General features: G+C 44.0%; 1 protein-coding gene across 1 annotated transcript; it reads right to left on the bottom strand.

Annotated features, from left to right (window-relative positions):
• Nucleotides 1-43,159: 43,159 nt before the first annotated feature.
• On the bottom strand, nt 43,160-56,620 carry LFNG (LFNG O-fucosylpeptide 3-beta-N-acetylglucosaminyltransferase). Its single transcript, XM_066576400.1, has 8 exons — nt 56,198-56,620; nt 49,285-49,333; nt 48,263-48,362; nt 48,003-48,156; nt 47,810-47,895; nt 47,552-47,717; nt 47,004-47,089; nt 43,160-45,893 (listed from the first exon to the last, which is right to left on the bottom strand). The coding sequence occupies exons 1-8, from the start codon at nt 56,597-56,599 to the stop codon at nt 45,827-45,829; spliced, it is 1,110 nt and encodes a 369-aa protein (XP_066432497.1). The 5' UTR covers nt 56,600-56,620; the 3' UTR covers nt 43,160-45,826.
• Between the last annotated feature and the right edge of the window lie 15,469 nt (nt 56,621-72,089).

The raw sequence follows: 72,089 nt of genomic DNA, 5'->3' as shown, positions 1-72,089 counted from the left end.
TATTGGCCTTGTAAATAGAATTAAGGAACTGCATCACAGCTCCAGAGAAGAGAGAGAAGGGAATCCACTGATTCATGGCGGCAGCTGCTGATCTTTTAGAGCGGCATGCGTAGTGCTTTCCTGAGGCTGGGGAGCACACAACAGGAGCGATACTGGAGATGCAAAGGACCGGATACAAAAGGGTCCAGATGACCCAGAGGGCTGACAGAAACAAGCAGCGTTGGAAAAGAAAGGAGTCTCTATTCCCGTACGGGACTTGGTCCTGGAAGAGGGCAGCACCATGGGCCTGAGCTGGCATAAAGTCAAAGCTGCCAGACATGTGAGACCGGTCTCAGGCAATGTGGTGTATGCATACTTTATGAACTATGACGCATGTATGAGACTGTTAGTTTAGGATAGGTGGTATGTAGAGATGAGCGAGCGAGTAGTGCCTTATTCAAGTACCTGCCCGCTTGTCTCAAAAGATTCAGGTGCCGGCGGGGGAGAGCGGTGAGTTGCGAGAGTGAGCAGGGGGGAAAGAGTGAGAGAGAGATCTCCCCCCCCCCCCCCCCCCCCCCGTTCCTCTCCACTCTTCCCCGCCGGCACCCGAATCAGGTACTCGCATACGGCACTACTCATCGCTAGTGGTATGTGTTGATATGTTGTACTGGGTATATGGAAGTTAACTACTAGGATTAGTACATTATGTGCTGCGTAAATCTATATACTGGGGTGGCAGGACCCTTTACAGAGATGCTATGCACCAAGGAAATGTTGTGGCACCTAGCTGCCTTAACAGAGTAAGGTCGTGGACCTCCGGAAATAAAGAATACTGTACTATGATGAAGACTGACGGTTACAAGAGAGATTGAAGTGCCTTGCGGGTCTGAGATTGAGACATAATATTAATATGAAATTTTGGTAGAACTTTCATAATGCTTAATGTACCAGTGGAGTTTATACAAAACAACAGCTTCGTCTGTCACCGCCACACCATATACAACAACACCACCTGCTTCAACTAGCCAAAGTAGGAGATAAAATCTAACAGGGTATTTAGGCATAAGGGAACGTTCTCTATCAGTCTTTCCTTTTGGAACTGATCCCAGGCAAATGCTCCATAAGCATCGGTGTGAGGCTCCGGCAGAGGGTCCCTGGAAGCTATTGAATGACTATAACAGCTATTGATGGATTCCTGTAGGATCAGCACCAGAAGAGGTCAATGGACCCCCAGTGTGAAACCTGTGTCAGCACTTCCTGCAGGGAAATTTGGGTCATATCAGACCTGACCTGACTCATTTGTAAACCCTATATTCACATTACTGAGCAGAAAACTACCTAGCCGGAATGGTATGATAGTGGGTCAGTGATCTATCCCCTTACGTAGAGGGAATGGGCATGCACCTAACATCTCTAACTAGAAATACGGTCACAAAAAGTTCTTTCCCAACTTTTAATGTAAACATCTGTATTTCTTCAGCTGAGGAGTGGAGGCTTCATGCTAATTTGCAGCTCAAACACATTCATTGCTGCACATTAGTTTTGCTTAGAGAAAAATAACACATGACATCTGATCCAATCACATGTTGGCTGTGTCTATGTGCGAGGTGTCTACTTGTGGCTCATTGAGGCTTTCTATAGAGTAAATCTCATCCAGCATTGTACACTGCCTCACAGGGAAATGCTGCACCATGAAGAAATGCTCAAAATGAGAGTAAAATCAATGTACAGACAGAGAATTAAGTTCTGATCAACCAATTTTGATTTCCAGCAATGAATCATTCCCTGCAGCCCAATAAACGGGATGATCGGTAGGTAGTGAGGCCACCATGCTGGACAATACAGTCATTAACCTGATGTGGCATCAAATCTATCAGTCTGTTTAGCTTGAGTACTGTCCTGGGGTAATGTTGACCATGTGGTTTGGACCACAGCTCATCTTCATTACAAGTCTGTGGGTGAGCATTCACTCAACATTCAATCGTGTCCCTCAGACTCTTGATTGGAGAGAGATCCAAGGATCATGCTGGCCAAGGAATCAGTTGGACACCTTGCATAGTATGCCTCCTGATGTTCATTGTGTGGGGCTGCACATTGTCCTGCTGGAAAAATGTGCCTTCAATGTGCTCCTGATACTTACTAGACGTGATGGGCTGTTTACGATGATGGCACCCAAAACAATGACTCTGTGTTGTGGAGCTGTGTGGCACTCCCAAACGATGGAAAGATCAGACCGATTGCCATGTTGCCTCCAGGCCCTCATCACTCCTGAGACAGACTCTCAATTCATTGCTGAACACCACACTGAACCATTCGTCGCACGAAGTACAGGTAGCTCTGGGGCAACACTACTGCAAGTGTTCATGACACCGGTGCAGTGTGAGGGGCAGTCTTCCAACGGATAGCTTGACCGCAACCCTGATTCAGTAAATCTTTGAGAATCTGTCATCTTAGATATTGGAGCATCTAAATCTGTTCATAGACTCCACACGTCTGCATTTGATGAAACCTTCAGCAAACTTGACCATTTGATGAAAGTAAGGTGACCAGACGTCCTGATTTATGCGGGACAGTCCCGCTTTGGGACCCTGTGTCCTGCTTTCAGCCGAGACCCCAGTGGGACAGGCATTTGTACTGCTTTCGGGACGTCGGGTCACCATTATAGTGATTACTAGCCGGGGTGCTGCAGCTCCCCAGCCGGTAATCACTCTTCAGTGTCGCAGGCTGGATTCACACACTGACACTCCTCGCCTCACCTCTCCTCTTTGGTTCGGTAAGAGAGGAGGGGAAGGAGGCGCCGTTGCAGGCGCACACACTTCCGTCCAATGGCAGCAGCACTGAGAGGAGCGTCGGCACTGTGAAGTCTAGGAAGAGGTAACTATATGGCTCTTAGGGGGTGCGCTAATACTATGGGTCTTCTGTGGGATGTCACTACTATTGCTGGGGCTACTGTGGGGTGTTACTATTATTGCTGGGGCTTCTGTTGGGTGTCACTACTATTGCTAGAGCTACTCTGGGGTGTTACTATTATTGCTGGGGTTTCCGTAGGTTTCACTGCCATTTCTGGGGCTACAGTGGGGTGTTACTACTATTGCTTGGGCTACAGTGGGGTGTCACTATTATTGCTGGGGCTACAGTGGGGTGTCACTATTACTTCTGGGGGTTACTATGGGCGGGTCACTATTATTGCTGGGGCTACTGTGGGAGCTCGCTATTACTGCTGGGACTACTGTGGGGGGGGGGTCACTATTATTGCTGGGGCTGGTATAGGGGAGTGCTAATACTACTGGGGCCACTGTGGGGGTATGTATATTGCTGGAGCTACTGAGAGGGGTTACTATTATTGCTGGCTGGGGCTACTGTGGAGGTCACTATTGCTGGGGCTACTGTGGGCGTCACTATTATTGCTGGGGCTGGTATAGGGGACACTATTACTAGTGAGTCCACTCTGCGAGTGGCAACATACCTCAAGCGGACTTATGTGTTTGTTTACACATGACGGAAATGCTGCAGAATGTTCACTGAATAAATTTCCACAGCAAATTCTGCATCTAAAAAAACAGTCAAAATCTGAACCATTGGTGCAGATCTTGAGTAGAAATCAGCTGCAGATACGCAGTGGTGCTCCCCTCACCTCCTCCAAGGGCTTCCTGCTATCAGTGCTCTCCAGCTTCTGGTTCCCAGCGGCCTGGACAGGTGAGGCCACTACAGGCCGCTGGGAACTGAAAGCCAGGGAGCGCTAATAGCGGGAAGCCTACGGTGAAGGTGAGGGGGAGCGCCGCATAGTATGAAATCGGCTGCAAATAAGCAGCTGATTTCCAGTCAAAATCCGCACCAATGGTATGTATTTTGACTGTTTTTTGGATGCAGAAATGCTGCAGAATTTGTTCCTTGCCTTTTTTTTTTTTTTTGAACCGGCCCTGTACTTTCTATAACAATGGAGGTAAAATCATACGTTGTGATAAGCCACGCAGCTTTCCACACCCCTACCCTACGTCCCGCTTTGACCTTCATACGTGCTGAATTGTGAGCTCAATACTGGTTGCAATTAGAGATGAGCGAACGTACTCGGTAAGGGCGATTTCGCAATCAAGCACCGCGATTTTCGAGTACTTCTCTACTTGGGTGAAAAGTACTCGGGTGCGTTGTGGGGCGGGGGGTTGCAGAGGGGAGTGGGAGGTAGCAGCGGGGAACAGGGGGGAGCCTTCTCTCTCTCCCTCTCCCCCCCACTCCCCGCTGCAACCCCCCGCTCACCCACAGCGCCCCCGAGTACTTTTCACCCGAGTAGTGAAGTACTCGAAAATCGCGGTGCTCGATTGCGAAATCGCCCTAACCGAGTACGTTCGCTCATCTCTAGTTGCAATATTAAACCGTGCATGGGAGATGTACAGCTCTGGAGGAATTTGTGGTCTAGTCCAGTGTTCTCCAACTCCAGTCCTCAGGGACCACCAACAGGTCATGTTTTCAGGATATCCCATAGTAAGAACACCTATGGCAATGTCTGAGGCACCGACAATAATTACATCACCTGTGTAACACTGAGGAAATCCTGAAAACATGACCTGTTGGAGGTCCCTGAGGACTGGAGTTGGGGAACACTGGTCTAGTCCATTCAGTAAGCTAGCAGACCTCCTCTGGGTGCCATATAACATAGCTACTTACTTCCAACACTAGATCCACATCTGTCCATGGGTTGTGTGTAATATTGCAGCTCAACTTCACTGAAGTAAATGACTTTGAGCTGCAATACCACCCACAACCTGTAGTCAGGTGTGGTGTTGTTTCCGGGAGATACCAGCTATTTAGATATAGATATTAAAAAATGAACATTTTCAAAAACGATAAAAATTTATAAAACCATTACCTTTTTGGCGCTGTGGTATTAAAAGTGAACTAGACATGGAATTGTTTTTAGATTCTATCCGTTACTGTAAATTTCAGTGGGTGTGCAATGTCGGTCCAGGCTGCTATTGTATGCTAATTTTAAAACAAGTATTAACAGAGCATAATTATAAGTCTGTCCTGGCAAGCTGCCTCTCCTTGTATCAAAATCAGGAATAAAGGAAAAAAATAATACCAAAAATATATTTCTTTTATTGGATGTTAAACCTGCTTCATGTTAGGGCTGTGGCAGCCGCAGGGTTATTATGGGGCCCAGATTCTTTAGTCAACGGTATTGTTCTGTTCGTCTCTGCTTAGAGTTTGTTCTATTAAACTAGAGGGCACCATAAATGTTATAGTCAGTGAGCATCTTTGGAATCAACTAGAATGTCAGGTCAGGAAATATAAACAGCATCCATCCTCGTTGAGAGAACTCGCCAGACATTTGCAGGATGGATTGAGGGAAATACCAGCTGAAGTGTATCAGATGTTCATATAAAGTATACGACGGAGAGTATCCAGTATGCCAAAGAAGCCCCACTAAGTAGTAACATATGAAAATAAATACTACTTTTGATTCATGCTCAGGTGTCCAATTACTTTGGTAGGATGGTTGTATTTTGCCAACATTTTGCATTCCCTCTTTTTTATATAGGGTAAGTTAGAGGTTAGGTGGTTGTATTTCTGTTAATATCCTAGTGATCTAGACAGGTTTAGGAAGTCTGAAGGTTCATTATAAACGCAGTTGCTGATCTGTCTCATGATGGACAACAATAATGCCCAACATGGTGGCCGTTGTTTTGACTGCAAGAATAGCGTATACATAATGGTAAATATGACACAATCTGTGATGGAGGCTCCTAACACAGTATATGTCAGACGTGATCATAAGCCAAGGTGGTGAAGGGGTTAGCAGTAATATTTGGGGTAATTCAGGGTGATTAAGGGTTGATATTAAATTTCCCTCTTGGAAGTTTGGAATGATGGAGGACTTAATGGTATTATCTGTGATGCTCTAAAGCAGTGAAAGGATGAAATTGTATAAATCTGTCATGCTATGCTCCTGGGACCTGTAGTTCTCTGGGTTTCCAGGAGCACACTGCTGCAGGTCTGGAGATCTCTGGAGTTGGGAATTGAAAATCAAAGACCTGTATAAAGGGTCATTGATTTGCAGGAATGCTGCCATCCAATAGGTGGCGCTGTAGAGGTATTGTTCCATCTTCCTTATTTGCATATATTTCCCAGAGGCGCATGCATGGCCCTATAAGTCTCCTCACTCACCTCCTACGTTTCCTCCTTAAGGCGTGATGATACCCTTCCCGAAAAAGTGCTGAAACGCACAATAATGGGACAGACAGAGTTCGAAAATCATGGCGTTTTCAACTCTCATCTGAGAAGCCCCATTGACATCAATGGAGATGTTTTACAGCATTTAGTGCAGCATTTCAGGCCTTAGGCTGCATTCAGACGGCCGTAGGCAAGTTGAGCCTGAGAGTCTTGGGTGCAAGTCGCATCAGATGGCACACAGTCCATGTGCTGTCTTATGTGTGGGGAGGGGCAGTGGACTTTGCATGTGCTATTCTTGTCCATGATACAGACCAGAATAGGACATACTGCAAGTTTTTGTTGAAACGCGTGAATAGGATATAATGGGCCCGTGTGCTATCCGTGAAATACGCCCATGTGAATGGGCCCTTAGGCTTAGTGGTCAGTGTGAAAACTGCAGGATTTTAGAAATTTTTTAATACAGCGACATGGAAAATTATAAAAAACCAAATACGTAAGATGAAACAACATGCACTCGTCATATCCTGTTTGTAGCACTGCTGTCCTCTAGTGTGATTTAGGAGCCTTTGATCCAGGTGCATCCATAACTTCTACGTCCCCTATAGCTACTCTCCAACATTGGCTGAAGCTGATGAATAGTTTTAATATTTGAGCCCCAGGAGACTTTGCAGAGTATTAAAATAGGATTAAAAAATACAAATAGAAGAGGTGCTGTCCCCATAGGCTGCAGATGATTGAGGCATCATTGTCTCTGGGAGCCCTATAATTAGCTGATATATAGTAAGATTAACGCTACTTTGTGTTACAAGGAATGTAGGGGAAGCAGCCATGTGCTCTGCTAGGATCTCATAAAACGCGGCACGGTGTGTATAGAGTACGCACATGCTTGGGCTGGAGCTATGTTTTCAGGGAACTCCAATATATACACTCATTGTCAAAACAAAATAAAGCCCCTTGAAGAAGTTGGCGAAATCAGACAAAACTTTTTCTGTGTCATTGTAACGTTGCTATAAGTGATTACAATATCAGAGCAAAAGGAGAATTTATTGCGGAAAACTGACCCCTTGAAGGGAGGCTCTAGTACCCTGTTGTACTGCCTCTAACTTGGATACAAGATGTGATATGGGTGGGCATGGAGGCTCTAGTATCCTGTTGTACCACCTCTAGCTTGGATGCAAGATGTGATATGGGTGGGCATGGAGGCTCTAGTACCCTGTTGTACCGCCTCTAGCTTGGATACAAGATGTGATATGGGTGGGCATGGAGGCTCTAGTACCCTGTTGTACCACCTCTAGCTTGGATACAAGATGTGATATGGGTGGGCATTGAGGCTCTAGTACCCTGTTGTACCGCCTCTAGCTTGGATACAAGATGTGCTCCACATTTGCTGTAACTGAGCCTCTAGATCCTGCAAACCGTCAAAGCTGGCATCCCACATGGTCCCATATATGTTCTATTGGTGATAAATCTGGCAACCGGGCAGCTATGGACGTGTGGCAATGTTCTAGAGACATTTCTGTAACATCCTTGTGTGCAGTCGAGCATTATCCTCATGGAAAATGCCTCTTGGAAGCTCGGCCATGAGAGGAACACATGTGACTGCAGGATGTCCTGAGCATATCGCTGAGCTATCATTGTTCCTCGTATCACTACTATGGCTGACCGACAGTCGCTGCCAAACTAAAGCTGGATTTGTCCTTGAAGACAACCCGGTTTTAATCCGTAGCAGTCCAGTTTTGTTGTAGAAGACATCACTGCAAACAAAGGTGGCAGTGGGTAGGTGTCAGAGGCCGCACATGTAATGGGTTTTGTGAGAGCAAAGGTCCTTCAGTCAAGCATCCGGAAATGGTTCCGATAGACACGGGGGTGTAACGATGGCGGACAACAAAACAGTTGGAGCTGCTCGTGCTTGTTGGACGTTCAGACAATCCTCTCTCTTGGTGGTCTTTCGGGGACATCCTGAGCCCCGTTGCCTCCTAACAGACTGGTCAGAACAGCCCAGGTGGCAGCAATTCATAGATCCGACCATCCAGCTTCTCACATCCCAATAATGTGCCCCTCTCAGACTCTGGTAATGGGTAAAATCTCTTCGCCTTGTAGAGGCGATAATGGCCAACAAGCTCTACCCAAGCGGAAGAAGAGGTCACTACACACAAGGAGCCTCCGAGAGCCTTTTATAGGCCAAGGAGGGAACCACTTTTAGGGCCTCAGGTGGGAAGACCGTTCATCTAATCACCACAACTCTAATCATATTTGCCTGAGATGGAACTCCAGGACGAATTTTGCAGCAAAACAAGAACTTCTTCTAGGGGGCGAGATTTATTTTTTACAAAGAGTGTATGTGGCTACATCTAACTGACCTGGGCTCCACCTTCATTCTCTTCTTCTAATATTCCTTTATTAAAGGTACATATGAAGTATATGTATTAAAGAATAGAATTTGTAATGGGCATTTATGTGTCAATGGGAAATAAATAGTGATAGCCCATAAAGCTCAGCTACATAACAACACATACAAAGCCCCGCTTCACAGATGTCTCACTTTACATTCAGTCAGGAAACATATTTTTTTTTATTGTTCTGCAAAGGAAATCTGCTGACACGTTACTCTGTTTCATGAAATGGCTTTTCCTTTACGCTACTCCTGCGTGTTCTACAGACACAAGATAATGTAAACCTTAGCGTGTGGCTAACCTCATAATCCAGGGAGGAACTGGTTAAGTGCAGCAGACAGTTTACACAATGCATCGTGTCATGTTATCGTCTGACTTAAGGCCTCTCGCATTTGAACGTATTTGTCTGGATCTTGAATTTTTCATGTTTCTGCTTGCTCAAAAGTAGGCTAAATCTTTCTTCGGTTGCAAATGGGGATGTACAGCGAGAAGGGAGGGCCCCGAAGCAAGAACAAAATAGGGGGGCCCCTCCCAAGTGCAACCCTCTGCCTGCTGCCACCCCGCATACACTCATTTATTCTTCAAGCTCCATTCCTAATTTGATAGCAGAGGCTGTTATAGGGTTGCAGCTTGTGTGGCCCAAGGGCCAATAATTCTTTACCCTCTGTGCCCTTTGAATGATTTTGATCAGTTGGCTAGCATTAGATACCAACCTAAGGGAGGGTGATGCTGCCACATAGCCATGCTCCTCTGGTGATCTGATTATGTCGATCATTACAGAGCAGATGGTATTGTGATTCATATGGATGGATGTTTTGCTCTCTGTATATCTGAAGGTGTCCGGTGGACCTCATCGCTGCACTGCTGATTGGCTGACAAGACCATAGCCCCTCATCAAGCCAACCAATACCCTGCACTGCACTAGCACTGAAGAACCCTGAAACAGCTCCCTGTAGACAAGGGCATACATCGAACTCATGGGACCCCATGGCAATACTTAGAACTGCCCCTGCCGCACCCCACCACCACCATCCTGATGTGCACGTAAACTCTATAAAGCAACTTTTTTAACAGTAGCTCAGGTCTAGTATACCTCTAAATAATGCCGTCACCTAATAAGTCAGATACCAGTTCTACACAGTGATAGTGATTATAGTGCAGGTACCTTCAGTGATCACAAGTGACATTTCTGATTGGTGACGTCTATTTAGTTTTTCTTTTCTATCCAGGCCCAGACCGCCATGAAGACATCTTCCGATACACTCTTTCCATCCTGCCGCTACTTCCTCTTCTCAATATCCCCCTACAGTAATAATGACACCCACAAAAAAAGTGTCCTCTCTGTGACCCGACTTAGTATTAGTGCCCCCTCTGTGGGCCCCATTTGGTAATAGTTCCCCCAATGGCCCTCATTAGTATAATGGTGCCTCCAGTGGCACCCATTAGTAGAACAGTGACTCACTTTAATATTATCATGCCTCTAGTAGCCCCCATTAACATAATAGTGCCTTGCCAACCCCTCCCCACCTAACACCTGGCCGGGCAGTGATATCATAACAAGCCTATCTCCCGCTCACAGTAGTACTGAGCCCGTCAGAGGCTCTGGATGTCAGGCGCTGTATGCAGAGGAATTCCTGACTCCTCCCCATCTCCTGCATGCACTATATGCTAGAACAGGAGATGGGGAGGAGTCAGGGTCTTGTCTGCATACAGCGCCTGACATCCAGAACCTCTGACGGCCTCAGTACTACTGTGAGGTAGAAATTGCGTCTTTGTTCCCGCCCTGTCTTGGGCGGCAGGTATGCTTTTTTCTTAGAATAATCTTGCAAAGCATCGCTGCCGGCCGCAATAAAAGCGTACGATAAAAACCTGTGATTTTTTTAATTGCGTAAGTCAATAGGACTTTCTAATGGTAAATTTGCATCGCAACGCAAGTCTGTTGCGATGCAATAAAAAGGACGCTCCATAGAGAAATACCAATTTGACCAAGAGGTAATGATTAGAGATGAGCGAGCATGCTCGGATAAGGCAGTTACTCGAGCAAGCATCGCTCTTCTTGAGTAACTGCATTCTTGTCCGAGCAGACTCGGGGGGGGCGGCGGGGGAGAGAGTAAGAGAGATCTCTCTAGCTCACCCCCACCGCCCCCCGCTCACCTCTGCTGCCCCTCTGAGCCTGCTCGGACAAGAATGCAGTTACTCAAGAAGAGCAAGGCTCGTTCGAGTAGCTGACTTATCCGAGCGTGCTCGCTCATCTCTAGTAATGATAACATCAAATTATCAATGTATTCATAAATTTCTAGGAGGAATAAGGCCGGCTTCACACAAGCGCAAGCGTATTTGTGTGCACCTGAGTGCTGCGTACTTACGGAATGGACTATGCTTTTTTGTGCGTATTTTACTGTACTCTTTGCCCCCGCCGCAAGGCATGTTCATTTGCACGCAGCAAAGAAAACGCACCAATTGAAATGGCTAATTAGTTCCAGATGGTTTTTTTTCCAGTGGAATTACGCAACATATCGGGCATCTCCTTATATATTGCACACCCATTTATGTCCCCCATCCCACCCCCATCAAATTCTATAGGGACCTCTTTTGTTTTTTGCGTGCACAAAATTCGGAAATATGAATGAACCCATTGAAATCAATGCGCACACAAATCCGCCCATGTGAACATGGCTTAACTGAGGCACAGTACAGGATACAGTTATGGGATGTTCCAGAAGTGTTATCCATGGGAATCCAAGTAATTCCTAAAACAGTTGTGGCAGATGAACCGACGACTGCTCTTTAAATGGATTGTTGCACCCAGACAGCCCTTTTCCATAAACCTGAATAGGGCATATGGACACACTTATGGAATAGATACAGCGATGTATTACATTACCCATGAACGAGGGCTGCGGTTTACTACTTTACCTTCCATTGTGTTATAGGGAACAATTCTAATTGTACTTTTAGGCTCAGCTCACACCTGCATGGGTGAGAATAAGGAAATGACCCTCTTGTGCAGAAGAGGATGGGGGGGCTCTTACTTGGGCTGGAGTGGTAGACTTCATAAACAGACCCCCTGCAGGAAACCCTTACACCAGGGCATCAAAGTGAGACATCTCCATGCAGTGCCAATGACACAATGGTGTGAGTATCCAGGAAGGACACACTTGTTTAGTCAAGTGTCTACTTCATTACTGTCAGCTGCCTAGTGCTACAACCCGTTCCCATTACCCATGGGACAATATAGGTCACACTCCTTCACACGTAGGTGACAACTCATTACTGAATTTCAGTTCCCATCATTTGGAATAGTTTAAGACATAAGCAATATATATTGGCGGTAAGGAACTCTTGGTTATGAGCAACCAAAGTCTGACTATGGGGTCTTCTAATAGATTAATTGCACTAAAGGGGTTAATAAATAGGCTTCCGATTCATCAGCTCTCTCTGGAGGACTCGGCATGTCCGTGCATTACATCGACAGTCTGTTCATTTCAGTGGACACTGTGTAAGGCCTCGGTCAGACGGGCGTTTTTTCACGCGATTTGCGCATGCGATCTACGCATATATAGAACCATTGCTTTGCAATGGGATCGGTTGTCCGATAAATTATAGGACACGAGGAATCGCAGATCGCGCCTATCTGCGATCTGCAATTCCTTGTGTTCTATATATGCGCTCAATGGGGCCGGCGGCAGCAGCGCCGACCCCATTGAGAACATATACTACAAAGATCATTCTCCTCTGCCACAGCTGTAACAGCAGTGGCAGAGAAGAACGATGTTCGCCCATTGAATTCAATGGAGCCGGCAATACAGCCGGCTCCATTGAAAGCAATGGGCTGCCGGCGAGCGCGGGATGAATTTTCGGGAAGGGCTTAAAAATATAAGCCCTTCCCTGAAAATCATCCTAAAATGTGTAAAAATAAAAAATATATATATATATATATATATATACTCACCTTGTCCCTGAAGCTGGAGTTCAGCCGCGGCCGGCCGGCAGTTCTCCTGAACTGCTCTGTGTAGTATTCAGCAGGCGGGGATTTAAAATCCCCGGCTGCTGAATGGGCTGCCTCTGATTGGTCACAGCCCTCACCAATCAGAGGCAGCTCTCACTCACCCATTCATGAACTCATGAATGGGTGAGTGAGTGCTGCCTCTGATTGGCTCAGCGCAAGGACCAATCAGGGGCAGCTCTCAGCTATTAAATGACAGCTGAGAGCTGCCCCTGATTGGTCCCTGCGCTGTATTGCCGGCTCCATTGAATTTAATGGGCGAACATCATTCTTCTCTGCCACAGCTGTTACAGCTGTGGCAGAGGAGAATGATCTTTGTAGTATATGTTCTCAATGGGGTTGGCGCTGCTGCCGCCGGCCCTATTGAGCGCATGTATAAAACACAAGGAATCGCAGATAGGCACGATCTGCGATTCCTCGTGTCTGGCCCGTTTCGCCGAAAACGCTGATAGCTGCAGATTTTTCGGCGAATCGTCGGCCCCGGTCACGCGATTTGCGGATGCGCATCCGTCATGCGATCCGCAAATTGCAGCAAAAAACATGGTCGTCTGACCGAGGCCTAATGCTTCATTTCTCCGGTGGTGGCGCTGTTGGGAAAACTAACACTTTCAACCAGAATCTGCCCAAGATTACAGTTCATGTCTGCTGGCCCCAGCAGCAAGATACCTTGTATTCAGCTTTTTCATCGATGGACCGTTATAACAAAAGGGTTGTTCTATGCAGAAAATCCTGTTAAATAGGTTCTATAGTTTAAACAAATATGGCAGAATTAAAAGGGTACTCCAGCCCATTCATTTTCAGGATTTGTGGGGGTCCCAGAGGTTGAACCTCATCTTTCACTTTATGAAATGGGAATATATCTTTCAGCAATTTTTGTTTCCCCGTGGGGCAAAAGGCTCTAAGGCGTATTTGGCATGTGCATTTCAATCGCGCAGAAAAATACACAGCATGCTCTATTTTCCTGCGCATTTGCACAAGGGAAGAACACATATTGAAATCATTAAACTAATTGGCCATTTTACTGGCTTAGGGCATCGGTGCGCGTTCTTTTGCATTCGCAAATGTGCACAATTTGTGAGCGCAAAAGGTACAGTAAAAGACGCACTTGCACGCAAATATGCAAAGCGCATTCAGCAAAATCGCAGGGCAAATGTGCACAAAAATGCACTTACGCCATTGTGACACCGACCTTGGACCGGCACCACGCGGGTGTATTTGCGCACACAATAAGCAGAGAACAGAACCAATGGATTTCAATGGGTTCATTCACATTTTCATATTTTGCGTACACATTATAGTCGCACAAAAAAAAGTGAAAATGCTCTATTTTTCTGCATATCAGCCAATCAGAAGCTGTGCTGCTTACATGCTGGCCACTTGTAGACTAAGGCCGCTTTCACATGGGTGATTTTGTAGCCCATGTTTTCCAATAGACCCTTCCTTTGTGTTGCATCGCATTGCACAAACATGCGGTTTTCGTGCGGCGCGAACCAACTGTGACAGTAGGAAATCCTACTATAAAAGCCCTAAACTAAGTCCTAGCTGTATAAAAAAACACACCATCACCTAAGCTCCGCTGCATCTACTCCCCGTTTGTGGCTGTGATTGGTTCATCGAGCGCTGGCTCTGATTGCCAATCAGAGGAGGTGCTTCCTGGAGGCCGGAATTTTCCAATCCCCGACCAGAAGAGATGCTTGAAAACAACTGCTGGGGACCAAGGAGAAGACGCGGCGGAGCTGACAGGGCTTCTTAGGTGTTGTATGTGTTTTGGGGGGTTTTCTTATGTAGCTAGGGCTTATATCCCAAGCTTTCCCCTCCCCCCCCACTGAAAATCCTCGCACATGGTGTGACAAAGTCGCACGACTTTGTAGCACCACGCCTGACTTTGTAGCGATACATAATCACGATATTGCCGCAAGAAACCGCAGGATATCGCATGGACCACCGATGCAATATTGCTGCGATATCACTTCGCCCGTGTGGAAGTAGCCTAAGGACTTCAGAGACTGCAGGGACTTCAGCACCAGGTCACCAGGGGAAAACGAGTGATGGCTAGTGATACTTTTTGTTTTACACCGATGGCTGCTGTTTTTAGTGTTTTTTAAGTCAGATCACACAAGATCGTTAAGACTTTTTGGTTAGATTTTTTGAGATGATAAACGAATTGCATCACTGGGCCCACAGCAAAGTGACATTAATTTAAGATTGGAAGCTGTTATTTTTCCGGCGTCCGCTGACTGTAGAGCGTGACGGAATATGTAGGTGTAATTCGCAGAAAGATTATTATCAGTCATTACACATAGAGCAGTTCTAGTTTAATGTCCCAGCAAAAACAGAGCAGTAATTGGAGGTCTGCAGATCGCCGGCAAAGTTTATAATCTCATCATAATCCTTCCCATTAACGCGATGTGAGATGGAATCATTGGAATTCCAGTACAGTCAGTCAGCCAGTAATGCAGCGAGCGGTGGAGTGTGTCACAAGGCCTGAGACAATGTCACCCAGGATGTCCCACCTTGTCAATGTTTTACTAAGTTTACTGCATCACTAAAGACTGACACCCAACTGGTGAGACGCACACTGACCTTCTGTGAGAAGAGGCTGACCTACAAGACCCCTCATAAGTATGTGGGATAGATAGATAGATAGATAGATAGATAGATAGATAGATAGATAGATAGATAGATAGATAGATAGATAGATAGATAGATAGATAGATAGATAGATATGAGATAGATAGATAGATAGATAGATATGAGATAGATAGATAGATATGAGAGAGATAGATATTAGATAGATAGATAGATATGAGATAGATAGATATGAGATAGATAGATAGATAGATATAAGATAGATAGATAGATATGAGATAGATAGATATGAGATAACTATGAGATAGATATGAGATAGATAGATAGATAGATATGAGATAGATAGATATGAGAGAGATAGATAGATAGATAGATAGATATGAGAGAGATAGATAGATATGAGATAGATAGATAGATAGATAGATAGATAGGAGATAGATAGATAGATAGATAGATAAATCAAAGTAAATGAACCAGGTTAGCGCTCCTGAGTGGTTAGGCTTTATACTAACAATGTGTGAACAAAATATATTAATCACACTCACCCGGTGTTTGGTAAAGACCTTGTCCAAGATCCTTACCAACACCCCTTAATCCAGGAGAGCCTGTAGAATAAGTTTCCGGTGGGTCCCTTTAAATCCCCTGGGCTAGACAGGGGAGAGATCTGCAGGTCCTCCGTCTCTCTACCTCGAGAGCCGCTGAAGTTGAAAGCTGTATACTATGAAAATTGGACACCGCGCTCCTAGGAATATCCACCCTCCGGACAACCGTCTCTTTCTTTTACTCCGTTTATTTAAACAACGCGTTTCGTCGATTACGACTTCATCAGGTACCTGATGAAGTCGTAATCGACGAAACGCGTTGTTTAAATAAACGGAGTAAAAGAAAGAGACGGTTGTCCGGAGGGTGGATATTCCTAGGAGCGCGGTGTCCAATTTTCATAGTATACAGCTTTTAGATAGATAGATAGATAGATATGAGATAGATATGAGATAGATAGATAGATAGATAGATATGAGATAACTATGCGATAGATAGATAGATAGATATGAGATAGATAGATAGATAGATAGATAGATAGATAGATAGATAGGAGAGATAGATAGGAGATAGGAGATAGATAGATAGATAAGAGATAGATAGATAGATAAGAGATAGATAGATAGATAAGAGATAGATGAGATATATAGATAGATAGATATGAGATAGATATGAGATAGATAGATAGATATGCGGTAACTATGCGATAGATAGATAGATATGAGATAGATAGATAGATAGATAGATAGATAGGAGATAGATAGATAGGAGATAGATAGATAGATAGATAGATAGATAGATAGATAGATAGATAGATAGATAGATAGATATGAGATAGATATGAGATAGATATGAGATAGATAGATAGATAGATAGATAGATAGATAGATAGATATGAGATAACTATGCGATAGATAGATAGATAGATAGATAGATAGATAGATAGATATGAGATAGATAGATAGATAGATAGGAGAGATAGATAGGAGATAGGAGATAGATAGATAAGAGATAGATAGATAGATAGATAGATAGATAGATAGATAGATAAGAGATAGATATGAGATAGATAGATAGATAGATAGATAGATATGAGATAGATATGAGATAGATAGATAGATATGCGGTAACTATGCGATAGATAGATAGATATGAGATAGATAGATAGATATGAGAGATAGATAGATAGAAGATAGGAGATAGATAGATAAGAGATAGATAGATAGATAGATAGATAAGAGATAGATAGATACAGACAGATAGATATGAGATATATAGATAGATAGATATGAGATACATAGATAGATAAGAGATAGATAGATACAGATAGATAGATAGATAGATAGATAGATAGATAGATAGATATGAGATATATAGATAGATAGATAGATAGATAGATAAGAGATAGATAGATAGATAGGAGATAGATATGAGATAGATAGATAGATAGATATGAGATAGATAGGTAGATAGATATGAGATATATAGATAGATAGATATGAGATAGATAGATAGATTAGAGATAGATAGATAGATAGATAGATAGATAGATAGATACAGATAGATAGATAGATATGAGATAGATAGATAGATATGAGATAGATAGATAGATAGATAGATATGAGAGATAGATAGGAGATAGATAGATAGATAAGAGATAGATAGATATGAGATATATAGATAGATAGATATGAGATAGATAGGTAGATAGATATGAGATAGATAGATAGATAGATATGAGATAGATAGATAGATAGATAGATAGATAGATAGATGGAATAGGCATATATTCAGGTTACACTTTATCATCAAGTGACTTCACTTAAAGGGGTTGTCCCGCGCCGAAACGGGTTTTTTTTTTTTTAAACCCCCCCCCCGTTCGGCGCGAGACAACCCCGATGCAGGGAAGTAAAGAAAGTTTACCGGAGCGCTTACCTTAATCCCCGCGCTCCGGTGACTTCTATACTTACCGCTGAAGATGGCCGCCGGGATCCTCTGTCTTCGTGGACCGCAGCTCTTCTGTGCGGTCCACTGCCGATTCCAGCCTCCTGATTGGCTGGAATCGGCACGTGACGGGGCGGAGCTACACGGAGCCGCTCTCTGGCACGAGCGGCTCCATAGAAGACTGCTGAAGACCCGGACTGCGCAAGCGCGGCTAATTTGGCCATCGGAGGCCAAAAATTAGTCGGCACCATGGAGACGAGGACGCCAGCAACGGAGCAGGTAAGTAAAAAACTTTTTATAACTTCTGTATGGCTCATAATTAATGCACAATGTACATTACAAAGTGCATTAATATGGCCATACAGAAGTGTATAGACCCACTTGCTGCCTCGGGACAACCCCTTTAATGGGGTTTCCCAAGATTAGGCTAGGGTTTAGGCTTAAAATTGGGTAAAATAAAGAAAATTGAATACTCACCTATTTCGGTGGCTCCCCATCCAGCACTTCATCCTTGATACCCACCACCTGGAACCTGGAAGAATCATCAGGCAGTCATGTGTTGTACATTGTGCATGTGACTTCTAAGCCATTCACAGGCTTTACCAGCCCAGATACCAGTGAAGCCAGTGATTGGCTGAGCGGTCACATGCACAATGAGCTGCATGTGACCACCCGCCACTTCTTCTGGGTTCCAAGCACTGGGGCTGCAACACTTTGGTGGGAAGCCACCAGTGTAGATGAGTGGGAAAACCCCTTTAAGATATTGATAATCTATCCTCAGGATAAATTAGCAATATCAGATTAGTGGCAGTACACCACTTGGGGATCCCACCAATCAATCAGCTGTCTAAAGTGGCCGCTGTGCTCAGATGAGCACTGTGACCACTTCACAGCATACCAGGCATAGCTTTGTATATTTCATTGCAGCTATGCTTGGAAGTGAGCTGCTCTTAGGCCATGTGACTAATAATCATGACATCACAGGATCAGCACTGTGACGTCTTCAATCAGCTGATCAGTGGAGGTCTTGAGCGGCAGATACCCCCTGATATGATATTGATGACCAATCCTGAGAATAAGATATCAATATCTTAGTCCTGGAAAATCCCTTTAAAGATCTCTGCTTACACTTTTTCTAAAAGCATCCAGAGATCAGAGATTTTACATTACCATAAGTCTAGTAGACATGGGCTGCAGTCTATTTTGACACTTCGTTGGCCATCAACCAAGCCTTGTTAGCATTTCCTCTTTCTCAAATCAACTTCTCTAAAATGTAGTAAGGTTTTTCATGGGCCATAAATCTCTGGAATGTCACTGTATTTTCTTAAGATCATCCTTATTCTCAAAGATACTCAAAACCATTATCATGAAGGCAAGCAAAACATAAGGCACAAGTATATAATTAGGTTTATTGCCCAACATGGAGAAGACAAAAGGGGTAATTTATACAAGATTGAGCTGAGAAAAACAAGGACAAAACGGGCAACCGGATGTTATAAAGGTAGCAACTGACTTTCACATGAAGGAAAGTGTAAAAGAAGGCATTTTGGTTAGCTAGCAATGTCATACTAGTCATATTGACACTAAGAAGTAAGAGCCAGTTAATTAAGAGATACATATATATATATATTTTTTTTTTGTTGCAAAGAGTAAATTGTGTTCCCGTATGATCAGTTCTGATCTATAGGAGAACTTGACAGCAAGTGTTCAGTTTCCCTGCAGCACCACCGGAGGATGAATGAAGAATTACATAGTTTCCATTGAAATCAATAGGTTGGCAGTGTAAAATATGGACATGTTGGGTCCTCCAGAGTGATAGATGCTCTTTGAAGCCACTTTCTGCTCAAGTTATTGAAGCCTCTAAATAGAGTAAATACTTTCTAGTAACCCTTATAGGGTATTTGAAAATAGATTTTTAGAAATCAAGTCCTGTAAGGAATTATCTTCAAGTGGAAAGAGTCACATTCCAGCCAGACATACATGATCAAGACTAGTTAGTGTGTGCAGAAATATAAGTTTATCCAAATAGTCAGAATACAACGTAACTGAGCTATACCAGTTATCTGACTGTGGGTCTTGGAGTCAAGTAGGAACTTTCAAATGTTGATCCAAGGATTATTCTGACTGCCATTATGGAGTCAGGAAGGAATTTTTTTCCACCAAATGGGCTAAATTGGCATCTGCCTTATTAAAGTTTTTTTGCCTTTCTCTGGATCAACAAGGAGGGGTGGAAACAGGCTGAACTGGATGGACATTTGTCTTTTTTCAGCCTTGCATACTATGTTACTATGTTAGTACATGTGTATGTGTGTTCTTGACTGAGGTTCTTGCTACACTTTAATTTACCTACATATATCATGCAAGACATGCTCTCCAAAACCGTACAGCTGATATTAAAGCATACCTAACTTTTCAGACAACTTAGGGCTCATGCCTACGAGCGATGCGGAAAACACCCGCGGTTTTATGCTGCAGGAGTAATGCAAATAAAAAAAAAAAAAGGGCCAGTGAGTGATCGCGTTTTTCTGCGCGGATTTCCACTGTCTCCATTCCTTGATATCAATGGAGCCCTCCTGCGGCGTATATTCATGGTAAAATAGAACATGCTGAGATTTTTTCCTGCCCACGGAAATCCATGGTAGAAATCCACATGTGTGCGGTGGCAGGCAGAAAGCTATTAGCTTCAATAGTACTTTGTTACTGTGGAATTCACGCACGGATTTCCGCCGCGGGAAACGCGGTGCAAATCCGTCCATTGGCTTTCACCCTTATACTCATTTAATAGCCTGTGTATGTATCCTCAATTTTGTAATATACTTTTAGGAAGCAAACGTATATACTTTAGGGAAGCTAAATGCCTGAGGACAATCAGTGGATTGCACAGGGGTTGTGTAGTGATCCAGTACATCATCCTGGTCCCCTCCATAAATATCATACATGTATGTCTTGTGTAGATGCACTGTGCAAACCTGTCTTGTCATTTCCAGTGTGTGTGTTGCACAGCTGCAGTGCTTGAGAGGTTAACTTTTAATAAAATCCAAAGCCTGCATGTAAATGTATCAAGTCTGTCATGTCACGTGGTATGAGAGAAGGTATAAATGTGTGTACTGAGAGCGGGAAGAGGTCTGAGTCTTCATCTTCAACCTGTGTTCCATCTTGGCTTCAACCAAACACAGAGCCACATGAAGGCACCTTCAGCCTTCCTGTGGTGAAGATGGAGGAGGAGGAGACATTTCCCATGCTGCTTGTGTTCTGGATGTAACTGGAGTGAGCCTCCAAGAGTGAAAGAGCATTTGTAAGTAACTACTTCTTCTCAAGGCAAGTGCAGAGGTACTACCTAATAGTCTAAGTTTTCCTACGTGGCCTGGAGCCTGGATCACCGCATAGAGGTACACCCTTAACTGTCACGCCCACGTGTCTTCAAGTCAGGGGGGAGGTACGGCAAGTTAACTAGCTTTGTTCACACATGTGCGTCTTTGAGCCGATGAGAGCCGTGTGGAGATACTACGTTCAGTAGTCATTTTCCTGCACTGTAAAGTCTTTGATAAAACTGCCTTGTATTACATGTTTAAAGTTTTTCAAGTAAAGTTTAGGCCAGGCTCTACCTGTTTCTAGAGACCCGTAGTACCCAAGAACTGATTGTGGCTGCATTTATTCTCTGCCGAGCGCCATACTGGTGTGTGAAGGAACGGTTGCGTCACCCGTGACAACTACAACCCCTCTTATGCTGTTTAGTGTTCATCTCCCTATCCTAGCTGTGTCCCCGGTGGCCTGCAGTGATACTCTGGCCTTGGCTGCGTGTGTTCACTCCGGGAAGGAGTTTGGTAAGTGCCACCATGAAAAGCCAGCACTATACCCTCCCAGCTCCCCACATAAGCCAGGTATCCGGGGTCTTCCTATTGGATGCTGCAGTTGCACTTCCGCTTTGATTTACAGTGGTAAAACAAAATATTTTTTAATAATAGTATATTATAAAATGAATGAGACACACACAGCATAAGTTGCCTGAACACTTGGGTACGCTTTAAAATGTTCACTCAGCATGAATACACACATTTTTTTTTATCAGGAGTTGTCCATAACTTCTGATAATGGTCTTGTCCATATTAACTAGATGGCAAATTATATGGTCGATAACTGAGAACAGAATGTTCCCTAGATCAGTGTTTCATTTTCTTAAGCCAAGTGGTTGCTCAAAGAAATTACACCAAAGTGCCCCTAAGGCTATGACCATATACTGTGCTGCCTATTAAAAGCACAGAATAACCACAATAGAGACATGGCATATACCCGTAGGGTACTCATTTCATAGGTTGAAAACCTAGGCCCTAGAATGAAAACCTTAAAGACCATTTTCAGGATCCACTATAAATAAGCCTAAAGTAATGCACGATATGATCAATCCATGGTGGTCGTTTGGGGATCACTGTTGGAACCAGTGTCAATGCATGAGATAATTTAATTAGTTAGATGTGTTCCCAGGAATGTAAACCAGTTATGCCAACCTATTCAATGCTAATGTGTCTGTAGGTGGCAAATGGAGCTTGTTTTAATGCATATGCCTGCTGTGCTGAAAACTGTGGGAAAAAGAGTTGAAAGGTGAAGCACACTTCTCTCTCTACAGACACACACTTTTAGCAGGTTTGTCATAATTAAGTGTAATGAAAGGAAGTGTCACCCCAGCACTGAGTGTAGAGTGTGCCTATCTACACTCTTTGAAATTCACAGAGTCAACCTCCACCAAATGGGTATCTGTAGGCACGGAATATGTTAGTATTCACACATCGCAGCCATCCTTTAAGTTACTTAACATATGTTGGGTCATTCCAACTGGAAGAGCAAAAAGTTACCAAAAGGGCTCTAACATTGGATCAACAAGTAAATCAAATAGAATTTTATATTAAAAGGTATTCAGTAGATTACATTCAGTCTGTTGGTAGTGAGCGTTTAAAGAGATTGGAGGGAATTTATCATCAGGGGAATTTTTGACGCCCCTTTTCTGGCAGATTTTCCTTTCTCCTGTTTAAAATGTATCAAAAACATATAATGTTGCATAATGGTGATACATTTCTTGCATCTTTAACCCTTTCCGATCCCTTTATTTTTTTCTCATCCATTCTCTCCAGCTCCAAATAAATTGGAGCTGGGGAGAACGGATGAGAAAAAATACATTTTCCCTGCACTCTCTTGAACTGACAGAGTTCCGGAGGGTGCAGGTGCTCACTGCACCGTGGGGGTCAGGTAACACCCGCGGTCACATGATCGCTGGCTGGAATCTCTGTGCATTTTATAGCGCTAATTGAGCGCTATTTAATGTATAAAGGAGAAGGCAGAAAGGGTTAAAAACACTTTAAAAGGTTGCATTTATATATTTAGTTTAAAAAATTCACCCCCTTTTCTAGACACTTTGGACTGAAAGGCAAAACATCTGTTGTTTTTGGTGTAGGTCAATAGTAAATTTGTCAAAAAGGATTTGCAGCAAATAAAGGCACAATTTATGTCAGAAATCTGGCACAACACCAGTCAGTAATAGTGCCCCATTATCTCCTAAACATAACCCCTACCAATATGCTGTGTTAAGGCATACGAATATGATAGAGGAAGGTTCCCGCCTCGGGATCCAACCTCCTTTATGAGCCACAATGGGAAGATGCTCTCACGGCCTTTTGACTGACTCAAGCCATCCATGTTGTATCATCTCAATATCTTTTTTTGAGTATGTATGTCATTTATGTGATTCATATTCTGTGCTTACACATGTACTCCTGAAGAACGGGAACCTTGTATAAAACTTCCCTGAAATGCGTTGAATCTTAGTAAAGGTGATTGATCTTCAGCTGATATTTGAGCTAGCATCAATACTGATATGATGAACCTGGATTTAGAGGTGGTGAGCGGTAGTGACTGTTTCTCTCCCATCCAGTGTGTGTACAACTGATTTCATACAAATATATATATTTTTTAATTCCCACCAAGTTTCCCAGCGCTCTATGTATTCCTATTTGTACTTGAGCGAATGGTGTCACTGGTAGTGAAATTTGCTCAGATAACTATTTATCCTTTTATCATTACCATTGGCACCATTAAGGTGTTAATATTTCTCTTCTGTAGCAACTCAATGGCAGCCATGTAATCCTACATTGCTAGATGGCCAGCTGCTTCACCTGGCAAAATCAGTAATTTAGCTATGGCAGGGGAGAACATCGCATATGTGTGATCTTTTTGGTGCACAGAATAAAAGGCTCTCTGCTACCTTAAAGGGCCACTCTGGCAAAAACACATTTTTTTTCATCCCAGCCCCCTCACCTGCCACACTTTAGAGGTCTCCTCTGTATATTAGAGTCACTTCCATGCAGTGCAGCCTCCAGTCTCATGCTTATCAGGCACCACCTTGCAGAGATATGCCCCTGCTTTCTTTTTAACTGTTCTATGCTATCAATGCCATGATGCATCAGCACAGCATCACATAAGCCTCTACAGCTTGTACCATCTCTGCTGCAGGGAGTACACTGCCATTACCATCTATATTCATCTAAATTAGCTACAGACGATAAATAAACAGTAGAATGAGTTGTGATCTCCTCTATTATAACTGTGTAACAAGAGCCTGTAGTCATTGTTAGTATCTGTGATAGAAGTGTCTGTTTCCTCCTCTGTGTGGTTCATTCCATGTAATATTATCACACAGGTATTATGCTGACTGAGAAATGGACTAGTTTGAGAATACTTAGGCCACATGCACAGGGGCGGTTTTACATTGTGGAATCCGGAGTGGGCGTCCGCCTCCGGATTGTGCAGTGAATACCGCCCATAGCATGCTATGTAAAAGCGGTTTTTCCTGCCCATAAGCGAAAATCAATTGCGAATTTCACAGCATGCTCTATTTTGAGCCGAATTCTGCGTGGACGGCTTCCAATGAGGTCAATGAAAGCCGTCCGCCCCGGGCCCTTCCGCAGTCATCATTGAGAAAAGGTTGCGTGATTCGCGGCATCGCCTAGCAACGGTGCGGCATAATCTGTACTGCGCATATGCGCCGGAACACCAGCCGGCACGTCAACAGCACAGATTGTGAAGACTGTGGACTGGTACGCAGGGGTCACCAGCTGGGCACAGGGTTGGATTCCGCTGCAGGAACCCGCATGCGGAATCTGACCTGGCCATGTACATGCGGCCATAGTAAATTTGAGCTGATCAGCACTGAGATGACATGACCACTTGAGGAGAAGGACTACAAAAGTTTTAGATAGGTAGGAATAACTAACCAAGGTAACACTAGCTGATTTATATATACTGGGGGCTAGCTACATCATAAATGGAAAAAAAAAGATCATTGGAGTGGCCCTTTAAAAGTAGCTAGCAGCATCCTATTATTAAAGGATGAGCTAATGAACCTCTTAGCTCACAGTTACTGGTTGATTATTGGAGAGACATAAGGGGTGCGCTCTGTGATGAACTAGATGGTCTATTATTGAAATGCTAGGCGTCCATACAGTTTTTGGAAGAGGACTTTCTCGGGCTGTTTGCTGCAGTGACTCTATCTTTAATGTTGATGATGATCCTAAATGCTGGATATCGGTCATATCACCTAAACTCTCAGCCATCTTTACTTTATTGTGTTTAGCAAGTCTTGGTGTCCTTTTCCTTCCGGACACACTTTTTTCACACTCAGATGTAAATAAAGTCATAAAAGAAACAAGGAGACAAGTCAGATGAGGACCTGGGAAAAGTGTGCCCGAAATGTCCTCAGCGCTATCTGGAGTCCATGCAGGTCAACACCTTCAAAGTGAGACCTGCATAGTGACAAAACACACATGCCGGCAGCTGTCTTCACATATTCTCCATCACGTGTGCACCAAGAGTGGCAAAGAGACTTTACTACTGCTTCATTTATTGGTGTGTATGGCATGTTCTATAGCAGATCCATCTGTTGTGCATCTCCTGCCTGGTTATACCATCAAGAGATAAGCAACACCAGAGTTGCCTGGAGGAGGTTACCCCTCAATCCCATTGAACTAGCATACAGAGCATAATTTACATGTATATTCAGGATTTATGGTTGACGTATCTTAATACTATTTTACATCTATGGCCCTCTTAATCTACTGTGTCATAAAAAATGTGTTTTAAATAGGGTCATCTACAGGACACCCTAAAAGGGCCACTATGGTGATTTTTTTTCATTTATTATGTAACTAATCACCCAGTATGTATAAATCATCTAGTATTGCCTTGTTTAGTGATTCATTTATATCTGGAAATTCCTGAAGTCCTTCTCTTCCTTTGGGTCATGTGATCTCATTGTGACCTCCTGGGAATTCCTAGTCTTTCTGTTCTTTCCAGGAGTCACTATTTCAGTCACCATAAATTCCTGTGTGAGGAATCTGCAAAGACTGTACCACACATGGTCTTCGCAGGAGTGCACAGAAACACCTATCAGAGTTACTGCTGATTGGCTCCTATCACACAGTTATATTGAAGGAGATGACTGTATACATATGGTCTGTAGCCTTTTCAAGTGAATATAGAAGATAATGATAATTCCAGTGTCCTCCCAGCAGGCAGAGATAGTACTAGCTTTAGCTGGTCACGTGATTCTGTGTTGATGCATCATGGGATTGTTAGCATAGCATAAAGAAAGAGAAAACAGAAAAAATGTAAACATCAAGATGGCGTCCGAAAAGAGGCTTTACGTCATGGACATGATTGCAATATACATAGGAGGCATCCAGAGTCTGATACACAAGCAGATGAGAAGTGCAGGGATGTATGTATTTTTGCTGAAGCCACCCGCTAAACATCAAGCACTTAGAGCACATGCTATACATGATCAAAGGAGTCATGGAAGTCTTCTCTGTCAGTGGTTCTCCTCCAGTCATCATTGACAATAAATACATAAATTAAAGGATAAATGATGAGAATCAGCTTAATATGTTGATGCAAAAGCAATATGGTGATGTGCATGACAGGCCAGTGTCTTGGAAGAGAGCAGGTGGAACAATCACATCAGGTCAATGTCTTATGACATCTGTAAAATAAGAAGCTGCTTAATGTACCCAACAGGGTTTGTGTGGACAGCAGGCACTGTGCTCCATGACCTAGACAGAAGGAAGCTAGTGCACTGACTCTAACCACAAGGATAGAAAGAGCACTGCGAGTGCAGCTGTTCTATGTTTGTCACTCATACCATGTCATGAGACTCAATGGGTTTTTGTCATTTTTTTCTTCAGTCTGGACCACATGTGCAACTGGAATATTTGCAAAACAAGGAAAGGCCCATTGACCATTGAGTTTACGCTCTGCATGGTTAATTAGGGGTTGTGTACTTTGGAGAAACCCTACTTGTTTGAATTGCCCTCTGTTGGGACCACTCACTATAAACTGTGGTGAAACCAGGCAGCAAGTGTTCAATTTCCTTTCAGCTCCACCACAGGAGAAATTAAGCATTACACAGTGCCCATTCAAGTCACTGGGTTGTCTATGTAATGCAGGACAGCACAGATCCCCAGATACTCTTTGTAACTACTATTTACTCTGGCGAAGAGATAAAGCTCTTGACCAGAAGGCCAACCCTCATAAAGAAGGCCCTCCTCCATAATCTCCGAATTCCTTAAAGGGGTTGTCTCGCGAAAGCAAGTGGGGTTATACACTTCTGTATGGCCATATTAATGCACTTTGTAATATACATCGTGCATTAAATATGAGCCATACAGAAGTTATACACTTACCTGCTCCGTTGCTAGCCTCCCCGTCGCCATGGATCTGTCTAATTCTGATGTCTTCTTGCTTTTTTAGACGCGCTTGCGCTGTGCGGTCTTCTTCCTGGTGAATGGGGCCGCTCGTGCCGGAGAGCTGGTCCTCGTAGCTTCGCCCCGTCACGTGTGCCGATTCCAGCCAATCAGGAGGCTGGAATCGGCAATGGAACGCACAGAGCCCACGGTGCACCATGGGAGAAGACCCACGGTGCATCGTGGGTGAAGATCCCGGCGGCCATCTTGGTGAAGGAAGAAGAAGGAAGAAGTCGCAGAGCGGGGATTCGGATAAGTAATAAAAAAAATTTTTTTTTAACACATCCTTTGGGGTTGTCCTGCGCCAAACGGGGGGCCTATGGAAAAAAAAAAAAACGTTTCGGCGCGAGACAACCCCTTTAATGAGATATAAGAAAATCAATGTAACACCTCTAAATGGGTATTCTGGACAACAAAATTTTTTTTCAAGTTTTCACCCATCCACTGAATGGGTTAAGACTGATATAACGATCAGGGTCCGACCACTGAGACCCACAACAATCCTGTGAATAGGGGTCTTGCTGGACTCCAAGGAAAGGGAGCAGAGGTTGTGGAGGCATAGCACCACTCCATTCATTTCAATAAGAGTGTAGGAAATTGGTGAGTGCTTTGCATTCTGCAATCTCCAGCGCTCTCATTATAATGAATGGAGCGGCGGTGTTCTTGTGTGACCTCTACTCTGCTTCCTTGGAAACCAACTGGACCCCCACTCTCAGAATCGGTGGGAAGACCTGCCATCGAATTCCACCGATTTGTCATAATTCAGAGGATGGGTGAAAACTTGAAAAAAACTTTTATTCTCCAGAATACCCCCTTAAAGTGGTTTTGTTATAAAGTGGTGCTATTTTGGAGAAAGGTCATATGACTCCCATATACAATCTCATTACTGTATTGATTGACAGATATATACTTGTAGGAATGTTAATGTTTGAAACCAAATGCAGGCCTTGGTCCCAAGACGCAGCTATCTGTGCAGATGTAGACAGATTTGTGAGTTTCGAAAATTAAGAGAGAATTTTTTTTACGCTTGCAAATTTGTGCCACCTGCCTGTAGAAATAGGATCCTATCTGACTCCCTCAAATTGCTCTAATCTGCAACTTGATGACATCCCACAACCCATCTGGCTCCTATGTTTGACTACACGACGTTCTTAGGCAAAATAAAAGCAGCTATTATGTGAGATGCACCAATACTCTAGAGAATTGATGCTTTCGGATCGCTATGTATCATTAGGGTTGGCACCTAGCCAGTAAGCGTGTTATTATTAGGGCAGTAACATAAGGCCCATACGTCTCTCCAGAGAGTTACTGAACCCATGGCGGGGCAGTCTACAATATACTCATAGTACGCCTTTGTCTATCCTGTAGACAATTCTAAACTTGTGGCCAGCATAGAGAGTAAAGTGGCTCTTATGGGAAAATATAGGTGGCATGGAGGCATTGTGGCTATCTCAGACGCCACATGTCCTTACATATATACTAGCCTATTGATTTTAATGCACATTTTGCAACACTTGTCTACCCTGTGTTCTCACTGAAGGGAAATTGAACACTTCCTGCCAGGTTCCCTCACAGATTACAACTGATTACTGGAGGTCTACAATCTTAGGATACCCTTAGATCAGCTTATCAATAATGGACCACCAGCCATGTCCAATCTCACGGTTTTCATGGGAGTCACCCATGTTTTGTGCTTCGCCCAAGGTCCCGGTGACCCTCTTCTAGACAGAAGAGAACGATTGCAGATATGCACAGAGAGGAGCACAGACAGAAGAAGACCATTGAAGATAATATTGCACTACAGTGCAAGTAGAGAAATACTTGATTATTACACTATTAGGAGTGCAGCCAGGGAGAGGCAGAGGGACTTCTGCAGGGCACAAAGGGGGCACTATTTATTTGTGGTGAGCACTAAGGGGCCACTATTACCTCATGGGAGGCCCTATTACTTTGTGGAAGGGCACAAAGAGATCACCAGATCACTATTACCTTGTAGGGGCACAAAACAGGCACTATTATTTTGTGAAAAAAATCGTATCCAGCATCCAAGAGTAAAATAAAACTTCAAATTTGTTAAATCACGTTAAAAACCACTACTCATGTGCGCACAGGTACCTCCAGATTGCTGACGCATTTCGGCAGAACGTCTGCCTTAGTCATAGCATATTAGACAGATGCACATTATGTCTATAAATTGGCACAGGAAATGACTCCCATCAGGTATGAGTTTAACCCCCTATATATCATTCACAAAAGCAACAGGCAATCAGTGAATGTGAAGCAAAACATTGCTGTGGTAAAGGATCTTGGAAGCCCTTGTGTTCAACTCATAGCAAAAGAAAACATCTTAATGTATAAAAATGACTGTCATCAGGTATTCTGCACACACCCTGTGCATCCTGATCAGCGCAACAGGGAGTTAGTATATATGAAGCAAAACACTATTATTTTGTGGGGGCATAAAGGGGCACCATACTTATGGGGCACTAAGGGGGCATTAGTACTATGTGGGAGGGCAAAAAGAAGGGCACTATAGCTGTGGGACACTAAGAGGGCATTATTATGATTTTGTGGTGGGCAAAATGGGAAGATTATTACTATATGGGAACACTATTACTTTTTTGGGGCATAAAAGGGGGCAACATAACTGTGTAGGGGGCACTAGAGAGGTAGAATTAGCAGGAGGATAGCAAGTCTGTGTGCAGGTGTGAGTCGTGACTGGAAGAAATCTACATGTTGATCTCCGCCCAGAGAGAAGAAAAACGCAAGCAGACGACTCCAATCAGAGAAGACATCACCTGTGATCACTGGAGGTAATTGCACTGTAATGACTATCACTGGCTATTACATGGTGACTGCATTATATAGAGGTATACTAGAGCTGAGCCACTCTTTCTAAGCCTGCTATGTTATAAAGTTTTCCTATGCTCTTTCTGATGTATATCATCAGGGTAGGTGTAGATTACTAGTAGATCATAGGGGTTATATATATTAAATACACAAATACTACTAGGCTTGCTATAACCCTTGAAAAGGTATTCTCGCTTTTGCCGTGGCTCGCCACGTGAGTATCACCCTGTGATAGGCTCCTCCAGGTTGACATCTCTGGGACCATCCTCATTTAAAGCAATTGTCTAAAGCAGGCCTGCACAACTTGGCAGTAGGTTGTTGTAGGGGTTTTGCCACTTTTTACTATTGATGACTTATCTTCAATTGGTGGGGATTCCGCTGCTCAGGATCCCCCGTCCATCAGCTGATCTTCCAGCCGCTGTCAGTGCAGCAGAGCCGGATGTTCACATCAAAAGTCAGGGCAGGAAGTGTAATAGGCGGCATCTACCCTATTGAAATCAGTGGGAGCGATGCCTTCTATGACACTTTTGGCCTTGACCACTGATGTGGATGTGCAACCCTACTACACAGGATGTCCAAATCTACTACACAGGAAGTGTAGTAGATGGCTTAGAACCCACTGATTTCAGTGTGAGTGAAGCCACCCATTATACTTCCTGCGTTGACCATCAATATGGACATCCGACCCTGCTGCACTGACAGTGGGCAGGAGGATCAACTGATCAGCGGGAATCCAGAGCATTGCATCCCTGCCGATCTGCTATTGATGACCTATCCTGAAGATAGGATATCAATAGTAAAAAGTCGCAAAACCCCTTTAACCCCTAACATTTTCCAACAAGGGCAACTAAATCAATGTTGTATACAGATCATAGATCTCTGCTTTCTGGACCCCAGAATGATACATAGTGGGGGTAGTAGTAGCAGTGAGTTAAGCTCCAGCCTTAATTTTCGTGTGTTTGGTTGGTTGAGGAGTTCTTTAAGTAATGTATGCCGTCTGCTCCTTAGAGGAGATGATTCAAACTAAAGTAAGTGAACTGCTCTGTCACCCGTGTAATGTTTCCTCAACCCTCCCTGCTTAAAATCCAAACAGTTTATTTACACCCCAACAATCACTTTACTCCAACATGTCTTTATGTAAAAGCTACGGGGACAAAGTATAGAAGAGTCTCCGAGTACGAAAAGACCCTTTATCAATGATGATAGAAAGGTTTCCATGGCAACCAGGCCCACAATGCACGTTCCAGTCAGGGGGCAGAAGAGAAGGCCAAAATGGGAGAGTGTGTGGCTTGAATTGTGAAAGAAGCGTGTGAATGAAGCCGGATCGTCATTGAATATGATGTCTACGTATTTCACTCTTTCTTTTCCTGTGGCAGGTCCCTTCATCTTGTGCTTGTCAGTTTTATGTTCTTCCCTCGACTGCTGCTAGCGGGAGGGAGACAGGAAGGGAGAGCTGCGTACCTGCCGGTTTATGATGGGGAATGAGGCTCATTGATAACCTTAAAAGACTAGTACCACAATCAACTTTTATCACCAGCTATAGGGTAGTCTGGTTGGTGGGGGTCTTAACACTGGGGCTCTAAACTATCCCCAGGACGTATTGGCATCCTCTATCCATCCTTACTGCACCCCCCCCCCCCCCCCACAGTGAGCAGGAGCCCGTATGGAACGTTGGTCGAGCATGAGCGCTGCCGCTCCATCCATTTCAATGGGAATGCCACAGATAGCCAAAAGCTTGTACTCTTGCAACACACAAATTCTCACGATTTCCTTGCTCATGTGAATGCATGAGTTCATGTAGGGCTACATGGAAATTTTAGCTAATAAATACATTGCATGGCTAAAGATCACAGAATTGCGGTACAAGATTACAATTTAATGAAAAAATGGTATAACACAGGAAAAGGGTCAGGTATATAAATGCCCAATAGTCATCCCAGTGATGTATTGCCCCTATGCTATCACACAGGAGGGATAGTCATTCAGTGCATGTAGGTGGAGCGCCCTGGAGATCTCTTCCGGCCGCATCGTTCCATGTACAGTGAACAGGCAGTCGTCAAAGATGAACAACTGCCTGTTTACACTGAGTGAGAACTTGTTCATTAGTCGCTTCATGTGAGTGAGCTGAAACAAATCCACTAGTGACTACTGAACAATTTCTCATTCAGTACCCCATCGGGTCCCATGTTTTCTAGAGACAACTATCCCAAAAATCACTCATTTAAGTAATTTTTAAGCTGATCGTTGTCCTGTGTGAAGCCACCATAAATGAACACGGTTTTTTGCAACTTGCTAGATCTTTTGTGATCATTAGGTCGTGGTTGAAGGGAGTTGCAATGCTGTGATCTTTGGCTGTGCCATGTAGCCCTAGCCTATATAATATACAGTAAGCTTCGATGTTCTTTCTAGTAGTAGCTGCCGGTGGAATCCTATCAATTAACTCTGTGGGCCTCACTTATCACAGCAATACAAGAATAAATATAAAAACGGGGCTCAGGGGACAGTGATAAATATGGTCACTAAGTAGGGGGCCATTGAAGCCAGCCACTTACAGTGAGGCGGTTGGAAACATCACCTCACAAGAGTATCACTAATCTGCTGCATTTCCCATCATCCAGGATAAAGGAACAGTAAATCCATGCATAGTTATTAGGTCGCCCCTCAGCCATCTTTTTTTCTAAACTAAATAACCCCAATTTTAATAACCTCTCTAGGTATTGTAGTCCGCCCATTCTGTTTATTACTTTAGTTGCCCGCCTTTGTACCTGCTCAAGCTTCAATATGTCCTTCTTAAGTGCCCAAAACTGTCCACAATATTCCATGTATGGTCTGACCAGTGACTTGTAGAGAGGAAGAACAATGTTCTCATCATATGTTCCTATACCTCTTTTGATGCACCCTATGATCCTTTTTGCCTTGGCAGCAGCTGCCTGACACTGGTTGCTCCAGTTAAGCTTACAGTTAAAGGGGTTGTCCCGCGGCAGCAAGTGGGGTTATACACTTCTGTATGGCCATATTAATGCACTTTGTAATGTACATTGTGCATTAATTATGAGCCATACAGAAGTTATCAAAAGTTTTATACTTACCTGCTCCGTTGCTAGCGTCCTCGTCTCCATGGTGCCGACTAATTTTCGGCCTCTAATGGCCAAATTAGCCGCGCTTGCGCAGTCCGGGTCTTCTGCTGTCTTCAATGGGGCCGCTCGTGCAGAATGCCGGCTCCGTGTAGCTCCGCCCCGTCACGTGCCGATTCCAGCCAATCAGGAGGCTGGAATCGGCAATGGACCGCACAGAAGCCCTGCGGTCCACAGAGAGAGAGGATCCCGGCGGCCATCTTCAGCAGGTGAGTATGAAGACGCCGGACCGCCGGGATTCGGGTAAGTACTACCCGGTTTGTTTTTTTAACCCCTGCATCGGGGTTGTCTCGCACCGAACGGGGAGGGGGGTCAAAAAAAAACCAAAAAAAAAAACCGTTTCGGCGCGAGACAACCCCTTTAACTAAAAACCCCAAGTCCTTCTCCATGTCAGTGTTCCCCAGTGGTTTCCCATTTAGTATGTAATGGTGACATGTATTTCCTCTGCCCATGTGCAGAACCTTACATTTATCAGGGTTAAACCTCATTTGTCACTTTTCTGCCCAAGCCTCTAACTTATCCAGATGCTGTTGCAACCGCGTTCTGTCCTCTCTTGTGTTAATCTCTTTACATAGTTTTTTTATCATCTGCAAATAGTGATATTTTGCTGTGCAATCCTTCCACAAGGTCATTAATAAATATATTAAAAAGAATGGGGCCCAGTATTGACTCCTAGATGTTTCCATATCCCCATGCTATCTTTATAGCACCCCACTTCCCATTGAAACGAATACGGTACCTCTTTAATGTGTAAGAAAATGTGAATTTTAGTGAAGCTTTCTGCACTTTTGATTTCAATGTAGGTATAAATTAGAGGTGGCTGTGGGTCAATTAGACACGTAAATCTCCATTTTGCTATTACTGAAGCAGAATACACTCAATTTCTATTATTGCATTAAAGAATCCTACCTCTAATACCAGTTTCTTATAGTATCTTAGTTTACGCTTATAGAAAAAAGAAAAGGGGGGTTTTACATTTGATTTGGTGGGTGGCTAAGCTTTGCTAAAGGGCAAGTGTGGTTTATACTCTTTACTGATCTGAAAGGTCAGAATATATTTTTAAAAATCACCAAAAATTCACCTTACTCACTATATTTTCGCCCATGTGCTGTCGGTGAAATTACCCCATTATAGCCTAGGGGCTATACACATGCACATTTTTTCACACAGACTTATGGTCTGCATGAAAAACTCACGGCATTTCCTATTTCCATTGGTTTTCACAGATGAGAATAGGTCATGTGATGGCTGTGAATCTACCATGTATCCATCTGCTGTCAAATGTGATTTGAGCCCGAGTTTCTCAGAGGCAACACCCATTACAACAGTGTGCCTCTATCCTAAACTGAAGCTCGACACTTGAAGCTCCTTAGAAGAACTTTTTTTTTTTGTTTTTATTAGTAAATTCCTTTTTTAGAACAAGAGTAGAATCACAGAAGAGGGCACAGACCCAATGCCACGAAAAATAAAAGTGGCCATACAGATAAGCAACCATAGTCATTGGCGGTGACAATTTGGAAACAATGGACAAGCATAGAGATGATATCAAATGTTTTAAGTTGGTGCAAACGCCGGCTGCAGATCCACCCTGGAGTTTAAGAAAAATAACTAACAAGAACGGGGGTGTAGGGGAAGTAAGAGATAGGAGGGAAAGGAAGCAGAATATAGGAAAAAAGGAAAAAAATAAAAAAGGGAGGGGGGAGAGGGGAATCAAAAGGTGCCCAGGATGCACATGTGATCACTATACTCAGGAGATTGATGAAATTGCATTCAGTAAAAACAGATTTTGTAAAAACTATCTTATGTACCATGCAGAGAAGATCTCAAGTCCTCCATATGCATAACAACATTGATTTTGGCAGGCCAAGGGGAAAGGGTGGGAGCATTCGGCTGTTTCCATAGTAAAGGGATGCACGCCTGGCGGCCATCACCAGAGAGCATAGAGGATGGACCGTTTGTGTGTGTGTGTGTGTAAGGGTGAGTCTTGTCACAATGGAGAAGGAACAAGGTCAGACCAAGGCTAGAGAAGAGCCCGGTAATTTTAGAGGAACTTATTAGAAAGGGAGTCTGACACCGAATACAGTTCTGGATCCCCTGGACTAATGAACAACATGTTGGTTTGATGTCCTGAGTTAGTCTTCAGTAATGGAAACATATCTGCATAATATTAGTTGCATTCAATTCTTAGCATTACTGACATTCCCTATTAATTTTCCCACTCCAGGAACGGAAACCCATAGTGTTTGTCTTGTGTAGTGCAAGTTATGTAGTACTTGTATAGTATTTGTACAGCAGGACTGCACACTGTGCAACCTCCAAACCTTCTAAATATAACTTTGGGTCTTGTCGTGGCATCAGATGGAATCATTTACAGATGTATTAGTCTCTAGTACATGATTATCATGTTTTATTTTCAATGTCTTTACTTCAACATGGCCTAAGCCATATAAGAGATGACCATAGCACTTAAATGACCACATGGATGATGCTTGGCTCAATAGTAGTCTCTCAGGTTTTAGAAAGGCTTATTTCGTGCCGGAACATTATCTATGATCATCACTGCTGTTCTTTGATTACAATCTTTGTTAGTAGTTTTCATTTACTCTACATATCCAACTATGCCACAGGTGGGTCACAGCAACCTGCAGCCAATCATATAGTCATAGTGCTTATTTGCCAAACTAAGTTGGTACATCCTTTTCCATTGAAAGTGTAAGCCTAAGGCTTCTCCAGTTGGCCATAAGTCTTGGCCACAGGCCTTATCCAGTTGGCCATAAGTCCTGGCCACAAGCCTTATACAGTTAGGGCCAGAAATATTTGGACAGTGACACAAGTTTTGTTATTTTAGCTGTTTACAAAAACATGTTCAGAAATACAATTATATATATTATATGGGCTAAAAGTGCACACTCCCAGCTGCAATATGAGAGTTTCCACATCCAAATCGGAGAAAGGGTTTAGGAATCATACCTCTGTAATGCATAGCCTCCTCTTTTTCAAGGGACCAAAAGTAATTGGACAATGGACTCTAAGGGCTGCAATTAACTCAGAAGGCGTCTCCCTCGTTAACCTGTAATCAATTAAGTAGTTAAAAGGTCTGGGGTTGATTCCAGGTGTGTGGTTTTGGATTTGGAAGCTGTTGCTGTGACCAGACAACATGCGGTCAAAGGAACTCTCAATTGAGGTGAAGCAGAACATCCTGAGGCTGAAAAAAAAGAAAAAATCCATCAGAGAGATAGCAGACATGCTTGGAGTAGCAAAATCAACAGTCGGGTACATTCTGAGAAAAAAGGAAATCACTGGTGAGCTTGGGAACTCAAAAAGGCCTGGGCGTCCACGGAAGACAACGGTGGTGGATGATCGCCGCATACTTTCTTTAGTGAAGAAGAACCCGTTCACAACATCAACTGAAGTCCAGAACACTCTCAGGGAAGTAGGTGTATCTGTCTCTAAGTCAACAGTAAAGAGAAGACTCCGTGAAAGTAAATACAAAAGGTTCACATCTAGATGCAAACCATTCACCAATTCCAAAAATAGACAGGCCAGAGTTAAATTTGCCGAAAAGCACCTCAAGAAGCCAGCCCAGTTCTGGAAAAGTATTCTATGGACAGATGAGACAAAGATCAACCTGTACCAGAATGATGGGAAGAAAAAAGTTTGGAGAAGAAAGGGAACGGCACATGATCCAAGGCACACCACATCCTCTGTAAAACATGGTGGAGGCAACGTGATGGCATGGGCATGCATGGCTTTCAATGGCACTGGGTCACTTGTGTTTATTGATGACATAACAGCAGACAAGAGTAGCCGGATGAATTCTGAAGTGTACCAGGATATACTTTCAGCCCAGATTCAGCCAAATGCTGCAAAGTTGATCGGACGGCGCTTCACAGTACAGATGGACAATGACCCCAAGCATACAGCCAAAGCTACCCAGGAGTTCATGAGTGCAAAAAAGTGGAACATTCTGCAATGGCCAAGTCAATCACCAGATCTTAACCCAATTGAGCATGCATTTCACTTGCTCAAATCCAGACTTCAGACGGAAAGACCCACAAACAAGCAAGACCTGAAGGCTGCGGCTGTAAAGGCCTGGCAAAGCCTTAAGAAGGAGGAAACCCAGCGTTTGGTGATGTCCATGAGTTCCAGACTTAAGGCAGTGATTGCCTCCAAAGGATTCGCAACAAAATATTGGAAAAAAAATATTTTGTTTGGGTTATGTTTATTTGTCCAATTACTTTTGATCTCCTAAAATGTGGAGTGTTTGTAAAGAAATGTGTACAATTGCTACATTTTCTATCAGATATTTTTGTTCAACCCTTTAAATTAAACGTTACAATCTGCACTTGAATTCTGTTGTAGAGGCTTCATTTCAAATCCAATGCGGTGGCATGCAGAGCCCAACTCGCGAAAATTGTGTTACTGTCCAAATATTTCTGGCCCTAACTGTAACTCGATCAAACAACATCCTAAGCATCTAGTGTGCTGTTAGCTCTGGTCATTAGACCAGTGGTTGGGCCAGAATTTGTCACCATAATACACTATACTGCTTCTATATACTGGAATCTGAAGGAAATATGCCAAATAAGGGAAGGAAATAGTAGCCCAAAGACCTTGAGTCCAAGGTCAGACAGGCTCAAAAGAGAATCTCAGGCTCTGCCAGCATTCTAAAGATGCTGAAGGCAACCCCATGTGTCGTTAATTACCTGCCACAAGGGTTTATTGACGTTATCGAGGATACACCCTATGAGTGCAATGATAAAAACTATGCTGAAATTAAAAAAATAGTTCCATACAGAGAGGCTGGGCCCAAGAAACCCAGTCTGACACTGCCAGTAATCCTTAATTCTGCAAGAGATGGGGTGGGGAGGCATCAACAGGCACCAACTGCATCGTTATAAGAATGGCATGGTGACATATACCACCACCAGTTCGGGGACCCATCCTGCTCCTCATTTGGGGTCCACTCTGATCCATGTCCAACTTGGATCAAAATAATAGCAGCAGAAGAGGAGTCTGCTGATTTGAGGGTAGCAATGACCTGTTCTCATTCACATAAGTATTTTGCATCCGTAACCATAAGAGACCAGCAGCATGTAGCAAAAAAAAAAAAAAAAAAAAAGAAAAGAAAAATCTTTCCCCTATAATTTTTCTGTTTAGGTTGTACTCCTGTTTCAAGTCCTTTGACACAAACCAATGATTGTGAACAAGTGTTTAATAAATGCTTGTTCAACTGACAATTGCCCCATGTAAACAGTGCAAATGCTCATTTGCAGTTGTTGGCTGATTGGATCTTTGCGCAATCTAAAAAAGAATTTTTCTCAGCAGCACATCTCCCTATGGGAGTATAGGAGTAGTGGGAGTATGGGGGGTGCATGTGCTGCTTACAGCAATTAAAGGGAACCTATCACGTCGCCACCCCACAGCAGCATTAACTAAGTTATAGTACTGTTAGGGGACGTGACAGATGAGCTATTTTATTTTAAAAAACACCCGCTCCAGCGATTCAGCCATATCCTCATCTGAGGTCAGCATTCACTCTCTGGTACTGGTACATCTTGTCTCCACCAGAAGTGGGGGTGGAGTAATGGGTTTGTCCTGCTTGAGCTATACAGAATACCCACAGATTGCTATTTGTTGCCGGTAACCTAGGGGCGCTGTCGCTGTGGCCATGGTGGCCTACTATCTGTGCTCTTGGGGCCGCTGTAATGTTCCCCCCAGTGGCCAGATTCTGACCCCACTGTCAGTTTCGCCACTGGTATAAACATCCTCTGCTCCTAGCCCCGCTGTCATACTCTCCCAGGCAGGCTGGCATATGTGATTCCGACCCCGATTTAACTTTTCCTGCCAGTCTAGCAGCATCTCCTCTTACTACTCCTGTCACTGTCATCGCCACCGCTATACCTTCCTATCTTAGCTGCAAGCTTCCATAGTCCCCCGCCGATGGAACCTCCACCGCTAAAGCAGGCACCCAAGTCACCTGCATTTCGGTCAGCGGTGGATAAGCTTCGCAGCTGCCCACCCATCACCACTTGTATCTCTCGTACCGTCCGTCGGCAGACCTGAAGCCAGCATCGCTGTCTGTGTTCCCATACTCCGTTGTCACTCTCCACGGCCGCCCTCCCATTACCGCTGGTATCTCTCGTAGCGCCCGCAGGCAGACCTGAAGCCAGCACTGCTTTCTGCGTCCCCGTCCACCACCAGGTGCCACATGCTGTCTTCAGCCACCCTGAAGGTAGCCAATCGCAAGCTGTGGGCTTTCCATATAGCTCCAGCAGGGCAAACCTATTACTCCACCCCTAGTTCCGGTGGAGACAAGATGCACCAGTACCACGCTCTCCTATAGCGCCTCACCCAGCTACCTGTTACATCCCTCAACACCAACAAAAACCTAGTTTATGCTGCTGTAGCGATGTGACAGGTTCCCTTTAAGGGGAATGAATGATCATATGAACAAGTGTCTATTCCCCCAAATTGAGTGTGGTGAGCCGGTGTATAGGGGCAGTTAAACAAATGCCAAGCACAACTGATCTGCACTCATTTAACACCGATAGCAGCCTGTGTGAAAGGGCCCTTCGGCTTACAAACACTGATACCATATATGTAATGAGGTTTTATGAGGATATGGTTAATTACACAGATAGATTAAAAAGCAGCTGATGGTGCTGAGAATGAGATGTATCACACTATTGGATTTTACATCGGTCACCTTTATCTTCTGCCCACAAGCTTATTTGTCTCCAGTGCCGATTGTGTTACGATAAGCATTTGTTCTGTTGCTGAGCAAGTTGTCTTGTGGGTAGAAGTTTACAGGCGGCTGGCAGCGTCTGACTCATTTCTGGGTATCTTACGGCTTCTGGGCAGCTGAAGAGGAAGCCGGCTGTGTGGTTTGAAACTGTGGCTCATAGTTGACATTTCCTGTATGTGCACACTCATTAGCAAACTGAGAATTTCCTATAAAAATTCTTAAATCTTTTATATAGAAAATTCATTATGACTGTTGTTGCCTTGCAAGATCTTTGGGCACCCAGTCTTCTGCTGCTGTAGCTACAAGGGATGCAAAGGTAGCAGCTGCACCAGGGCCCAAAGGCCCCCACTACCTAAGGCACTGGTATGCTTCATGGCATATAACACAAGCCTTGTTACAGATTTTGCATTGCAGCCCAAGAGCTTTCAGTTAGATGTCTAGTGCTATACCCAAAATATAATAGGGTCCTAGACCAGAGGAAGCCTCTATAGAACCCAACAGAATGCAGAACAGTGGAGGTAGCAATTAATTCTGGATTTATATAGAATGGTAAATGCTAGGTCCTACCAAACCTTTACATTTCTAAATCAGATCTGATGGATCCAAAATGATCAGATAATTTTACAGACTGCTTTAGTTCCTCAGGACTTTAGGGGGCGGGGTGAAAGGCAGAACCCCTAGAGAATACTCCCTCCTGTTAGTCACATGGGCAAATTGCCCATCCAATTTTCTGGAAAAAAATGTAAACAAAATACAGAATTTGAATGGCAATAAAACCACAAAAAAGTGCAACATGCCCCATTTTGTTGCCATTTTCAGACGATTACCCATTCAGGTCTATGGGAATATTTGAAAAACAGATTGCCCTTTGATGTGATTGTATGATATATACATGAAGATGTGATGGAAAACTCCTAAAAACCACATAAAAAGTCCCCATAAAAATCAGTCAAATTTTATATGGTTTGAAATTACTAATGTCCATGTGAAAATATTTTTAAAAGTGAAGGTCCACCATCATGGTTATATCCATCATTACGTTTAGCTTAACTAAAGGCCAATCTAGGTCTAACAATACAGCAAATGTGAATGCAAACCATGAAAGGAAACCTTGTATATAAGTCACTAGCAGTAATCTTAAAGGGGTATCAAGGTAGACAAACATGGCCAGTTCCTTTCACAAAACTCTTGTCCATGGGTTGTTGGCAGCATTGCAGATCAGGCAAAACCTATGGCCAGGAGTAGCACTCTTCAGAAAACAGCCATGTTTCTCTAATCTGATTCAACCCCTTTAAGTACATTGAGGGTTGTTGAATCTTTGTGGAGCAGTGAAGGTATTGAGGATCTGATGCCATGCAGTGGTTGCCATATAGATGCCACAAAGCTGGATTAGGACAGAAGTAGCCTGCAAATTGCTGTGGCCATAAACAGCCTACAGCTTGTTAGTCGGGATTTTAGTAGATCCAATCCTCATTTGCATGAGCATGTGACGTCACTGCTAGTTCGTTCTCGCTCATTCAGCCCGTTTATATAGGTAGATGTATCATTGGCTTGTTCAAAAGAGCATTGTTCAGGCTAATGCATTTGCTGTATAAGTGAATGAAAACGACTGGATGAGTGCAGTTTTAAACCGAATGATAAGTGAATGAGCCAACAATCATTTCATACAGACATAAAAATTAACAAGTGAAAAGTGAACAATTCTTGTTAGTCATTAGCTCGCATTTAGACCAAACAATTGTTTGCTTTCCCTCGTCTGAACTATAATCATTCTGTCTAAAAGCACCTGTAATGGCCCAGTACAAGCTTTCCTGGCCCCCTCCATGTCATACATGTACTGTCTTGTCTTGATTCACTGTGCAAAAGGTCTTGTCATTCTGTTGTGTGTATTGCACAGCTGCAGCATGTGATGGGTTAATGTCTGCAAAATATGAGCAGACTGCCTGTTAATGTATCAATTCTATCCTGTCATGTGGTATAAGAGAAGGTATAAAATGTGAGCGCTTGAGAGCAGGAAAAGGGCCTTCAATTTGTCTTCCATCTGGAGTCCTACCTGAGGAGGAAATAGAGGCACCTTCAGCCTTCATGTGTTGAAGATGGAAGAGGAGAGGTTTCCCGAGGGCAAGGATCTGCATTGACTGTAAGTGAGCCCCAAAGAGAGAGTGAGCAGAGGGCAAGTGCAGTTGGTCAAGGCCTAGTGCAGAGGTACTCAGTCTGTGTTTCTCACTCAAGCGTCTTGAAGTCTGAGTCCGGCTGAGTGGAGGTACTTGTTTGCCGGAGTGTTTGTGGAGTGACTCACCCCTTTCCTCTTCTGGAGTGTTCCCCTTCCTGGAGCGGCGCCTGACCGATAACTTGGACTGCAGGACCGCTATCATCCTGAGTTTCCTCCATGACCACAAATCTCCTGTTTTACCTGCACTACAGTATCTGTTGAATTTATGCCTTGTACTACTAAAGTGAAATTTTCAGTAAAGTTATTTCCAAGCCCTGACTGTTCCCAGGGGCCTGAGGTACTTAAATTGTCTGTGGCTCATTTATTCACCCCGTCGATGGTCATGCCAGAGGGTATCGGAACGTTGGCGTCACATGCGACAAATTCCTCTACACCTGTTACCCTGTTTATTGGGCATCCCCATGCCGGAAGTGTCCAAGAAGAGGCCTAGCGCTACCCTGGCCTTGGCCACGTGTGTCCCTCCAGAAGGCAACCTGGTAAGTGCCACCGTGAGAAGCCAACACTTTACCCTCCAAGCTCCTGAACTTATGTCATGTGTCTGGGGTCACCCTACAGGATGCTGCACACCTTTACATGGGATGTGGCCCTGGGAATTAATGAAGTGATACAGAACAAAGTGATGATATGAGCAGTATATCTACAAGTTCTACAAAAGGGTGCTTTTGTCAGACCTTTGAGATTTCGGAAGAGGGCTTGCCCAAGAGGATCCCCTATCTCCAGGTATGGTCATCATATATTAGAACACTTGAGGTTTAATATGTATGCACACAATCAACTGAGACAACAACCATTTTAAGCAAGAAACTGCTTTATTGAAAGCAGAGAATGACGCACATCAGAATCACCCTGACACCAGGTATAATTCCCCTGAGAACAATTGTTAATTCTCTTTAGATAAAAAAACCTCCTATAACAACGAACCCCCAGATACTGGGATATTTAAATTAATAATGCAAGCGCGTTTAAGATAGAACAGATTTCATTTTGATAAACAGCACATTTTCTGATCCACAGAAAATATATAAATTTCTCAGATACATTAAAGATTTGAGAGATCCACAGTAAAAATACTGCATCTTTACATCCTATACAAGCAATGCCCAGTATGGGCAATAATATTACACCCCCAAAGTGTCACCTTGAAGCTGCCATAAAACTCTGCCACTAAATGGACTGAATAGGAATAACCCTCTGAGTTCTGGAAACTACCAAGAGGCGTTACAAGTTTGCAGCGCACAACTGTGCAGTTTGACCATAAACCGCTGCCTAAATTCAGCAGCATGGAGGTCTGTGAAGGGGCTGTGTGGACTGCAAAATGCTCAGAGTTAGTTTCCAGACGAGGAAATGTTTTGCATAGAATTCTAATTGGCACCAGACTGCTATGCATGCTGCCACCTGACTGCAAAGACTTGGAGGGAGAAGGGTTAAAGGGGTATTCCCATCTCAGCTTTTCATAGGGAAACCACTACTATAGCTACTGGCCGGTAACTATAAAAAGAGCACTTTGGGCCAACGTAGTTTTCCTACGTTTCGTTGAAGTGTATGGGAGACTTATCAATTTCAGATTGGTGGGGTACAGGGAGCTGGTCCTTCACCAATCAGCTGTTTAAAGGGGCTGCTGCCCTCTTTGGCCACTGACATCACATCTGTTTGTCACATGGCCTATGTGAAGCAAATACCCATTTAAGTGAATGGGATTAAGCTGCACTACCAGGGGTCACCACTACAAAATGTATAGTGCTGTACCTTGATACGGTGAAGAGGCCACAGAGCTGACCTGAATACTGCCACATCCTCTTCAAACAGCTGATCAGCGGTCAGTCAGGCTGCACTATAATTCAGCTTTGGACCAGTCAGGGGCTTATTTTAAATAGCACATAATGCAAGGTAAACATTGGGTAACAGAATGCCATTGCAGTCTGGTACTTAGCGAGTCTTTACTGGCAGAGTTTTAGCACCAGATCTTTTTGACCTTAAAAAATAAAGTAAAACAGAAAAAAAACAGGCCTTGACAACTTCCAGCCACTTGTGCTTCATCTGACACCATCAAAACTGGTCTACAAAAATGATGGCACTATATTGGCAGCTATGAACTTTAAAAATGTACAGCCAATTTCAATGTGGCAGCTTAAGGTGCTTTTAGAGTCCAGCTCTTTTATAGACAGTAGATCAAAGTGCCTTAAAAATGATTACCTGATTCACTGCCCCAACTGCAAATACAATGCAGAAACACTGGCAGGATCCTGTAAGGCTCCAGTCCTATGAGTGTTCCCAGTGGTGATCATCTCAAGCATCTATGCTGAGGAACATCCCAACCTCATAGGACCAGAGCCCAAGTACAATGAAATAAAAAGATCTATTTGATATAGAAGGGAATAAGAGGTGGTCTTCATTTGGACGTAAATCCGGAGCCTAAAAAATAAAATCAAACAAACATTCTCTAGAATAACTTGAAACTTTCCCAAAACTGCACACAAGACCTATAAGAATAAAAAAAGTAGCACCAAGCAGGTCCTGCTGGAATTACAAGCAGACAAAAAGTACCAAAAACGTAATATTTCAGTAACTAGGGAACATAAGGAGACTGGTTCCACTCAAGAAAACTGGGTACTTTAAAGAGTTGTCCAGTTGTAAACAATTGGTGGCATATCTTCAGGCTAGGTCAATAGTAGATCGATGAGGGTTCATGCCCTGGACTCCCACCGATCAGTTGTTCACTCGGTCAGTGCACTTACCTGGTTTCTGCAGAAAGTAGACAGCTCCATTCCAACTGTAGTGGACTAACTTGAAATTGCAAGTTCAAGTTTATTTTTAAAGTAAACTTGGCTTGCAATACCAAGCACGGCCACTATAGTGAAAATGGAGCTGTCCACTTCCTGCAGAAATTTCAGTGCATGAGCACACCAGCTACGAGAACAGCTGATAGGCAGGGGTCCCTGATGATAGCGCCCCTCCGATCTACTATTGAGGAACTTATCCTGAGGATAGGACATCAGTAGTTTAAAACTGGACAACTCCTTTAAGATTTGGTCCACTATAGGGAAAGCTTTTTTTTTTTTAAAGGTAGCTCACAGGAAGCAAATGTATAGCAGGCAGGTCCTCAGCATACATTCTATAAGAATAGCAGACACTGCAAAGCAAATTTTAAGTCTATAGGTTTTGACCAAGCTGCATGACATACAAAAGCATCAAGTATGCCAGTCTTCAGGGTCTGTTCCAGAAGTCCGCACACACCTCAGCCACACGAGGAGGTGCTCCGTAGAGATAAGCTGTCACTGGCAGCTCAGGCAGAGACAGTAACCGGCCGCACAGCAGCCTATGAAACAAAACACTGTGCGTTCCATGCACAGCACTAGAAATCGGCGACATTCACATCAAGGGTAACACGTACAGGTCCCACATAGCCCTTCGGATACCGGGGAAACTTGGGACGAGGTTGAAGAAGATTTGTAGTCTTCTAGTAGACAATATTCTTGGGGCACCAGGGAGTGTCTGGATACAATAGACAATGGATGGATCGAAATCTGGAAGGGAAACAATAGGTATGGAGTTTAGATTAAAGCAGTTCTCAGAGGTTACAACTAATGCCCCATTTACACGGGACGACTGTCGGCTAAACGATCGGGTGACGTCAGTGCTAGTTAGCACTCGTGTAGAGTGTTTAGATAGGCAGATCACCGCTCAAGATGGGTCATATTTCTTAAACTCCTAGATAGATCAATTGAAAGTGTAAAGCAAGTTGTTGCCAGCCTAGCTATACTGATTTACTGGAGGGATTGCAAGAGACTTGGGTCAGCATGACCTTAAAGATGGTGTTAGCACCTTACAGGTATTAAAAGGTTTTATCGCTACCAGCATGTTAAGGTTTCAAGGTGCCATGCCTCTTCAGACAAATGAAAAGGGCCCTTTAGCGTCTACTCTGGCAGCAACAAGGACCCTCTCCAGCATAAACTGTTGCCAGCTGTCTGATAAAGAGGCATGTTGCTTCGCAACGTTACCTTGTTGGCACTGATAGGGGAAACCTTTTGTTCATACCCCACATACAAGCACTGTCTTCAAAGGGGTATTCCAAAACTATTACCCTTGACAACCTATTCTCATACTGTCAACAGTAGTTGATAGTCCAGGCACTGATACTCTGGATCCATTTGGATCAGGTGATTGTCCAGCCCACTGTCAATGCAGCAGGCTAGTCATTTGTTAGCAGGGCCAGAAGTGTAATAACCAGCTTCACTCCCATTGAAATCAATGGTAGCAATGCCTCCTACTATAGTTCCAGCTCCTCATTGCTTTTAGAGCAGGTTGTGTATTAGGAGGCATCACTCATTGATATCAATGGGAGTAAAGACATCTATTACACTTCTGGTCCTGACCACTGATGACAGCTGACACTGCACTGACAGCAAGCTAGACGATCAGCTGATCCGTGGGGATCCAGAGTGGCAGATCCCTGACAACTATTGATGACCTATCCACAGTTTCTTTTGATCCTTCAATTGCAACTATTAGAGGCAGGGGAAGGAGAAGGAATTGTTCTGAATGGAAGAAAAAGGTAAAGGCCAAATATGACCTTTGAGTAGCTAAGAGACCTTTGGGCCACAAACATGTTAGTTCTAACACTTAATGCTTCTTACCTTGAAGGATCCTCCTCAACCGAAAAAGCCCCCTTCATCAGGATGGCGTTTCTTTTATTTTCAAACATTCCATAACTTAATGTCACCTGGGAAATAAAACACTAGTTACAACCTCGGTTTTTCTAGTTAAAGGGATAGTACCAAGATATATAACCCCTCCTAGACTGCAGGGCTGAGGCCAACAGCTGATCACCCCAGGTCTGCTCTCTGCACCCCCAGCAATCAACTGATTTGGCAAGGGAAAGCCGTGGCCAGCTACACTTTTCCTGCAGTTATCGCAGCTGGGAACGTTGGTGCTGCGAGGCAAGAATTCATCTTGTAATCTAGTGGACTTTCTCAGAACTGGGGCAGCTCCCCATTCTGGGTCAAAGAGGGCGTTCTGAGTAGGGTACCATGCTCTATGATAATCATATGTCCCAATAGGGTAGATGAACAGGTATTGTGCTCTTGCACACACACAATGGATTTACCCCAGTACATAACTGATGAGTTTGAAGCCTCAGTGATTCACCTTTTAAGTTTTTTTTTGCCCAATGATTTTTGCTTACCTGATTGTGGATTTCACTTTGAGGAACTTGGTGCAGGTTCTCCAAATGAGAATGAAAGAGGTTATTCCGGATTAATTTCACACCCAGCACAGATTCAATGATGTAACCAATGGTACAGTCATCAGGAAGTCTGATCTTCTCTGCAGTGTTCATGAAGTGTCCACCACTAAAAGCCAAAGACAAAAATGTTTTTTTTAATTTCTAGAAACCTTGTAGCACACCAAGCATGCCATGGTACCCAAATACACTGATTCTTACCTTGCCCATGGACTCATTTTCAATGCGAGCCCCCGGCTGATGCAGAAGCCAGCTCCTCCAGTAGCAAACCAGAAGTTGACCGGGCGCTGTGAAGGATATATCGTTATTATACTGGTCCAGTAAGTTTAGAAGAACACTATCCAAAAGATCATCATGGTTGGTGGGGAATCTCAAGTAGGTCTATATTGCTTACCATTTTGCTTTCACTGATTCTCTCTGTTGCTTGGATGGGCCGATCTAAGCTAGGCTTTCCAATATAGATGTCATTGGTATGAGAGTACCGGGACAGCAGTTTTATCAGAGTCTTCACATTGACGTAGTTGTCGTCATCCACATGGCAGAACCACCTGAGACAATCAGAAGAGACAAAGGTTAGATGGAAGAACAGGACAGGACCATGTGGCTACCTATATACTGTTCATTTGTGTTATTTTGGGCTTCAGGGACACCTACTTTTTGTTGGACTCTATAAACTTGTCATACTCCACAGCCATTTTGCAGGACAAGGCTTGACGGCTGTGAGCTGCCGAGCAGTTTGTGCTGATGACGTTTTCTGTAAGATTACAGTAAATATGATTAAAATGGAAGCAACTTGCAAAAAAATTATGGGTTATAGTCAGTCACTGCAAGCATGGTTTAATACAGCTGCTGGGGCGAGGGTATAAGGTTACAGTAGAGCGTAATCTATCACACTGGGGGATGGAGGTAGCAGATGGAACAAGACATTGTCACTTTGCAAAGAATGGGGGGCTGGGCAAGCTCAAACAGGGGGGGAAATCTAAAAGGGTTAATTACAAGTCTGCCCTCCCCAAGCCATATTTTTTTTTGCTAGGAACGCTGTGCTATTGAGCATGGGCTTTCCCAGATCAGGCCACCTGTTACTGGCTGTGCGTTCTCAATAGACGCTGTATCAGTAGTCTGAATGAAAATCATTTACATGAGGAGAATAAAGGCCATGACCCAGACTCAATGGGGGGAAAATACACATGCCACATTAGTACAAAACCCACCCCTTATACTGGTGTTCTAGCCCCCACTATCCAAACTGGTTAATACTATAGAATACCCCTTAGAAGTCTAGTTAAGAAGGTCTTAACCATAAAAAGGGGTAAATACAGTCTAAGGAGTAGAGAGCACATTTTAACAGGACGATGATCATTTGTAAGGATTACGCCCCAACAAAGCTGAATGACACTTGACCACTACAACTTATCCCTATATTGACAGGCAGGATAGAACTATAACTTCTTAAGTAAATAGAATGTTCCATCAGCTTAAAGCCCCTTGGTCATTACAAAAACTGGCCAAAAACTTGAAGAAAGTTTGGATAAACTTTTAATATTTGTTTTTACTTTTGACTTTTCCCTTCCTGGATGGGGTATTCGGGACTAACTGTTGTCTTTTATGTGACAATTCCCAAAATGTCAACTAAATACAAGATCACCATAAAATAGTCAACGCAAACTCAATCTCACCTGTCTTTTGTTGCAGCTCTTCATCTTCCCCGTCTGTGAAAATGTAAGTCTGAAAGATACAATACCAACAAAAGAAACATTAGATTTTCTGTGCACCTGGGAGGCTTATTTAAATAGGATGCAGAAAAGCAGATGGTTAGGGGGACGGGAATTTGGAACCACCCCAGTGTAGATCCACAAGCAGTTTCTATTGTACGGAGAGACTTTGAAAGGAGACAGCTGTGTTGGTTAAAAAATTAGATAAAACCCCTTTTCCCCAAGGCTGGTAAATCACAATGGAAGATTTAACTTCAGGCTTTGTTACAGAGGACGGCCTAACTTACAGACAATACAATCCATAGAAGGCAATAATGCTCCCGAATAATCATAACCCAATGCATGATGGTCTATGTAGCCCATAATACAAAATGCATCTTTTCCATGTTGCATTTTTTAAGGATTCAGTCAGTCTTTTACACAGCAAGAGCAGCTGATTGTAAGGCACGAGACTTGGCATGACTTAACCTGACTTGGCTTGAGTAGACAGCTTTGCCAGCGTTAACACCTGCCTGCCATTTCTCTTTCAAATACTTATTTTTTTCCTTTCACGCCCTCAGCAGTTCCTGTGTAACTCAATAGCTTTGTAAAGCATTAGGCTTAAGGCGTTGCGAGGCTGCCGGCTACCTTCCTTACCCCGCCCACTTCTACCTTCTCCACCTGCCCGGCCACACTCCCTTATTTACACAGCTAAGGCTAAGCAGATGTCAGCTGTCTCTGTGGTTAGGTTTGCATTGTGCACCCTTTATTGTTGTGGGGAGGAAGATATTCACAACATGAGAAAACATAAGTCCCATCAATCAGTTTCGGAGAAAGCGGAGGGAAGGGAACATGGTGCCAGCTGCTGCTTGCTTTAGGTAAAAGATAAATACAAAGTATGCAACAAAAAGAAGAGAAAACAAGCCAACAAAGGACAAAGTCGTAGGAGGGAAGTGCCCCTGGAAACCAGTTGAAGTAGTAGCTTCGCTGTCAACAATCATTTATGTTGGCAGTGGGCATTCTTTATGTTGGGGGAAAAAGTTGGGAGCCTGTTTTCTAACAAAAGGGGCTAAATGTTGCCGGCTACCATTAGTCATTGAGGGAAAGTTTAAGCTGAGACATGTCCATCCTTATTAGCATACAGCTGGCCTGGTTAAGCTTGGGGTATTGAAGGGAGAAGAAAAGAAAATGATTGATGTGGAGACCTATTCTTCCTCCTGTGGTACCGAAGAAGGGGTGAATGAATGAAGTGGGGAGGGTAGGTCGAAGATTATTTATGGAGGTGAATTTAACACAAGAAAGGCAGAAATTGGTTAAAGTGGCTATTGTACACATCGTCACCATCACTTAGTAGAATTCACCTCCCCTCCTTATCTGCTTAACTTCTGCGGGCCAGATTTTCCAAGTGGCCAACACAATGAAGTGACACCGTCCCCCGGTAGCGCAACGTTGTGTCAGTAGAAATGTATGGCATTTATTTTATGGCAAGTCTATTTCATCTCACTAGGAGAAGCAATACTATAAATAGATGAAAAGATTGTTTATTGCCAGGTCTCGCTAAGAACAATCTGATCCCGTGTATCGCCCCGTCACCCCTCCTTCTTCCCTACTGAGACCTAAAGAGACAATGAGATGATTCCTGGCTACGAAAGAAGAGTCGCTTTTTTTATGGATGGACAGGAAAGGAACAGCATGCACCCCCTTTATTGGAAGGAAACTCCGGAAACTTGTAGCCTGCTTGCCTGCTCCTTAAGAGGAAGGGACAAGCCTTTTAAAGCCTTAAGTGTCACCTCTTGGGAGATATCTGTGATCTGCAGAATTGCTGCCTTACACCCTTTCCTGCCAGGCCCATGACTTCAGGAGCCCAGCCAGGAAATCCAATTAAACCCAAACAATTAACCTTTATCTGCTGTCCAACTAATGATACACTAACAGGAATCTGGGCATTCCAAAAAAGTAACCTTTTACCCCCGATTTATACAGTACTGTGCAAAAGTTTTAGTCAAGTGTGGAAAACTGCTGCAAAGAAGCCTTTCAAAAATAGAAGGCGTCTGACTGCCTCCAAATTATTTCTGCAACAGGACAACCCCCAGCATCCAACCAATGTCACCAAGAACTATATTCAGAGTAAAGCAGATCAAGGAGTCCTGGAAGTGATGATCTGGCCCCACAGAGCCCCGATATCATCATCCAGTCTGTCTGGGATTACATGGAGGCAGAAGGATTTGAGAAAGTCTACATCCATAGAAGATCTGTGGTCAGATCTCCAAGATGTCTGGAACAACCTCCCTGATGAGTTGCTTCAAAAACTGTGTGCAAGTGTAACTAGAACTGATGATGTTGTGAAGGTAAAGGACGGTCCCACCAACAATTGATTTGATTTAGATTTCTTTTTTGTTCAGTCACTTCGCATGTTGCTGTCAGACCAAAAACTATAAACTATTTTTGAAAGCATTCTTTGCAGCATTTTTTTCTACACCTGTCTAAAACGTTTGCACAGCAGTGTATATAACTATATTTTCATATATCCACCCATCCCCTTATACAGTGTTTCTATTCATGATTTTTAGGTTTCTCTATGTCTGCTTCACCAGAATCTTTAGTAAAGCAACACTTCCTGGCAGAGGTAAGGTTAATGTCTTAAGGCAAAGTACAGTGTGCACAAGTGTTGATTGTGGTTTATAAAATACATCCCTATGAAGTTTTACAACTTTGCTGACATGTAGGTGGCCATGAATGTCAAGCTGGCAGGGAGGGGGGGCAAAGTGACAACCTGGGGAAGGGGACAACTAAGAGCAAGCAGCTTCATAAAAGATGTAAAAACAGCAAAATTCTGTAATTTCATAACATCCCATTTCAGTGACTCACTCATCTTTGACGTTAGTGAAATTCTAACTTCTGCTTTTTCGCAGACTTGATTTAATTTTGTCCTCAACACTTCTCGAAATTTCAGTTTCAACCACCAAATGTTCAATCTTTTAAGAAAAAGTGTGTTAAGGCAGAGGAAACCTCATTGTTCTAAAAATCAGCAGATTAAATAATGACAGGATGCCAACTCCTTGTGTAACAATACAGACCACCACTGCAGTAGGTGTGGACAATGAAAGACCCCCGCCTCCTCCTCTTTGCCCCCTGAGGTCTGGTCCTGCTACTAGTGTTAACAATGGTAACTCCTTTGCTACATTTCACTGGTGGGGAGGGGTGTGATCTAATTTTGTAACTATTGTATATACTCCTCTAATGAGTGATGCACAATATACAAGTTGTGGTGCAATCTCTGAAGTTGGATAGTAATTGTTTCAAATTTGAAATTCCCGCTGTGGTGCCAGCAGACAGGTTTGACAGGATGATACCGGCTCAGCTGTCATGGGAGGAGGAAGGTGACTGTCGGCAATACACCTGATCGAACAGGTGAACATTACCTCCCCACCCCGATACAGGACAAACCGTTCATCCCTGGCAATAAAAAAAAAAAGTTGCTTCTCCACCCTGTTTACTATGACAATATTTTTGGTTGCAGTACTCATGTACTGGTGCCCCCCAGAACCTGCCGCAGGAGGTCATAACCAGTTCTTCCCAGTTAGATCTGATTAGATTGGACCATAAACTTAGGTATGTTTATACCACAAACACAAATCTTGAATTCTTCCTGCCTCGCATTTGTTGATATGTACACAGAGCAGCACGTCAGAAGCATGGCATGCCATTCCTGAGCGGTTAGACCTGAGGGCAGAGGCTGGCAGGGTAACATCAACCCACCGCCATAGGTGTGGGCATAAGTCTCCGCAGTCCAAGGGTTGTCAGAGTCTGTCCAGACTGTCATATGGTCATCTGTAAAGTGCACACATTTGTACTCCCAAAAGCAGATGAATATAGCATTTAAGGACCTGTTGGCTATAGTGGGTTAAACGGTTTAGCAAGCCATACATTTGTGTGTTTTTTGGTGGGATTGTACTTCAACCCCCCCCCCCCCCCAAAAAAAAAATATGTGGGAATGTATAACTATGTTTCCATATGCTTACTTTTTTTACTTTATCCAAAAAAAGTTAAGCGTTGAACTACCAAACTTTGGTAAGAAAAAAAAGTATATATAACGTACGCTTTTCATACAAAAACCAGATCAAGATGTATACTGCGCATACAACGTTAAAAAAGTATGTGTCTATTACGCATGCGTTTTTACATGCATGTTTTTATGCATAGTCAAGCTGACACTTCTAGAGAATGTCCATTAACTATTACGTAGAATCACCTATGTAATGCCACCCCCCCTCCAAGCACTATGGATATGGCAATCCTCTCACCAGCTGGGGTGGTCTATATTTTAATCCCAAGTAACCAGGATGGTCATTTAAAACCCAAACTGATACAATAGAGGAAGGTAACCGTATATCACCACTGAAACAAGACACAGGATACCTCGTCTATTGTGTTCATCAAGGACACCTACTCCAAGGCAACCAGAAAAAAAAACATTGCATGTTCTAACCTCATTCCAGTTCTCTTCATTCTTTATATCCCAAAGAACAAGGCACACTAAAAGGAACTACTACTTGCATAAGTGCCAATAATTAAGGTCGCGTGTGTGAGTGGGCGACTACTTTGTTTTGGGTTAAACACTGGATGTTTACTACCCAGGGGCATATTAGAAGTGAGCGGACTGGAAATTCCACTTGTGCCCTAAGGACTTGGCAAAAAAGTAAGAGCTGTTGACAAAACATAGAAGATCATTGCTGACTAAATACAAAAAATGAAGTCTCATCTTCCTGTAAAGGAACAGTTAAAAGGTATTTGCATAAAACCTTTCAGGAGCGAGTTAGTGTGGTTAAAGGGACCGTGCACAGAAGCTTTTACATGCAAGACAAGCTTTGTATTGGTTCTCTTACCAATGCTTGATCTTTTTTGCTTCCTTGCATTGCTTGAATTTTTTTTTTTAGGCCTTAACTAAACTTTATAGTCAGTGTGTAGAACAGGATTATCCCACGTCTTTAGTTGAAGCACTGAGTAGCTGTCAAGCCCCATCTGAATGAACCCAATACCAATTCCACTAGGTCAATATGAAAGACTCCGCTTCCAAGCCTATTCTAAAAAAATGCCTATTTCGGTCACATTTGCTGTCCAACTCTCCTACAAGGACTGTCAAGCCTGTCAAAGGGAATCCCAGAACACTAAACACCCCTTTACTATTTTACTAGCCTTTCGTCCCCCCTCCTTCCTTGTCTTGGGGCTTCACTGGCCCAGATCTCTAGGCAACCTGACCTGGACACCACAGCGATAGCTTGGACTTAAGTGTTCCCATGATAAAAGCTTCATGGAAGAGGCGGCAAAAGCCTTTCTCCTTGCTTGGAGAAAAGGGGCATTGTTATCCAACGCAGGGGGACAGCGTGAGAGAACAGGCTCGGTCCCTGGGAACTCAAACTGCCTGCAAAACTAAACAAAACCATGAGAAACCAAAGAAGAGATTCATTCTAAGGGCTGTCATTCTATAGGACTCCTGAAATTTATCCTCTCCCCCTGATCTTCAATGGAGACTTGGAGTCTCATTCAGAAGTCTTTTTTTCCGCTTAAGGAATAACTGTCACAATGAAAGTTACTTTGTAGCAAAGGATAAGAATTTATACATCAGACAGAAGTAAAAAGAAGAAAAGCTCTTAAAAGTGACACTTAAGGTTTCTTCAGTTCCTGGCAGGAAGTCTTTGTAGGCCTTTCTGGAGCATCGCACCTATACTCAACATCTTAAGAGTGGGTGAAGGCATCTCAATGGGTCCGAATGTAGACCTCTGATAACCTCTGAAGAGTGGGTGAAGGCTCCTCAATGGTCCAAGTATTAACATCTGATAAGTATTCCCCAAACAAAGAATTCATGAACTCAATGCTAGTAGGATAGGATCATGTAGTGGTGACCAGGCAAGGTGCAACCAAATGAATGCAGACAACTTCAGTTTTCGGTAGAACCCATAGTTTCGCTTACTCTGTTGACCCTTATTTCACAATGGACAAGCTAACATTGTTTCTTAACTCCAATCCTACAACAGGTCATGGTTTTAGGATTTCCTCAGTATTGCACAGGAGCTGCCATTACCAGTGTTTCGGGTACTCTCTCTAGGACATCTTAAAGGGGTTGTAACAAGGTTACAAGTCATCCTCCATCTACCAGATAGGGATACCTTACTGATCAGTGGTGGTCTCATCGCTGAGACCTCTGCCAATCTTGAAAACAGGACTCCTGCTTTGCCTGTCACTGCGGGGGTCGCTTCTTTCCCCGCAGTGATGTCAGAATGAATGGAGCGCTGCGCGAGCATGCGTGGTAGGCATTTTATTCATTTCAATGGGGTTGATGGAAATATCTGAGCGGGTGCCGCTTGGCCATCTCCGCAATCCCATTGAAATAGAATGAAGCACTAACACTTGGCGCTCCATTTAGTGTAGTAGCCCTGTGGTAAGGAGTATCGTAGACACAGGACCACTGTTCTCAAGATCAGCAGGAGTCTCAGCGATGAGAACCCTACCGATCAGCAAGTTATCCCCATCCTGTAGATATGGGATAACTACTAATCTTGGTATAGCCCCTTTAAACAAATCAAGAGTATATGAGGACTGGAGTTGAGAAAGACTTGAGCCAACTAGGAAAGCAAGATAGGATTCCTTGCTGATAGGACTAGATAAGAGTTACAAGACAAGTAGCACAGAGGTAGGAGTAGATCCACGAATTAAAGGTCTCCAATGAGATCAAAGTGCCTAATGACCAGCCTGCATCTACAAGACCACCACAGCTGTCACTTTCTTATGGCACTGCAGAAAAGAATGCAGTTATTAAAGGGACATAAGAGGTGACAGCTGATGAGTATTGCAGGCTGCCAGGAAGGGTTACATTGGCACAATGCATCATCCCTCTCACCTGCTCCTTGTTCCTGGAAATCCAGGTGTCCATGAGAAGGTCCATCCTGGACCGGTGGAACTTCTTGGTGGTCTTCACTGCTATGAACACATCATCTGCAGCGATGTCCTCCACTGGGGGCTTACTGCCTTCCAAGGATGGAGTGCCCACCTGCTCCACGTCCCTCCTCACCCGGGTCAGCTTGTTGATATAGGCTGAGAAGGTCTGGGCACCCTTGACAGACGCATCTTGCACAGCCTTGACAGGAGAAGGTTCAGCTTGCAGCTGTCTTTGTGAGTCCTCCGCTTCTGCTGGCAGCTCCACCAGCTGCTTGGTCTGCTGATCCACCATGAGCACCAGCAGGCAGGTGAGAGTCGCCCCCACCAGGGAGAGCAGAAGCTTCCTCCCGCAGTTCCTCAGCATTGTGCGTCCTCCCTGCTCACACTCCGGTCACACACTGCCGCACGATGCCGCCGCTGGGATTTAAAATCTCCTACAGCCCGGCCACGCCCCTCAAGGAGGGCTTTCCACGCAACCACGCCCGCTTCTCGCTAGAACGCCGTGCAGGGCGTTGCTCTAGGGGCGTGGTGACCAGCTGACACACCCAGCCATAACTCACTGCCCGCCCCATAGCCGCTAGAACAGAGTGTTTGGGCGTGGTTTATAAACAGACACGCCCCACCAGCGTGGAAACTGTAAGGTCACTGCGGGCTGTCACACATGGAGCTGCGGCATCAAGGAGACAACTACACGGCTTGTTCTTCCTGTTACGCGAAGTCTGCAGCTCCACGGAAGGAGGGACCGAGACAAAGCGTATTGTTTAGGATGGTTTCATTCTCACATGCAATTGTTTTTGCAGTCTGTGAAAAAAGGGAGCAAGTTCTATTTTGTTGCAACTTTTGGACAAAAATCACTGATTCAAGTCTATGGGTGCAATACAAGAAAACAGATTGCGCTTGTGTGATGCGATTGTGATCTGCTTTAATCGCATGTAACCGCAAAACAAGCGAGCGGATCCTTTAATGACATCGTTTGACTTTTTATAAGCATGTAAAAATGGATGCATCAAAATCACAGAAATGCAGAAAAACTGCATCAAAAGCCCACAAAAAAATAGGTTTAACTTTTCAGCCCCCCCCCCCAAAAAAAATCGCGGCGAGCGTTTTTGTGCATAGCCTCATGTGAAGCTGCATTTAGGATACATTCACATGAGCGTGAATCTCACACACGTTTTCTGCGAGTCGAACAAAACTTGCACGAATATGATCCCTATTCTTTTTAATGAAGTCACACACATGAGCGATGCTGCAAGCTAAATAAAAATTGCTGCATGTCCATTTTTTGTGTGTGCGTCCCCTGGAATACATCCTCGTTGTTTGCAATGCGACTATCAAACACATTGCATGCTGTGTGATGCACACGTGCGATGTGTGATGGGTAACACTTGCTGATCCTCCAACGCACGTAAAACAAGTCCCATAGACTTTCATGGGTAATTTTGGTCCATAATAGGACATGCTCTGATTGTGCATAAAAACGTATGTCAGAATGCACCAATTTAATTCAACGGGGGCGTAATCCAGAGTAAATGCAGTCCAAAAATACCCCCGTGTAAATGGGCCCTTAGTGGTCCCGTCTGCAGCTGTTACATTACTACCGTGCAGCATGACCTGCAGTAGGCGTGAATGACACGGTACATGATTTGGCCATGTACATGGTGGATGTCTCCATCAGAAAAAGACAATGCGGAATCCCATTCTTGAGATTGGCGGATGAGACACCCCCACCAATCAGTAAGTTATGGGGATAGCGCGTTACTCTGGTACCACCCCTTTGAGGTACATTCACATGCAGCAGAGTGGTTGCAGAATTTTCTGTGACAGTTCTAGTCATGTGAATGGGGTTGCATTGATGCCTCGCACACGGATTTTTGCTTACACTGATAGTGCAAGAAGATCGAAAAATCACAACATGGCCTATTTTTGGGTGATTTCCTCTGCAATAATCGCTCTTTCTTTCCGATGGGAATGTAAAAAAAAAATTACATCCGCTCGCATGCCATGCAATTTGCATGCGAGTCTGATGCAAATTTTTTCCATTTCAACTATTAAAAAACCATGCACTTTTTTTCACATGCCTTTGACGCAGAAAAGCATTGCAGAAGCTTGAAAATCGCAGGTTTGCGAATGCGATAGAAGTCCGATTTTCTTGGACCTATTTTGCACTCACCTGTGTAAATACATCCTAAGGCAAGTCTCACATGGGCGATCCGGATCCTACATGCGGGAGCCCACAGCAACATCTGGCCCTGACCCTGGCCTGCATACCTTCGCTTTTTGGTATTGCGGACGCTCACCATCGGTCATGCGCAGTACAGTTTTTTTTTAAAAATTTGCTTTTTCAGTGCCATCGCTAAGTGATGAAGAGGGTACCCGCGGCCTATCCGCAGTGTCAATTGCGGATGGGCTGCAGGTCGGATGGGTTCCATTGACTTCAATAAAAACCGTCTGTGTAGATTCCGCACAAAAATAGAACATGCGGCAATTTTAAAACTGCTAGCAGAAATTACAATCACTATGCGCTCATCTGAGCAGACATGCAAATTTTCTATTTTTTTCAATGTGTGTGTAATACCGTCGATCGACCCTGTGGGTGACGATTGTGGTTCCGCAATAAAAATCCGGTTGTGTGCAGTCGGCCTAAGAATGGTAAATAAATGTTAGTCTTCTATAGGCCATACAATGCTCCCTGGAGAACAAATATGCAAAGAGGGGATGGAAAAGTACCCGCACAGCGTCACCTATTGGAAAGTCGAACATTGACTCATAGGGAAGTCACCTTCCTATAGGTGGCGTTGTGGAGGTACATTTCCATCCCCTATTTGTAGTATTTCAGTAGCAAAGCTTTGCACTGTCTGCAATGTAGGAGGCGCTCAGACAATACTGGAACCCTTTCTGGACTAGTTAGACAACTATGTTGGTTGGGTAAATGAGTAAACGGACAAGAGATGTCCGGGTACCATCAAGCTTGAGACCCTTGAGTAGTAATTAGAGATGAGCGAGCATACTTGCTAAGGGCAATTGCTCGAGCGAGCATTGCCCTTAGCGAGTACCTGCCCGCTCGAGAGGAAAGGTTCGGGTGCCGGCGCGGGGGAGCGGTGAGTTGCGGCAGTCAGCAGGGGGGAGCGTGGGGGCGGGGAGATCTCCCCTCCGTTCCTCCCTGCTCTCCCCCGCAGCTCCCTGCCCGCCGCCGGCACCCGAACCTTTTCACTCGAGCGGGCAGGTACTCGATAAAGGCAATGCTCGCTTGAGCAATTGCCCTTAGCAAGTATGCTCGCTCATCACTAGTAGTAATATATCTAAATATCTTCTCGGTGGAGCACCCCTTTAAGAGCATTGACTATGCTTACACTCACATTGATAAGGCTCATGCTCCTTTTGCATCGTTCAGTGTGACCTCAATTTTCGATCAGAATGGCAAGGAATTACATGATCCTGGACAAATCAAGCCATAGATGGTGGGAATATACAGTAGAACTGTACGCAAATGATCACGGAACCCATCAACCACAAACAGAAGAACTAAGAGAATTAGAACCTGATATCCGGAAGGATGAGGTTGAGTGGACACTGAATCAACTACCAAATCGGAAAGCCCCTGGAAGCGACTGCAGAGCTGCTCAAGCCCCTACCAATCCAGCACTCTGTCACAAGATTTAGGAAACCAAATGATGGCCAAAAGATTGGGCAAGGTCAGTTTTTGTGCTGCTTCCCAAAAAAGATGACCCGAGTGAATGCTCAAACTACCGCACGATAGCTCTAATATCACAGGCAAGCAAAGTCCTACTCAAGGTTATACAAAAATGCATGACGGCGATACTGGAATGGGAACCCGCTGATGCACAAACCAGTTTTCGCAAAGGAAAAGGAGCAAAAGACTAAACTGCAACTCTCCAATGGATCATGGAAAAGGCCCGGAATACCAGAAAGAGGAGTACATATGATTAATCCTTTACAGCAGAGCCTTTGATTGCATCTGGAGCAACTCATACAATTGTTATATACGAACCAAGAGGCTACGGTTAGGATCTCCAACGGTGACATGAAATGGTTCACAATTACATCTTATCCACTGCATTGTTCTACCTGTATCTTGAGGCAATGCAGACGAATCCAACATTGGAGTCGAGATCGGTGGAAGGAGCATCAACAATCTCAGATAAGCAGATGATACAAACGTGCTGGCAGAAAGTGAGGAAGATCTTGAACAACTGATACTAAAAGTTTAAGATGGAAGTGAAGAAGCCGACCTATACTTGAATACCAAGAAACTTAAGATCAAGACAACAGCCGGTAACGGTACGGGAAAATCAACAGTGAAGAAAAAGAAGCAGTTCAAGACTTTATTTAAGTTGGATTGAAAATCAACCGCAATGGAGAATCAAAACCCGAACTAAAATGACGAATTGCGCCAGGTCGCACCATAATGTTAAGTATGAATAAGATCTAGAAAAACAAAGACCTGAGCATTGCAACGAAATGCTGGATAGTTGAAGCAAGTCTTCCCAATCACAGCTTATGGCTTCTTTCCCACAAACGTATATCAGCTTGCGTTTTCACAGCCGGCCGATATACGCTACGTTGGGAGAGATAAAGCTGGTGAACGGGCACACAAATCAAACGTTTCTGCGCCCGTTCAGATGGCATGGGTCTCGGCGCATAAACACCGAGACCACCTTGCCGTCGCCCCTTTCCCCTCCCTCCCAATCGCAGGCTCACCTCTGCTCTCCTCCTTGCTTGTTCCTTGCAATGGGAGGGGGCAGGGTGGGGGTGGGGCTAAGCGCCATCCCATATCGCCTCCTCCCATTGATGGCTATGGACAAGGCACGGGGAGAGGGCGGGAGCTTAGCCCCACCTACGTCCTGCCCCTTGTCCGCAGCCAGCAATGGTAGAAGGTGGGACGGGACGGCGCTTACTTCTGCCCCCATCGCGCCCCGTTGCAAAGAACGAGTGGGGAGGAAAGCAGAGGTGAGCCTGCGCGGGGGGAGGAGAGCAGAGGGAGGGAGTTTAAGCAGCCACGCTGCTAAACTCCCACCTCCGGACGCTGCCATGGGCTCACATAGGAGCCCATGCAGCAGCCGACGTATTCTAGCCCAAAAGATAGTTCTTGGACTATCTTTTGGGCCCGACATAAAAACGCCCGGCGCTATATTGGCCTGGCCGGGCACTTTTACGTCTCAGAAATATGGCCATGTGATCTGATGCATTGGAACCCAATGCATCAGATCAGAGTGTATATCAGCCGTCCGTGAAAACGGCTGGCAGTTGTACGCTCGTGGTAAAGAGGCTTATGGCTGCAAAAGTTGGATACTGAAGAAAATGGACCGGAGGAAGATTGATGCCTTCAAACTTTGGTGCTGGAGGAAACTCTCACGAATTCCTTGGACCGCCAAGATCACAAACAAAACAGTCCTGGAGCATCAAACTAAAGTTTTCATTGGAGGGCAAAATTACGAAACAGAGACTTTCATCCTTTGGCCGCATAATGCGAGCTCATTAATTAGAAACATCAGTAATGCTTGGAGGGGTCAGCGGTATAAGAAGACCTGGCGCCAAAGAAAGCACTGGCTATCAGAGCCAACACCAAAATGCGAATGATCAAACTGAAAGAAGCAGCACAAAACAGAACCGCGTCGAGAGAGACGATCCATAAAGTGTCCGAGAGTCGCCCCGACTACACGGATAAAGAGAGATAAAACTCACATTCCCTTAGTTACTTATGTAAGTGCAGGGGATGTTTTTAACTAGCACGGATAGGGTTAATCCCGGCCACATTACTAACACAGATTGGTTAACATCATCACCATAACTTCATCTGTTTGTTCACCGAGTCCCTGTGGTCCCTTCTTGCACCACAGCGGGTGTATAAATAGATGCGTCGCTGCCCTGGGACCCACTTGGGTCTCTGACAGCTCATACTTTCCGAGTGCCGTCCCAGTTCAGTGATATGTGTTGGAGCTGAGTGTTTGCTGAAAAGACTTCTAGAAGTGTGTCACATGTGAAAGTGTGCCCCCCCCCCCCATGGACTGTCACAAGGACTATTCACAAGTGTTGATTTACTACTTAAGGCCTGCATGACTGACGAATATGACGCCTACTTGTGAAATCCTAAATGACTTCTAACAAGCAAACCCTCTGCATTACAAATCAGCATTATGTGGTGGCATGTAGGTGGGGATCCATTCACTATACCACACTTGTCAAACACAAGGCCCCCCAACTCCTTTTATGTGGCCCACCAGCTGTGCAGCAACCTAACAGCCATTCCACTCTCCCAGCCTGCAGCTCTGTGGTGACAATGCAGAGTCTGCGACCTATTACTACTTTGGCCACTATGGGGGCACTATTGCTACTGGGGTCACTATTATCACTGGGGTCACTATGGGGGGGGGCACTATTTCTACTGGGGTCGCTATGGGTCATCCTATTACTACTGGGGCTACTATGGGGATCACTAATATTAATGGGGTCATTTGGGGGTTGATATTACCACTGGGGCCACTATGGGGTCACTTATATTACTGAGGTCACTATGGGAGTCACTATGACTACTAGGGCCAGTATGGGGGCCACTCTTACTACTGGGACCACTGGGGGGGGGGCACAATTACTACTGGGGCTACTATGGGTTCACTATTATTACTGCAGTCACTATTATGGTCACTATTACTACTAGCGCCACTATTACTACTGGGGCCACTATTGTAGCACTATTACTATGGGGGCCACTATGGTAGCACTATTACTACTTGGGCCACTATGGTAGCACTAGTACTAGAGGGGCCACTATGGGGTCACTATTATTACTGTGGTCACTATGGGCATCACTATTACTACTGGGGGACACTTTACTATACAGTCTTAAAATTGTCAAAGGCAACCATAAGGCTGATGTGGCCCTCAGTAAAAATGAGTGTGACACCCTTGCACTATGCGATCATTTGCAATCAATAGTCTTTGAATTAGTCCATCCCATGAATAATCCCGTTACATGGTCCCTGTTCTCGTGAATACACACAAGGGGCTCAGTGTCAGAATGGTCATAGCAAATTATCTAGTCACCTGTTGTGGAAATACAAGTCTGGGCATGCCCCAACAGATTGCAGACCACTACCATATATACAATGACACCAAAAGCCAAGGACTGTTCCCCCTAGTGGACAGTTCAGACACAGGACAGAAGTCAGCTGCTCCTATACTCTGCTGCAGTCATACTGTAGATGGCACGCTGATGTTAGCCGTTGTACATCATATGTCCTTAGTCTATTTATCCTATGCAGAGGATATATATATATATATATATATATATATATATATATATATATATATATATATACATACACATATAGGATAGGTGAAAAAGACCTTAATACTGATGATCTTGATGATAATTGGATTGGAGCCATGATGTAATTTTGTTTTGCCGCAGACATAAACGAGTATAGAGGACCTTTGACACGGCCCAAACGTTCTTTGGCCTGATGATCGGGTTGTGTAATTATGCCCATGATCAGTTGACAAATGAGCAAACTTGTTTGTTGGCTGATTTGTATCTTTAACCCATTAAGGTCCAAGTGCCGTAAATATACAGCGATTGATCCTGAGATTTAATCCCGGCCAATAGTAAAAAAAATACACTGCTGTTTTAAAGTTCCAGCGATCTAGCAGATCAGGTGCTCAGCTGTCAGAGACATCCGAGGACCCCGAGGAGAAGGTGGAAGAGGTTTATAACCACTTCTACCTAATCTGTTCTAGCCTACATAGTGTTCAACAAGCACTGTGTAGTGAATAGAGAAAGTGACAGTGCCATGTCCTCTATTGCCGGGATCCCCAACTCCAGTCCTCAGGGACCACCAACAGGTCATGTTTTCAGGATCTCCTATGGTAAGAACACCCATGGCAATGTCTGAGGTGCTGACAATAATTACATCACCTGAGCAACACTGAGGAAATCCTGAAAACATGACCTGTTGGCCCTCCCTAAGGACTGGAGTTGGGGAACACTGTTCTATTGGACCCGCCAATCACGTGATGGCCGGTAATCCCAGTATGGCAAAGCTGTGGGGTTTTTGCAGACCCCAGTCCAGTGACAGTGGCTGTTATCACACCAGGGGGATGTTTTTCCCTGTAACTGGGGCTCCTATAGATGCTACAGCTACAGTGAAAAAGTGTGAAGTAAGAAAAAACATTACATTGTGAATGTCCCCAAGAGGCCTTATATGACACAATGAAAAGAAGCAAGTGGCAGCATAGCTTGGTGCAAAAGATTCTTTATTCCTCCATGCCAGGGATAAAAGGACACAACGTTTCGACCATGCAGGGCCTTTGTAAAGCTGCTGGTAAGCCTTCCCTTTAAAATCCTGCAGGAGGTTTTATATGACGTCATGCAGAATATAGTTTTTAAAAAACATAGTTACAAAAATAAACAAAAAAAGGTTACAGAATAAAATACAAATCTATTTAAAAAAACAACCCAGGCCAATCTAAAGCATCGCCATATCTGCCCTGTGATCACTGTCCAGCATGTGGACCACCATTCCATTCAATTGGGTGAATAGAACACAGCCGATTTAATGTTTGCTTTGGGTCCCAGCATCCGGACTACAACGTTCAGACATTTAGGATGAAACTGCTTAGTGAGAAAAACTCTTTAATAACTCGTCTTGGTGATGCCATCATAATTTCCTGACTCTATAAGAAGTGCCACAGTGACCCCATAAATTCGGACATAGTTCCCTTGTAACAGTTAGCACTAGGGGAGGCATAGTGCATACAGTTTTTTAAAGGGGTTGTCCCGCGGCCAAAACGAAAAATTTTTCACACCCCAGTCCCCCATGTTAAGCAAGCATTGCAAACTACCCATGTAAATCGTTTTTTTTAGAGCGTTTCTACTCACCATGAAGCTGTTTCATGAAGTTATAAAAATCTTCTTCCAAGATGGCCGCCGTCATTTCCCAAGGTGCACCGCTGGTCTTCTCCCATGGTGCACTGCGGGTCTTCTCCCCTGGTGCACCGTGGATGTTCTTCTCCAGTCTGAGCTCCACTTCCGATTACAGCCACCTCATTGGCTGATTGGCACCACGTGACGAGGGCGGAGCTACGCAATGACGCTGAGAAGGGGGAGGAGCCAGGACGCAGCTCGTGAGCCCGGAGCCTCCAGGAGATGATTTTTCTCTGCGCAAGCGCGACTGTTGCGGCGACCAGAGAAGAAGGCTTCAGTCGTCGCCATGGAGACGGGGACGCCAGCACCGGAGCGGGTAAGTGTATAACCTTTGTATGGCCAATATTTAATCCACAATGTATATTACAAAGTGCATTAATATGGCCATACAGAAGTGCATAACTGCACTTGCTTCTGCGGGACAACCCCTAGCAGTATGTAGATATCTCCTGAGCTCCCCCTAGTGGTGGTTGTAGGCAGACCAAATGTTATACATTAGCTTTATGTATATACAGAGTGGTGCTCTGACTAGAGATGAGCGAACGTACTCGTTTCGAGTACTTACGCGCCCGAGTACCGCCATTTTCGAGTACTTCAGTACTCGGGTGAAAAGATTCGGGGGGCGCCGGGGGGTAGCAGCGGGGAACAGGGGGGAGCCCTCTCTCTCTCCCTCTCCCCCCCACTCCCCACTGCTACCCCCCGTGCCGCCACGGCCCCCCCCGAATTTTTTCGCCCGAGTACGGAAGTACTCGGAATTCGCGGTATTCGGGCGAAAAAGGGGCGTCGCCGAGCACGTTCGCTCATCTCTAGCTCTGACCACTATAAAAATATAGTAGGGAAATGAATTGGCATTGAATTTTGAACCAATTCAGGTAATAAAAAAATAATGTTCAAGAGTGGACAGTTCCTTTAAGACTCCTTTCCTGGATTTTCCCTTTAACTTTCTCTCTCTGAGCGCTGAACAGCTGGATCTGTCAGACAGGGCAGCAGATCTGTGACTGCAGATTTTATTACAAGGACTCTGATTTTCCAGTCTTGTCCCTCATTTCTGTCTTGTAAGAAATACAGTAGCAGAAGATTAAAGTGAATATTTTATAGCGGATGAAGAAGTTAGGCCATTTCTTATTTATTTTGGACAACATTTCATTGGACATTGTGCAATGCCTTGCAGACATGTCCACCACTGGAGGGGTCACTGATGTGACTGCGCTGTTTTTCTTGACATCCCACAGTGCCTGCTGTCTCCTGTGTCTTGGAAAGAGACAGATGCACAGGTCAGTGGCACGGCAAGTTCAAGCCCCGCATTAGGAGCAGTGACAGAATGCCTCAGAATGCCAGTAACAATAGACTGCTTGTACGCAAGAAGATGTGGTGCCTCCGAGGGCCTATTACAATGCGCCTATCTCAAGCTAAGTCTATAATGTCATTAATGGTGTCCCTATCCCCCGAGGTCATAGGTTGTGATATGGGATGTGCAGCTGTATGCTAACTAATAGCTCGTCTTGAATATTTTTAGATGCATGAAAACAAACATGCTTTTATTTTTGGCTTTAGCTTTTCATGTCATTTTTGTCCATTACGTAGCCCATATGTCCTACCAGATGACTCCCTGCTTAGACGCATCTGGGAGTGACTAGTGTCCAGGCCAAACAATGACGGCTGCTACATATACACAGGATTGGAGGATTGTTTCTGCAGACCCAAGCTGAGTCTGTCTGCACTTAAATGAAGGAGTCACAGTCTTAATGATCATGGAGGCGAAAGTTGGCCATGCAAAGAGGACTAATGTTGATAAGAATGGATGATGTCATCCAAAGCAATTGTTTGTCTGGTGAAATTTAACAAAGAACGATCCTTTTAGCTGACCGATGACACATCGTCATCATCTGGACAGAAGTCGGCTGTTTTTGGAATTTTTGGACGATAAAGCCTGACATAAGATTTTTTGTTCCTGTGACAGATTGTTCATACACAAATGATATTTCTTTAACCTATTAATTAAAAAGATGTGTCCTATTCTTGACCTAAGATTTTTGGGGAAGTTTTTCTTCACTTTTCAAAAGCCATAACTTTTTTTTTTCTTTGGACACGGCCATATGAGGGCTTGTTTGTTGCATGGCAAGCTGCTCTTTTTATTGGTTCCATTTTGGGGTACATGTAATGTATAACTTGTATTAATGTTTTTTGGTGGGCAGGGAGAAAAACACATCAATTCTGCCATTGTTTTCCTTGTGTTCGCAATGTGGTATAAATGACATGACAATTTTTTTAACTTTTTTCTCCGAGTTGGTATGATTAGGACAACACCAAAATTATATATGTAGGCGAGTCAAAAATTATCCACACTCCAGTTATATTAAAACTTCTGTTGGCCGTACTGTCTTCCCAATGATTTGCATTATAGATTGATTTCTCCCCAGTCTCTGCTGTGCACTTTTAAATGTGTTAAGTCAGTTAATTCATGATTACAGTGCCATAAAAAATGGCTGCCCGCTTGGGATTAAGAAGAGCTATAAGTTTTTTGTGGTCTGAGGGTGTATCTGGGGCCGCTATTTATCAAAGACCCTGCGCACAGAATGGAGGAAGTGTTTTGCCGCAAAAAGTGTGCATTAGTGGATAGAGAAGTTCAAGGAAGACTATCACCTGTTTGGTCCTCTGAAAGAAGCCCTAAGAGGATGAAGATTCACGTCTGATGAAGAGGTGAAGACACCGGTGCATTCGTGGCTCGCAGCTCAGCCTAACACATTTTTAATGAGGAAATACAAAAGCTTTTTGACAAATTGACAAAGTGTATTAAAAAGCAGGCAAATTATTTAAAAAAATAATATATTTGCCTTTTCTGAAAGTTGATTAAAATAAATTCCTTGGCTAGAGTGCGGATAATTTTTGACTCACCCTCGTATTTGTTTATGTTTTTCGTTTTTCATACGTGCTTCCTAATGTTTCCACTGCTTAAAAGTGATGTAATAAAGAAAAATGTGAAAAATTCTCCAGCTATAAATGGGTTATGGAAAGGGTTAATCAGTACATTTCTCACTTTGATGCTGTGGAGACAGAAAAGAATGTCAGATTCTTAAAGAAACAAGCTCTCCTTTCATTGTCATTCTTACAGTTCAGTGGAGTCCCAGGCACCAGAACTATGGGGAATGCCGAGTGACTAAAGATCCCTTGGCAGGGATCTCTGAGTTTAGACCCCGGACCCTTCAGAGTAGGATTATGATCGGTTATTGTTGTGGTAAGCATGGACTCAAAAGACACAAGCGTCCAAAGCGAGCATTGAGTGGAGTATAAAGGCAGGCACAAAGGGATTGCCCCATCTTCCTGGTTTCTTATGTTAGCTTTTCAGCTTGACTTGGTGAGAAAAGACACGGGGAGCATAAGAAGAAGCAGGGTGGTAAGCCCCCGAAGATTTATGGTCACTTGACACCACCACTGTAGTAACTCTTCTCACAAATAGGACATTTCAAGAAAAAATCTGTAATCCCGACTGTTTAATAGTTGAGTTAATAGAATGCAGAATAGAGCAAAGCAGATAAAGGCTGGATGTTCCTGTTTATAAGTCAGAGGAGGTTACATCAGGGACCGGGCGAGACAAGCTTTTGTAGTGCCCAAGGCAAAGGTTTCAGAATGCATCACACCCTTGGGTCCTGAAACCGCCCAATAACATACAGGTTCATTTCTGCTTCACATGCAGGTTGTGCCTGTGTGTGTAATATTCATATATTAGTTGTGTCCCTCTATGTCCATCATCTGTGTCCACCCCAATGGAGCCCTAGGCAGCAGCCTACTCTGCCTACCCCTCGGCCACGCTTTGCTTTGGACCTTCATTCCATATATACCATGTTCTTTGTAAATGCTTTCTTCCTTTTACCCAATATCTGTAAGCTTTGTATTTCTTGGGTAATTATCGCAAAGCGCGGTTTTCATGCGGTGCGATGCCACTTTTACAGTAGAAAATCCTACTGTAAAAGCCCTAAAATAACCCTAGCTATATGTAAAAAAAAACAAAAAAAAACACCATACATCAATTGCTGTGATTGGCTGAGCCAGACAGCGCCTCTTAGGTGATGCATTGTGCTTTTTTTTTTACTGCAGCCAGGGCTTATTTCTGGGGTAGGGCTTATATTTCAAGCTCCCCGGAAAATCACGTTAAAAGAACAGTACAAAGTCTCCCAACTTTGTAGTGGCACAAAATCACAACATCGCCGCAAGAAAACGCAGCAATATAGCACGGAAGACAGATGCGATATCGCTGCAATTTTCTCACGGCAATATCGCTGTCGCCTGTGTGAAAGAGGCCTAAAGGGTTAATCCCACCACAACAAGTAATGCCTATCCATAGATAGGGTATAATTTACTGATTGGTGGGGGACCAACACCCATCCTGACATTTCAACCTTGGCTCGTCCCGAAGTGTTGGCAGTGGAAGCTGTACATGCGTGCCTCCATTCACTTTAACAGAGCCACTGGAGATAACGCTTGGACTCAGCTATCTCTGACACTCAATGGAAGTGAATGGAGTGAAGGTGTGCGGCCTCTGCTGCTCACACTAAGTGACCCACAGGGGCTGAAATCTTGGGATTGCTAGAGATGCCAGTAGTCGGACTTCCACTGATCACGGTAACATCTTGTGATGAGAATGTTACTTTAAGGGCCTTTTACACAGACAATCATCAGGAAGTTGAGGATGAACATTGGTACAGATTCCGTATAAACAGGAAACAATGCTTCATCTTTGGTCCTAATCCTTTGCAGTTTACAGAAATTACCCCTGGACTATAATGTTATCCATCTTGGCTGTACTGCCTGTGTTAGATAAAAATACACTAACCTACCAAAAGTAAATGGACATCTGAGCAAGAATCAAGAATAATATTTAATACGCAGTGATCCTAATGACATCGGATACTCTCTGTGGCATACTTTCTACTAACGTCTGATACACTTAAGCTGGTATTTCCCAACATTCATCCTGCAAACATCTGGCATGTTCTTTAAGAGAAGATGTTGCTACTTATATTTCCTCACCCGATATCCAAGTTCATTACAAAGATGGTCAGTAGGTTCTGGTTGGGACTCTGCGCAGCCGGTCCAATCGTGAACATCCATAACCTTAAACCAAGATAAAACAGCATTGGATTTCTGACTCGTTGTCTTGTTGGAAGTATGGCCGACCATTTCCAGAGTATCACTACATTGTCAGCAGCACATTATTGTCTAGAATGTCAGGGTACACCTCCGTGGTCATGGTTCTAGTCACTTCAGCCATGTAAAACATACCCAGACTATAACAACCTCCAAGACGTCTCAGCCATTCTAAAAGAGGGGAGAGCCACTCCCCTCTTACTCATTCAGTCACTCCCGGCCGCTCTGTGCTAAGTTCCACCCCCTTTCAGTCAGGGCAGTGGGAAGGGGAGAGCAGAAGACTGACCGTGCGCCAAAATGAGAGGTACACGGCAGCACTGCTCTCAGCATGCGCTAAAATCTGTGAAGGCCCGAAAGGTGTTAGCGCTCACTGTGCTGAAGAAGTTGACCCTGCCACCAGAGCCCAAACATTCTAGGCATTGCCAGCATCATGTCAAAGGACAAATTTCTTTCTGTGCCACAGAAACGCATGGACTGCTACAGCAAGCGCAGAGTGTGAGAGCAGTGGTCAGAGATCCCGCCAGAGTATTGCATACCAAGGCCCAGAGTCTGCAGCTTGCCCAAGAGCTGTGAGAGGGACTATTCTAGGAGGTGTTGTTGGAGCTATGCAAAGGCCAGAGAGAGCACAGATTGCTCTGTAGAACAATGAAACAATACCAAAGAGGACAATTCAGGCGTTTGTCGGCAATGAGTTGTGAGTGAGGCCGACCTCAGTAAATGCCGCTCAGTGTGCATACCACAGGAGATCGGCAAGTTACTCAGCAGGCCTGCTGCAATTAGGAACAAGGACTATAGCGGGCATTCAGACACCTGTTAAAAATTCTGGACTCAAGCACTTGAGTGCTGACTGAAATTATTACACTCATAAGAATTGAGCCTGAAAAAACAGAGACACTAATACCCAAATTTCATTTAAATTGTGTTTGTTGCATCAGGAGAAGTGTATAGATGAATTGTGTACTACTTTACGTGACCTATATTTCCGTTCTATAGCATTGATCTAGTTGCAACATAATTGATAGTGTTTTGCTAGTATTGGATTAAGTACCAAGTGTTACTGTTTCTTATCGTGCCTAAGGTAATAATTCTAAGGTTTAGTTAGCCGTAGTCAGCATTAGGTAAATCTACGGTAATAAATAATATATATTTATATAGGGTATAAGTAATGCCCTTTTACACGGAACGATTATCGTCCAAAAAATCATACAAACCAGCAAAAAAGAGCGTTAATTGTTCAGTGTAAGCGCAGCCAATAATCGAATGAAAAGTCGTTCACTTTTCATTCATTTTCTGCAGGCATATAAATCATCATTGGCTTGTTCACGAATCATTCGGTTTAAATACCAATCGTTCAATCCGTCTCATCGATTCAGTTAATGTTAACAACTGAACGATTTTTTCGTATTAACAGGCGGCCTGAGCGAACTCTGACATCATTCACTCATTCAAAAGAGAAGTTAGCGGTCTAAACGGACCCTGACATCGCTTACTCGTTATCATTCCAGTTTTTGTTTGCACTATCCTGTTCTTCAATAAACATTGTATATTTTTGTAACTCCTTCTGCTGCACTCGATCCTCAATCTGCCTTGTAATACCATCAACTGTGACATTTTAGGGAGGCCCAAATGCGGCGATATGATGCCTTGACTCCCAATAAATTGCAAGTGACCAGTCAGCCGGTTTTCTGGTCTCTTATTTGCACGTTCGGAGGTGCATCATTTTGGGTGCAATTGTGCTAAATAGTCGGGCTTTGATAGGACATTATTC

This window comes from Eleutherodactylus coqui, chromosome 8 (genome assembly GCF_035609145.1).
Source record: "Eleutherodactylus coqui strain aEleCoq1 chromosome 8, aEleCoq1.hap1, whole genome shotgun sequence".
Lineage (NCBI taxonomy): Eukaryota > Metazoa > Chordata > Amphibia > Anura > Eleutherodactylidae > Eleutherodactylus > Eleutherodactylus coqui.
Note: the sequence above shows the minus strand (reverse complement) of the source record. Positions and strands in the feature narration are given on the sequence as shown.

Bases quoted from the DNA above. Each gene is read 5' to 3' on its own strand.
- LFNG (XM_066576400.1), bottom strand. From the start codon at position 56,599: ATGCTGAGGAACTGCGGGAGGAAGCTTCTGCTCTCCCTGGTGGGGGCG. The intron at 47,090-47,551 runs GTAAGCAAAAAT...TTTATTTCCCAG, and splicing joins AAAGTGAAATCCACAATCAG to GTGACATTAAGTTATGGAAT. The intron at 45,894-47,003 runs GTAAGAAGCATT...TTTCCCTTCCAG, and splicing joins GTTGAGGAGGATCCTTCAAG to ATTTCGATCCATCCATTGTC.